Here is a 72,089-nt window from a genome sequence, read left to right on the forward strand (position 1 = left end):
GGGATGGGATGGGGAGAGAAGTGGAAGGGGGTTCAGGATGGGGAATACATGTAAACTCATGGCTGATTCAATGTATGGCAAAAGCCACTACAATATTGTAAAGTAATTAGCCTCCAATTTAAATAAAAAAATTTTTTATAAAAAAGAAAAAAGAGAAAGTGATTTTTAATATGTAAAAAAAAAGAAAAGCAAAGAAAGAATGAAAGAAAGTTGTTAGGAGCATAGATCCTAAGAGCTCTTGTCAGAAGAAAAAACTTTTTTTTTTTTCTGTATCTATATGAAATAATGAATGTTAGCTAAACTTCACAATAATATAAGTCAAATCATTGTGCTATCCACCTTAAACTTACACGGTGCTGTAGATCAATTATATCTTAATAAAACTGGGAGGAAAATCACTTTAGAAACTAAGATGAATCTGGGTTTCAGGACATCATCTGTTCTTTCCTGTGTGTGAATCAGACAGTAAGATACAACTGCATCCAAAGGTCTATGGTGACATGTTAAGTGTTCAGAGAATCGGAGAATAGTAATTAGCTCACATAGGAGATTTAGGAATCATCTTATCCAAACCCATTCATTTTGATACAAACCAACTCAGGTCTCCAAAGCCTATAGTTGGAGATGAGATTCTCTGGCTCAGACGGTAAAGCATCTGTCTACAACGCGGGAGACCTGGGTTCAATCCCTGGGTCAAGAAGATCTTCTGGAGAAGGAAATGGCAACCCGTTCCAGTGTTCTTGCCTGGAAAATCCCATGCATGGTGGAGCCTGGTAGGCTACAGTCCGTGGGGTGGCAAAGAGTCGGACACAACTGAGCAACTTCACTTTACACTTATACAAATTACAAAGGATGTGTGAAGAAAGGAACTACTCTTCCTCAAAATATATATCCTCCAATAACTTCTGAAAATCCACAAAATTGTTCTCATGGGAAATTTAAAACAAGTCTGACAGCTTTAAGTGACCACACCTTTCCCAATCCTATTCACTCTAATTTCCATTGATTGACATGTCCATCTATTGTTGTTTAGAGTCAGGAGTATAATTGGGTATATAGCTCTGAAACCTGACTCCTGGGGTCAAATAAGCCTGACTATTCCCTAACTGTGTAACAAGAGCAAGTAATTTAACCTATCTATGCCTGGAACAAATGAAGAAACAGTTATTAATGTGCTTGCAAGTATTCCCTGGGACTATTTTTCAAGGTCTTAAAACAGAGAGTGCAAATAGAAACACCATCTCCTAGTCTTGCCTTGAAAAAGGCCTATTTGCATACTTCAAAAGCTGCAAATGAGGCTAAGTAAGGAAAAGATGCCATTTACTTCAGGTAAAACATGCTTATTGTGTTGTGTACACAATGAAAAGATGTTCTGAGGAGAGAGGGATATCTGTTGCTGGAACAGAAACAGAAGGAAGAAATGAAATGAGGATGATAGAGAAAGTAATATCAGATAAATAAAATAAATAAATAAAGTCAGATAAAGTAATGCATATAAAATGTCTGATGAATATTTAGTGCTCAATATCTTCTTCTCACGGTCTTCCTTGGTGGCTCAGAAGGTAAAGAATTCACCTGCAATGCGGGAGACCTGGGTTCGATCCCTGGGTTGGGAAATCCCTGGAGGAGGCTATGGCAACCCACTCTAGTATTCTTGCCTGGAGAATCCCCATGGACAGAGAAGCCTGGTGGGCTATAGTGCATGGGGTCACAAAGAGTTGGACATGACTGAATGACTAAGTGCACATCTTCTTCTTAATATTGCTATTATTTGATAATCTACTATTAATTAGGGAAGGTGTTTTTATTATTTCTTAACAGATCTGAATATATATATATATATATATATATATATATATACACATATATATTTGTTGTTCTTCATGTCATGTCTGACTCTTTGCAACCCCATGGACTGCAGCATGCCAGGCTTCCATGTCCTTCACTATCTCCCAGAGTTTGCTCAAACTCATGTCCACTGTGTCGGTGATGCCATCCAACCATCTCATTCTCTGTCATCCCCTTCTCCTCCTGCCTTCAATTTTTCCCAGAATCAGCGACTCTTTTCCAGTGTGTCGGCTCTTTGCATCAGCTGGCCAAAGTATTGGAGCTTCAGCATCAGTCCTTCTTGTGAATATTAAGGATTGATTTCCTTTAGGATTGACTGGTTTGATGTCCCTGCATAACCTAAAATGGTAAGCATTCACCAAATGTTTGTTATTTTTATTTACAAGGTTGTCGCATGAAACTATACATCTGCCATTTCTGATGGTGCTCCTTCATAGCAGTGCCAACATTAATGCCAAGAGTGTTTTTACCTGATGTCACAAATCTTCAAGGTGACAGAACAGTACTGAGACAGGAAAAGACACAAAGTGTAACTTTTCAAAGTTTGTGACAAACTTTGATACCTAGGTTGCTGCTGCTGCTAAGTCGCTTCAGTTGTGTCTGACTCTGTGCGACCCCATAGACGGCAGCCCACCAGGCACCACCATCCCTGGGATTCTCAAGGCAAGAATACTGGAGTGGTTTGCCATTTCCTTCTCCAATGCATGAAAATGAAAAGTGAAAGTGAAGTCGATCAGTTGTGCTGGACTCTTAGCGACCCCATGGACTGCAGACTACCAGGCTCTTCTGTCCATGGGATTTTCCAGGCAAGAGTACTGGAGTGGGTTGCCATTGCCTTCTCCGATACCTAGGTTAGGAAGTCTTAATCAGTCGTAACCCTGAAGCAGCAGCTTTTGAAGTATGCAAATCGGCCTTTTTCAAGGTAAGACTAGGAGATGGTATTTCTGTTTGCACCCTCTGTGCTAAGACCTTGAAGAACAGTCACAGCGAATCCTTGTGAGCACATTAAGAACTTTTTCTTCATTTGTTCCAGTCGTGTGATTATTATGGATGCAAGCCCTGTTGGTTTTCAGAGCTATGTATTTTGGGGGATCTATTCCACATGGGTAATTCTTAAAAGTTGGGGCACTATATGTTTGATCCAAGCCTCTTGCTCTTCAAGAAGAAGCTGGGAGTTATGAGTTCCCTCCTGATTGTACATAGCTGTTCTTGGAGAAGGATTTATAGGCAGAGTGTGCCTCAGTTTTTCTTACCCGTATCAGGGTGAGTATATTCTCATTTGATATGTAGAAGTCACTCAGCTGTTTTCTAGATTTCTTTCCGAGGATATTGTTCTGTTTGTAGCTATAGATTTGGTGTTTTTATGAAGGAGGTAATTTCAAGAGCCTCCTATGTTGCCACTTGGACCAGGGCTCAATCTCTTATTTTCTTAACCATCTTTAAACTAAAGTACAAAATATTTCATATAAAATAATACAGGGATTTTCATCTTGCAATAAAACATAAAAATACATATTTTGCCTACTGCTGCTTTATCTTATCTAATGCTTCTGCAGATGATGATTGCAACCATGAAATTAAAAGACGCTCCTTGGAAGAAAAGTTATGACCAACCTAGACAGCATATTCAAAAGCAGAGACATTACTTTGCCGACTAATGTCTGTCTAGTCAAGGCTATGGTTTTTCCTGTGGTCATGTGTGGATGTGAGAGTTGGACTGTGAAGAAGGCTGATCGCCAAAGAATTGATGCTTTTGAACTGTGGTGTTGGAGAAGCCTCTTGAGAGTCCCTTGGACTGTAAGGAGATTCAACCAGTCCATTCTGAAGGAGACTAGCCCTGGGATTTCTTTGGAAGAAATGATGGTAAAGCTGAAACTCCAGTACTTTGGCTACCTCATGTGAAGAGTTGACTCATTGGAAAAGACTCTGATGCTGGGAGGGATTGTGGGCAGGAGGAGAAGGGGACGACAGAGGATGAGATGGCTGGATGGCATCACTGATTCAATGGACATGAGTCTGAGGGAACTCCGGGAGTTGGTGATAGACAGGGAGGCCTGGCGTACTGCGATTCATGGCGTTGCAGAGTCGGACACGACTGAGTGACTGAACTGAACTGAACTGAATGCTTGTGAAAACAACAAAAGAAAAAGAAGAAAATGAGGAGGAGGAGAAGGAGAGAGAGAAGAAGAAAAATAAATAAAAACCTGAGCCACAATTTCCAGAGTAGCATTAGAGAAAGGGGATATCACCATTTTTCTTCATATGTCTATTTCATAAAATGTTTAATTGCCCTTTCATTTAAGTGTTTCTGTCTACAGCATGAATCACAAAATTTTGAAAGTCCGCTCATTCTCTGTCAGAAAATACATTTTTATAATATGATATGTGGGGAATGCAATGAATTTCATTGCCTAATATCTTCCTTTTAAATTTACAATAGCCAGGAGGTAAATTTCATTGGAAGATTTTTCCCCTTGAATGAGAAAATATTCTGAATTCCAAACTTTGTTAATGAGCTACTGGAAAGTAAACACATTTATTCTCATTGAAATTGGGAAATCAGTCCTTTTCTTCAACTAATTAACTCATCTATCTCTAAAATTTTGATGGTTGATTCAGTAAACATGCTGTTGATTTTGTCCAAACATTATATTTCAAATTAAATGAACCAATTTCAGCCTGAACATGATGCTGTTTGGATAGAAAAATAACAACAAATACAATAGATTTGCTTGTCCTTATATTTGGTTACATGTTTTAGCTAAAATGACAATGTTTAGGCCAAAATGAAAATGCTAAAGTAGTTATAAATTTTAGGTGCTATATGTGAATACCAGGATTTCATTTTTAAATTTTAAAAAGCCTCAGAACACTATTCCTATTTGATTTTATGAATGATTGAATTTTTAAAAGGAATTATTTGGCTGTAGAATCGACAGCTGGATTGTTCTTTAAGCTTTATATATGGTTAGGTTTCTTTTGTCAATTTCAGCTCTTTTAATATCCTGGATTTAAAATACATACTTTTTAAAAGTCATGTTGAAGTTTGTTTTTAATTAATGTGTAAATGTCAAAAAATCTGAAGGTATAAAAATCTGCTAATAATTGAAGGAAGAAAGAAACATTTTTTTATAATTGTGTTTATGTTTCTTTATATGCTGTCACATTTTATCCTCACTTGTGCATCTTTTCTGAAACCATATACCCTATCTATTTGACAAACGAGATATGACCCCTTTTAAGATTATGAAAAGTTAGCATATCAATTCTGATATTCAAAGTAAACACTCTAACCTATTGTCATTTATAATATTAACACTAGAACTGCCCCTTTTCATTATGCAAAATTCTTACAGAAAGGAAATGACAATTCAGGATTTATCTAGGCTACACTTCATATAAAGTCTGATTTTAGGCCTCCTTTCTGCAGGCCAGAAGGTCATAGTTCTTATTTGCGGAGTCTGACCCAGTGGGTGAGTTGGACCAGTGCCTTGTGAAGGTTTCCTGGTTGGGAGGATTTGTGCCTGTGCTCTGGTGGGTGGAGCTGGATCTTGTCTCTCTGAAGGTCAGTGCTTTGTTCAGTAGTGTGTTTTGGAGTGTCTATGGATTAGGTATGGTTTTGGGCATTCTGTCTGCTAATAGGCAGAGTTGTGTTCCTGTTTTGCTAATGATTGTTGTGAGGCATCTGGCACTGAAGCTTGCTGGCTTTTGGGTGGGGTCTGGGCTCAGTGTTGAGATGGAGACCTTTGGGAGAGTTCTCACTAATTAATGTTCCATGGGGTTGGGAGTTCTCTGGTGGTCCAACATCTGGTTGGGGCTCCCATCTCAGAGGTTCAGGCCTAACCCCTTACTGTAACACCAAGACTCCATAAGCCACACAGCACAGAAGAGAAAGACAAAGAAAGAGATAGAAGAAAAGAGATGGAGGGCTTCTCTGGTGAAGTGAAGTGAAGTGAAGTGAATTGAAGTCACTCAGTCGTGTCCGACTCTTTGCGACCCCGTGGACTGTAGCCTACCAGGCTCCTCCATCCATGAGATTCTACAGGCAAGAATACTGGAGCGGGTTGCCATTTCCTTCTCCAGGGCATCTTCCTGATCCAGGGATCGAACGCAGGTCTCCCCCATTGCAAGGCAGACGCTTTAACCTCTGAGCCACCAGGGAAGCAGTTTAGTAATAAAGAATCCATCTGCGAAACAGGAGACTCAAGTTTAATCCCTGGGTCTGCAAGAGCCCACGATGAAGGAAATGGCAACCCATGTCAGTATTCTTGCCTGGAAAATCCAATGGACAGAGGAGTTTGGTGGGCTACGATTCATGGTGTCCCAAAAGAGTTGGACATGTTTAACTTAGTGACTAAAAACACAAAGAAATGAAGTACTGAAACTTACTACAACATGGTTGAACCTTGAAAATGTTACACTTAGTGAAATAATTCAAACATAAAAAACACATAGTGTATAACTTCATTTATATGAAATGTTTGCTGCTGCTGCTGCTAAGTCGCTTCAGTCGTGTCCGACTCTGTGTGACCCCATAGACGGCAGCCCACCAGGCTCCCCCGTCCCTGGATTCTCCAGGCAAGAACACTTGAGTGGGTTGCCATTTTCTTCTCCAATGTATGAAAGTGAAAAGTGAAAGTGAAGTCGCTCAGTCGTGTCCAACTCTTCGTGATCCCATGGAATGCAGCCTATCAGGCTCCTCCGCCCATGGGATTTTCCAGGCAAGAGTACTGGAGTGGGGAGCCACTGCCTTCTCCGATGAAATGTTTAGAAAAGACAAATCCATAGAAGCAGATACAAGATCAGTGATTTTCTGAAGTTGGGAGTGAAGATTAATGGCTAAGTGAGGTGACAAAACATTCTAGAACAGATTGTATTAATGATTGAACAACTCTGTAAGCTTACTAAAAATTTTTGAAATGAGCATTTACAATGGCTGAATATTATGGTGGGTAAATTAGACCTCAGTAAAAGAATTATATATATAATATTTTTAAAATCTTTAAAATATCATTTTAATATATACATAATGTTTAAATTTTAGATAATATGTACATAATAATTTTAAAACAGCTACAAAAATCTTTCACCTGTGCTCAGTATGCTGCATAAATCAATGGTACATCAGAAATGCAAAAAATGATCTTTTTGGTACTCAACATTAGAGTACTTAAAATGAAATTTGACATTTTTTTTATTATTCATAAAATTATGTACAGAATTTTGAAGACTCAAAAGTACTGTTAGAAGTAAATTGAAGGAAATTTCTACTTGTCAATATATCAGAGAAGCAATTTCTTATTGCTTCCAAAAGAATTTTGCTAAAACATGAACAATTACTGTCAAATGCAAATAATTCACACTTGAAAGCTGCTGTTCTAAACACTTCAAGTCTAGAGAAGATATTGACAGTCATAATCTCCAAAGAAAGGCTGTTGCTCCATGATTCTATTATGAAGAATAAAGTTAAATAATTGAGAGAAATTACTTATATGTTACTCCAAGTAGTTCTGGATGACTATTTGATTAGCTAATAAAAGTAATTGTGCTCATGAAAGCTTTCAGTCCAAGAGATTTCACAACTTTAGATTAGAGAATCTCTAAAAAGCTTAAGCCATATTATCAAAAAACAAATCCCACATGAATTCATATATTTCCTGTTGGTAAGAAGTTTAAAACATATTAACATTAAATATGAAAACTACTCTCTCTTATTATTATCTACAGTGCTAAAGACATAATTTCTTTAAATTGCTTCTAGATTGAACTTTGAAGTAAGAGTATTCATATTTTTTCTTGATGTATAAATTACATTTACACACACACATCAATTAATTTAACAATGTAGTGGTTAAGAGCACTTTGGAATCTAATAGACCATCACATATTACTGTACATCCTTATACAATTAATTTCACAGTTTTGAATTTCAATTTTCTTATATATAAAATGGAAATCATAATAAGACCTAACACACAGAATATTGTAATGGCATGTGTTAAGTGCAAGGCATATAAATATTAATTGCAAACCATAGTCATACCCTATACATTATGTATAATATTACTTTCTATTACAATGTGAATTATTCATGACAGACAGGAGTTTCAATCATATATCTGTACCCAAAGGAAATTATTTCCTCTGAGTTCCATTTTACTTATCTAAAATGTCCGCACATTTAAGAATATATGATAATATCTGCCTCACAGTATTATTGTGAGAATCACTTGGAATTACATATGCAAAATGACTAGGATAGTTCCTTTGTTGGAATAAACACACTGAATTCTTTTCTTCCTTGTCTGAATGACTGAGGTAGTCCCTGAAGAATATGCAAACTGTTGTAATAACTCAAGGCTGAAGTTTAAAGGCAGCAAAGTTCCTTAGAATTTGTGGTCATGGTAGCAGGGAAATGATTTAAAAGTTAACGCTAAGAAATGACTGAGGGCTTCTATTGCCTTTTCACGCTGAGTATTAAGTCATTTTGTGTAGCTTTTCCTACTAGTCTAAAAACACTCAGTTATTTTCAACTGTGTTCCTTCAGTTCTCCTTTTATCTTTCCACCAGGTTCCTTCAGTTCTCTAGATGAAGGTTTTGCAACAATGGCATTTTTGCCATACAGTGCTGGGCTGGACTGGAGCAGGCAATGGCACCGCACTCCAGTACTCTTGCCTGGAAAATCCCATGGATGGAGGAACCTGGTAGGCTGCAGTCCATGGGGTCTCAAAGAGTCGGACACGACTGAGCGACTTCACTTTCACTTTTCACTTTCATGCATTGCAGAAGGAAATGGTAACCCACTCCAGTGTTCTTGCCTGGAGAATCCCAGGGACGGGGGAGCCTGGTGGGCTGCCGTCTATGGGGTCACACAGAGTTGGACACGACTGAAGCGAGTCAGCAGCAGCAGCAGTTGGGCTGGACAGTTCTTTGCTGTGGGGAACTGTCCGGGGAATTGCACCATGATGCTAATTGTATTCCTCCCAAGTGATGTGGCATTCATCCCTAGCCTCCTCTTTTGACCCAGCTCCTTCAAAAAGAGTAGCATAATTTTTTGTCCAAAACATTTTTAATTGGTCATTGTTTAGTCGTTAAGTCATGTCCGACTGTGCAACCCCATGTACAGCAGCACACCAGGCTTCCCTGTCCTTCATTATCTCCTGGAGTTGGCTCAAACTCATGTCTATTGAGTTAGTGATGCCAATCAACCATGTCATCCTCTGTCACCCCCTTCTCCTGCCCTCAATTTTTCTCAGCATCAAGGTCTTTTCCAATGAATCAGCTCTTCACATCGGGTGGCCAAAGTATTGAAGCTTCAGCTTCAGCATCAGCATCCAGTGAGTATTAGGTTTGATTCCCTTTAGGATTGACAGGTTTTATCTCCTTGCAGTCCAAGGGACTCTCAAGTGTCTTCTCCAACACCACAGTTTGAAAGTGTCAATTCCTTGGTGCTCAGCCTTCTTTATGGTCAGCCTGACACATATTTGTTTGGTGTTGCCTATTATTTTTCACCTCTTCTAAGTTTATTATATATATTCTTATGTGTATTAGAAAGAAATAAAATTCTATTTGAAGTTAATAGCTCAGAGATGACCTCCAAAATTGGCACTTTTAGTCAAATTTTCATAATATTTGAACATGCAATAGCAATTGTTTGGAGAAGACACATTATAGTGAGGCTGACAGGTAAACCTCATTCTTTTAGCCTTTGTTGATGGTTATAAACAAAATAAAACAACAACAAAAAAAACAGATAAACAGGACTGGAGGACTTATACTTTCAGAAATCCAGGTCTCTTATAAAGCTATAATAGGGAAGAAAATGTAGTATTAGTAAAAGTTTATACAAAGTAACCAATTGAACAAACTAGGGTTCAGAAACTGTCCCACACTGCTTGTGTATATAGTCATCTGATTAATGCAAATATGACACTAGAATGCACTGAGCAAAGGAAGACCTTTTCAGTAAATGGTGCTGAATGAATGAGATCTTCATGTTCGAAAAAATATCTAGATTCCTACCTCATGCTATACACAAAAATCAATTCCAAGAGGACTGTACATCAGATAAAAAATAAATTCATCTTTGTAAACTTGGAGAGCAGCCAAAGACTGCTGAAACAGAATCCAAAAAGCATTCATCATAAAGTATTATAAAACAATGATAATTAAGACTGTATTAAAAATAAGAACTGCTGTTTGTCAAGTCACCTTTAAAAGAGCAGGAAAGACCCTCACAGAAGATAGTCACAATACTTATATTAAAAAAAAAAAGACTTCTACCCAGAATATTTGTTGGACAATGATAATGAATTTTTGTAGGACACCAATAATGAAAAGGTCAGAGAATCCAAGAGAAAAAAATCAAGGCTAGAATAGGAACTTCAGAAAAGAAGATGCACAAGTGACTAAGGAACTCAACTATATTACTCAATGAACTACCTATACACATCCACCAGAATTATAAAGTTTGCAAAGAATGATAATACCAAGTATCAGGATGTGGCATTAGGACTCTCATAGTGGAGAAGGCAATGGCACCCCACTCCAGTACTCTTGCCCGGAAAATCCCATGGACGGAGGAGCCTGGTAGGCTGCAGTCCATGGGGTTGCTAAGAGTTGGACACGACTGAGCGACTTCACTTTCACTTTTCACTTTCATGCATTGGAGAAGGAAATGGCACCCCACTCCAGTGTTCTTGCCTGGAGAATCCCAGGGACGGGGGAGCCTGGTGGGCTGACATCTATGGGGTCACACAGAGTTGGACACGACTGAAGCGACTTAGCAGTAGCAGTAGTGCTAGTAGGAGTGAAACAGATACAACCATTTAAGAAAATTATTTGTCAGTAACTACTAAAATTGAATAAATGCACACCCAAGACCTAGCAAATAGACTCCTAGGTATATCCAACAGAAATAAGCACACATATTGACTAAAAGATATGTACTAAAATGTTCATAGTAACTCTCTTCATAGTTATTCCAGACTATAACAACCCACATGCTCATTAACAGTAGAACATAGTATAGTCACACAGCAGTTCTGTAGAGCAATGGGAATAAATTACAACCACATACAACAGTATGTACAAGTCGCATATACAAAATTTTGAGTGAAAAGCAGAAACTGAGAGTAGGCAGGTTGATAAGAAGTCCCGGAGTCCCTGAGGAGATAGGGGTCTGGAATTCTCAAGGAGGAAAGGACAAACTTTTTTTTTTTCCCCTCTACATTCCTTGGTCTTAGTCACATAAAATGTTTTTTTTTTCTTTAAACCTGGAACTGATGATTACATAACAAACAACTCAGTTTAAACTCTGTACTAGGGATTATATAACAACAATGTATCCTGCCTGAGGACAGTTTCTCCTTCCTGAAAACCTTCTGACTAACCCTGATATTTTAGAATGTAGATTATGGGAGTGGGTCTGGTAGGATGATCTATTGTTAAATTCTAATCCTGTTATCCTAAAATGTAAATTGTGGGAGTGGGTCTGGTAAAGTTTTCACAAACTTGAGACATTCTTTTGATGTATTATAAAAACCAATTAAAAGAGTTGACTCATTGGAAAAGACCCTGATGCTGGGAGGGCTTCCCTTGTAGCTCAGTCGGTAAAGAATTTGCCTGCAGTGCAGGAGACCCGGGTTCGATCCCTGGGTTGGGAAGATCCCCTGGAGAAGGAAATGGCAACCCACTCCAGTATCCTTGCCTGGAAAATCTCATGGACAGAGGAACGTGGTGGATTGCAGTCCATGGGTTCACAAAGAGTCGGGCATGACTGAGCAACTAACACACACACACTGATGCTGGGAGGGATTGGGGGCAGGAGGAAAAGGGGATGACAGAGGATGAGGTGGCTGGATGGCATCACCGACTCGATGGACATGAATTTGAGTGAACTCTGGGAGATGGTGATGGACAGGGAGGCCTGGCGTGCTGCGATTCATGGGGTCACAAAGAGTCGAACACGGCTGAGCCACTGAACTGAATTAAAAAGTATATAATTCCCTTGCTAAAGACTAGTGAGTGGGGCACTCTCCATCCCCTTCTGATGTCTATGTCAGAAGTTTTCTCTGTCCCTTTTCACTGTAATAAAACTTCTGCCACACAAAAGCCCTGAGTGGTCAAGCCTGGTCTCTGGTCCCGAAGCTAATCTTCCTCGGAGATCACGAATCCAACATTATTCACTGTAAGCTATCAAAACCCAAAAGTTCATTGTACATGATTCTATTTATATCACATATAGAAACATGCAAGTGTTAGATGTCAAGGTTTGTACCCTTGGTGGAGTGTGCTGATTGTGATTAGAAGGGATTATGAGGGCATATGGGATCCTGATAATGTCCTATGTGTTCACAGATAGGTTCATTTTATGAAATATTTCCAATTCTTCTTTACGTTGACTAAACTCCATATAAAGATGACTGAACAGTCACCCTCACCACTTCTGATTTTCTCCACAACTCCTGAACCACATGCCAAAAATGCTTTCAGCCAATTACTTGTTCTGCTGCTGCTGCTGCTGCTGCTGCTGCTAAGTCGCTTCAGTCGTGTCCGACTCTGTGCGACCCCATAGACGGCAGCCCATCAGGCTCCCCCGTCCCCGGGATTCTCCAGGCAAGAACACTGGAGTGGGTTGCCATTCCCTTCTCCAATGCATGAAAGTGAAAAGTGAAAGTCAATTTGCTCAGTCGTATCCAACTCTTAGCTACCCCATGGACTGCAGCCTACCAGGCTCCTCCGCCCTTAGGATTTTCCAGGCAAGAGTACTGGAGTAGGGTGCCATTGCCTTCTCCAATTACTTGTTCTATCTAGTGCCAAATCTACAGTCACCTTCCTCTTAGGTTTCTCAGTTACCTTGGCATGTGGAAAAGACACACCTTCTATATATGCTCAGTTGTTTGCTTTAGTTTAGTGCTTTGCATATTTTAATATCCTATCTCCATTTCTGTCTGCAGCTAAATTCTATGTGTATGATTGGTTTAAACATTTTTTATTGAATATATTAGTTACTATCTTCTGAATGTGTTACCTCCCCTCCATATGGGTGATATTACAAATAATAATAATAAGGCTGAGCTGTTAAATAGGAATAAGTTCCAAGGCACAGTGTACTGTCACCTTTATTAGTAAAAATGAAACCCTTCCATTTGCATAGTATTTAGGAAAAATGGTCATAACAAGACACTTTAAATTACATAAATGCAAATGAGTGTTCCATAGGTTTGTTAAACTGTTCTAAAAATATATAATTGTATCAAAATTTGTGTGTGTGTGAGACTCTATTTGTTTGCTATTAATTCTTGTCAGAGATAATCAAAGACTTTGCTTGAGATTATTCCCCATTATAAAATATTTTGTTGTCTTTTAATTAGGTGAATCTAACATTAGTGAATATTAAAGCTGAATTGTAATCTCATTTTCTGTTTCAAAATCACTATGCCAGGAATCAAGCTGAGTTAATATAACCAAAATTTATACTCTAATATGTCCCCTTAAACAAAGTAGAGACGCAAAATTATTCTGATGTAATTGTCCAAAAAGTGTATCCATATCTAATGCTCTGCCACTTGGCTCTTCTATTTTATATGGTATAAAATTTGGTCTGTGATCTCAGAAATAAATTCAATATTCAGCATGCTGCTCTATTCTCAGAAGTGTGACAAAGAATAAATGCATTCATGTGATAGTTTGTTTCTAACTTCCCTGCCTCTCTCAAGGCATAAACCATATATTTTGGGGTGGGCTCAGAAATTTTAGTTATTTACTCCATATATTTTATTAGTCATTGAATTTTGCTCATTCCTCTTTAGGAATGTTTCTTTACTAGTATTTCTGTTTCTAGAACAATTACCTCAATTCATGCCAAAGTGAATGCAATTTTCTTCTCTTAACATCATGACCATGTGTGTGCTTTAGTTGTTCAGTCATGTCTGACTCTTTGTGACCCTTTGGACTATAGCTCACCATGCTCTTCTGTCCATGGGATTCTCCAGGTAAAAATACTGGAGTGGGTTGCCATTTTCCTCTTCCAGGGGATTTTATGGACCCAGGGATCAAACCCGAGTTTCCTGTGTCTCCTGCATTGCAGGAGGATTCTTTACCAGCTGAGCCATCAGAGAAGACCATTGTACTCATGCTCCAGGTAAAAGATGGCTCCTCCCTCTTTAAGTGATATTTCACCATTTTTCAAACAAGTTCTATTTAAGCTACTTGAATTACAACTCTTCCTAAGCTTCAGTTATTCTAGCTGCGCTTTCTGCTATTACCTTTCCCATTCTCTTCAAAAATCATTCTCATGATTTTACTTTCCAGTTGCCTCAGATAAACTATCTTCCTACTTAATAAGAATTTCCTCAATTTGCTTCCTCTATATTTTAAAATCTTTGCATCCTGCTGCTCTTTTGCTCCCATTTCCATGATATCTCCAAGGATAAGCCTTCCTTTTGTGTTCAGCTGGTATAGGGATTCAACACGTATGCCAAAGGATTTGTTCTGCCCTCAGCTCTCACTTAAAAGCTGCTTGACTTTGGGCAAGTCACTTACCCATTCTAACTTCAGTTTCTCTGTTCATAAAATGGGAACATTGGATACTTAGATCATTACTTGTTCAACTTACCTCACAGGATTGTCATGGAAAGCACTTCATTCATTCATGCAATAACTATTTATTTGGCATCTACTACATGCCAGGCAGGCACTATCATAGATTCTAGTGATAGATCACTAAGCAGACTGCTTTCATGAGGCTTACTTTCTACTGAGCTCTGACATTAAACACATAAACAGACAATTTCAAATATAGTAACATATGGTAGTATTTGTTTTGAATAGAAATTAAGCAGGATAAAGTCAGAGAGTAACCAGCTGTGACTAGGGAAGTCCTCTCAGACAAGATGGCATTTGAGAACACACCTGAAGGAAAAAAAAAATTAAGCCACAAATATACCTCCGAGGTGAGCATTCCAGGGAAATGAGAAGCAAATATAGTAGCACTGATGTAAGAGATTACTTGGTGTGTTTGTGGAATAACCAGGAGGTCAGTGTTGCTACAATAGAGTAAGTGAGGAGTAACCTGGGAAACAATAGAGAATGATATTAGAAAAGAAGTAGGTAAGGCAAAGTAGATCCTATCAGTTCAGTTCAGTTCAGTCTCTCAGTCGTGTCCGACTCTTTGCGACCCCATGAATCGCAGCACGCCAGGCCTCCCTGTCCATCACCAACTCCCGGAGTTCACTCAGATTCACGTTCATCGAGTCAGTGATGCCATCCAGCCATCTCATCCTCTGTCGTCCCCTTCTCCTCCTGCCCCCCATCCCTCCCAGCATCAGAGTCTTTTCCAATGAGTCAACTTTTAGCATGAGGTGGCCGAAGTACTGGAGTTTCAGCTTTAGCATCATTCCTTCCAGCGAAATCCCAGAGCTGTTCTCCTTCAGAATGGACTGGTTGGATCTCCTTGCAGTCCAAGGGACTCTCAAGAGTCTTCTCCAACACCACAGTTCAAATGCATCAATTATTCGGCGCTCTGACTTCTTCACAGCCCAACTTTCACATCCAAACATGACTAGAGGAAAAACCATAGCCTTAACTAGACAGACCTTAGTCAGCAAAGCAATGTCTCTGCTTTTGAATATGCTATCTAGGTTGGTCATAACTTTTCTTCCAAAGAGTAAGCGTCTTTTAATTTCATGGCTTCAATCATCATCTGCAGTGATTTTGGAGACCCCCAAAATAAAGTCTGACACTGTTTCCACTGATTCCCCATCTATTTCCCATGAAGTAATGGGACCAGATGCCTTGATCTTCGTTTCCTGAATGTTGAGCTTTAAGCCAACTTTTTCACTCTCCTCTTTCACTTTCATCAAGAGGCTTTTTAGTTCCTCTTCACTTTTTGCCATAAGGATGATGTCATCTGCATATCTGAGGTTATTGATGTTTCTCCCAGCAATCTTGATTCCAGCTTGTGTTTCTTCCAGTCCAGCATTTCTCATGATGTACTCTGCACATAAGTTAAATAAGCAGGGTTACAATATACAGTCTTGATGTACTCCTTTTCCTATTTGGAACCAGTCTGTTGTTCCATGTCCAGTTCTAACTATTGCTTCCTGACCTGCTTACAGATTTCTCAAGAAGCAGGTCAGGTGGTCTGGTATTCCCATCACTTTCAGAATTTTCCACAGTTGATTGTGATCCACAGAGTCAAAGGCTTTGGCATAGTCAATAAAGCAGAAATAGATGTTTTTCTGGAACTCTCTTGCTTTTTCCATGATCCAGCAGATGTTGGCAATTTGATCTGTGGTTCCTCTGCCTGTTCTAAAACCAGCTTGAACATCAGGGAGTTCACGGTTCACGTATTGCTGAAGCCTGGCTTGGAGAATTTTGAGCATTACTTTACTAGCATGTGAGATGAGTGCAATTGTGCGGTAGTTTGAGCATTCTTTGGCATTGCCTTTCTTTGGAATTGGAATAAAAACTGAGCTTTTCCAGTCCTGTGGCCACTGCTGAGTTTTCCAAATTTGCTGGCATATTGAGTGTAGCACTTTCACAGCATTATCTGTCAGGATTTGAAATGGCTCAACTGGAATTCCATCACCTCCACTAGCTTTGTTCATAGTGATGCTTTCTAAGGCCCACTTGCCTTCACATTCCAGGCAGTTCCTATAGGAAAATCTTATAAAACATGACACAAGGGACTTCTCTGGTGGTCCAGTGGTTAAGAATTTACGTTCCAATTCAGAAGGTGTGAGTTGGGGAGTTAATATCCACATGTCATGTGGCCAAAATCTCAAAACATAAAACGGAGAAGCAATATTATAACAAATTCAATAAATGGCCCACATTAAAAAAATCTTAAAACATGACACATGCATAAAAATGTTATAAAAGTGAAGTCGCTCAGTCATATCCAACTCTTTGTGACCCCATGGACACCAGGCTCCTCCATCTGTGGGATTTTCTAAGCAACAGTACTGAAGTGGGTTGCCATTTCCTTGTCCAGGGAATCTTCCCGACCCAGGGCTAGAACCCAGGTCTCCCGCATTGTAGACAGAGGCTGTACTGTCTGAGCCACCAGGGGAAAAAATGTTATAATATGGGTGCAAATGAGCTTAATTTGTACAGTTAATCACTATTATCAGCCTTATTCAATACCAAAATTATTTTTATTTTTTTCAGTTTTTAAGATTACCTTTTATATCTTTAGTCTTTTGCTTTCTCTTTCTTCTCTCCCTGGAAGTGCGCTCCTATGTTTCTCTACTAACAAGATCCTTTTATCAACTATGCCTTTCTCAGATCATTCATAAACTGCCTTCTGCCTCTACTCTGTTGAAAAATGTACCCTTGGGAAACAGCTTTAACTAGCTATCTCCCTTGCCTTACTCATTCCCCTATTTCTTATACCTGTGCAGACTGCTATAGACTTGAACTCTTCAGTTTTGTTTGGACTGAAATCCTTTTACCTACCTTTCTTAGTGTCACCGTGGTGCAAATTCTCAAGACCTCTCTTCTAAACTAACTCATTATGTTCCTAATTGTTCTTCATTTATCTCAACTAATTTCACATCTCAAAGCTGAGTTAATTCTCTTAAAGAACAGCTCTGATTTCAATTACTTTTTATTTTATTCTGTTTGTGGCACAAGCCAAAACATAACAAAGAGGAAAATATATAATTCACAATATCATTACTGCTAAAAACAATTTATTTTATGACACTCTCCTCTAGTCCTTATTGATAGGAATGTACAACTTTTCAGAGCTACTACTAATCATAAATATAATTTTGTATTCTGTTTGGTTCATTCGTTTCCTTTTAAGAACTTGTGAATATTGATACATGATCTCCAAATTATCTAATCTAATGATTCCATAATGGTTCACTGATTTGACATTCTATAATTTACTAAAGTGTTCACCTACTGTTAGATATTTAGGTCATGGAAGGACTTCCATTTGCCTATTTAATTAAGAGCAAATCCCTTTGCCTGGCATCAAAATTACTTCATAATATTTTTCCAGCTTTCTCTGTATCTACTTTCATACCAATGCTTCATGTTCCTTCCAAATCATGTTATTTCTCCAGTTTCTCAGATCATTTTATTGTCTCAAAATTTTATTCGAATTATTCCTCTACATAATATGTCCCTGCCTATCATCTCCTTTTCTTGAAAACCTATCCAAGCTTCAAGGTCTAGTTCAAGTATCACCTATTCCATAAAGCCTTAGTGATTTATTTCCCTCCTTATATATTGATCACATCCCTGCCTCTTCTCAACTAGTGTGTGAGTTCACAAGTTGCTTCAGTCATGTCCAGTTCTTTGTGACCCCATGGACTGTAGCCCACCAGGCTCCTCTGTCCATGAGATTCCCCAGGCAAGAATACTAGAGTGGGTTGCCATTTCCTACTCCAGGGGATTTTCCCGACCCAGGGATCTGCATCTCTTATGTCTCCTGCTTTGGCAGGCAGATTCTTTACCACTAGCACTACTGGGGAAGCCCTTTCTCAACTAGTTTTTTGCTTTAAAAAACAAAGGCAAAAAAATATAACTTATTTTCTGGCAGTTTTTCACTCTGTTTTGTATTTTTAAAAAGTTATATACTTTGTTGAAACTGTAAACTATCGAAAGAAGTCAACTAGCTAGCTTTCAGTAAGTAAGAACAGCCTTACAATGTAAGATAATTTACTCTACAAACGCTTCTATGACACATAACTCTCCAGGTACTAGTTTAAATATTTTTCACAGATCAATTCATTTATTTCTGGTATGAACACACTAGGGGGAATAAAAACCTCTCATCCCAGAATTGTGTAGACAATAATAATTAAGGAGAAATATAGATATATCCTGGAGTAGGAAATGACAACTCATTCCAGTATTCTTGTCTGGAAAATTCCACAAATAGAGGAGCCGGGCAGGCTACAGTCCATAGGACGGCAAAGACTTGCACATGACTGAGCATGCACACACACACATACACGCACACACACTCACACAGATATTTTGTTGTTGCTCAGTTGCTGAGTCATGTCCAACCAACTCTTTGCAACCCCATGGACTGTAGCAAAGCAGGCTATCCTGTCCTTCACTGTCTCCCAGGGTTTGCTCAAACTCATGTTCATCTAGTTGGTGATGCCATCCAACCATCTCATCCTCTGTGAGCCCCTTCTCCTCCCACCTTTAGTCTTTCCCAGAATCAAGGTGGTTTCTAGTAAGTCAGCTCTTCGCATCAGGTGGCCAAAGTATAGGAGCTTCAGCTTCAGCATCAGTCCTTCCAATGAATACTCAGGATTGATTTCCTTTAGGATGGACTGGTTTGATTTCCTTGCATCCAAGGAACTCTCAAGAGTCTTCTCAAACACCACAATTTTCAAAACATTAATTCTTCAGTGCTCAGCCTTCTTTAAAGTCCAATTCCCACACCCACACATGACTGCTGGAAAAACCATAGCTTTGACTATACAGACATTTGTCAGTAAAGTGATGCCTCTTTTTTTTTTTTAAATATGAGAATGATGTTTATCACAGCAATTTTTACAAAGTGGAACATAAAGCAATCTTAGTGTTAAAATGTTAGGGAATTATAAGTAAATTTACTATATATAATATAGGATGAAGAATCTACACAAAAGGTTTTCATGATATGGTGAAACACTTAGGAGGTAAGTGGGAAAAAAATCAGGATATAAGACTGGATAATCTCATAAACATATGTAAATGTACTTTCACATCTATTTGCATGTTTAAATAGAAAAGACTAAGAAATACACCAAAATATTGACAATTTTTTGTAGAAAGCAGAATTGTTGTTATTTTCTACTTTAAATACTTATATTTTCCACACAGTCCACAGTTGACACAGATATCATGTTTGTCATCAGAAAAGAAAGAAAGGTGGAGTTTTTCTCACGTAAGTTTGGCTTCTGAGGAGGTAACTTGCATGCTACTAGTGACCTATTTTTAAAGGACCATTTTGTGTGCCGTGTAGTCTGTTGTGTGCTGTTATGCTCTGCAGCTGGGCTCAGCATCTTCTGACTGCAGGGCCGTGTTTTCCCCATCACTGCTGTGGTTTGTGTTCCTGCTGCCTGGAAAATTCCATGAACAGAGGAGCTTGGTGGGCTACAGTCCATGGGGTTGGAAAGAGTCGGACATGACTGAGCACGCACACACACTTCAGATCCCAATATCTGGCTTCATCGTGGGTATCTTGTCTAGACCCAGAAATCCTACACTCCAGACACCACCCTCCGTCCCTGCGTTCATGTGCTGCACTAGGCAAGAAATTTCCATTGCATTCTCGCTGTCACTCAACTTCCATAACTCCCAAAGGAGATTTTATTATCCTTACTACAGCTGAGAAAACAGGATCATCAGCTGTAATCACCCCCAAGGTCCTCGCAGACATGAGATTGCTACTCAGGGCTGACTGGCCTCAGGGTTGGTGCTCTTTATTTTATTTTATTTTATTTTAATTGGAGGCTAATTACTTTACAATATTGTGGTGGTATTTGCATACATTCACATGAATCAGCCATGGGTGTACATGTGTTCCACATCCTCACCCTCCCTCCCACCTCCCTCCCCATCCCATCCCTCAGGGTCATCCCAGTGGATGCCTCTACTTTTTAATAGGCTGTCATAGTGTAATTAAGCTAGAAATCTATAACATAAATGACTAGAAACTTTCCAAATATTTAAAAATAGGCTACATAATTCTAAAGAACATCTATCACAGACCAAACAACAGAAATTAAAATATAGTTTGGATAAATGATGATGTATTTACATAATTTCAAAAACTTGTGGTATGCCTCTAATGCTATTCTTATAGAAAAATATATGTTCCTAAATCCATATATTAGAAGATAGGAAACACTGAAAATTGCTGATCAAGAACTTAGTAATCAGTTCAGTTCAGTTCACTCAGTCGTGTCTGACTCCTTGCGACCCCATGAATTGCAGCACACCAGGCCTCCCTGTCCGTCACCAACTCCCTGAGTTCACTCAAACTCACGTCCATCCAGCCATCGCATCCTCTGTCGTCCCCTTCTCCTCCTGCCCCCAATTCCTCACAGCATCAGAGTCTTTTCCAGTGAGTCAGCTCTTCGCATGAGGTGGCCAAAGTACTGGAGTTTCAGCTTTTGCATCATTCTTTCCAAAGAACACCCAGGGCTGATCTCCTTCAGAATGGACTGGTTGGATCTCCTTGCAGTCCAAGGGACTCTCAAAAGTCTTCTCCAACACCACAGTTCAAAAACATCAATTCTTCGGCGCTCAGCTTTAAATAAAATTAAAACTTCAGAAGAAATGATAAAAAAGAAAACAGCTGAAAGAGATGAAATTAAGCAGAGTTAATGAGGAGAAACCTAGCCAAAAGTTGGTTATCTGAAAAGAGTTATGAAATTTAAAAACTGGCAAGAATGAATTGATATATATATAGAGAAAGAGAAATTGAGAGAGATAAGGAGAGGAGGCATAATTATTCAATATCAAGAATGATAAATGAGATGCTATTGAAGCTGATAATAACATTATTTACAGGATGTGAAGGACAACTTTAATGGGAAAATTTACATGAAATGTATAGATTCATAGAAAATTACAGCATTAAAACTAACACTGTGGCTATCTGTATGTCTTCTTTGAAAAAAAATGCCTTTTTGAATCCTTTTGGACCAGTCCAGGTTCTATGCATGATACTGGATACTTGGGGCTGGTGCACTGAGACGACCCTGAAGGATGGTACAGGAAGGGAGGAGGGAGGGGGGTTCAAGATGGGGAACACATGTATACGTGTGGCGGATTCATGCTGATGTATGGCAACACCAATACAATATTGTGAAGTAATTAACCTCTAATTAAAATAAATAAATTTATATTTAAAAAATCAACTCATTTTCCCATTTATCAACTAGGTTGTTTAACTTTTGTTTGTTGAGTTGTAAGGATTATTTATGTATTCTGGATATTAATCCCTTATCAGATATGCAATTAGCAAATATTTTCCCCTTTCCATGAGCTGCCTTTTTGCTCTGTTGATAGTGTCCTTTGATGTATGAAAGTTTTAAATTTTGATAAAGTTCAATTTATCTAATTTTTCTTTTTTGTCTGTGCTTTTGTTGTCATTTCCAAATCCAATGCCCAATATCATTGCCAAATTCAATGCCATGAAACTTTCTCTTATGCTTTTTCTAAGAGTTTTACAGTTTTAGCTCTTACATATAGGTCTTTCATCCATTTTGAGTTAATTTTCATACAATTTTTCCAACTTCATTATTTTGCATGTTGCTATACAGGTTTTCCCAATATCATTTGTCAGAAACACTGATTTTTCCTTTATTGAATCATCTTGGCTTCTTGTAAAAAATCATTTTACCATAAAGGTGAGAATTTATTTTCTCCAAAGTGGAGAAATCAGCTGTCAATCTTGTTGAGGATACCTTGTATGTGACATAGTTTTTCTTGCTGCTTTCATAATTCTCTGTCTTTGCCTCTTGACAGTTTTATTATGTCTCATTATGGGTCTCTCAATTTATTCTTTTTGTCCTCTTGATGTTGCTTCAGATTCTTGGATTTGTAGATCCATGTCTTTTTATTTTTTAATTTGGTAAATTTGAACTATTCCTCTTCCCCTTATTCAATTATCTTTCTACCCATTATTATCGCTGTGCCCCATATTCTTTTCATCTAGGACTCCTATAATGTATGATTTTCTGCTTGATGATTTCCTATGAGTGCCTTAAATTCTATTTACTTTTCTTCTTTTATTCACTCCTCAAACTCAATAATTTCAAATGTCCTCTCTTCAAGTTTGTTAATTCTCTCATCTTTTGTTTGAATCTACTCTTAAACCTTTCTTGTAAAGCTTTCAACTCAATTATTATATTTTTCAGCTCCAGAATTTCTGTTTGGTTCTTTTTTAAAACTTATATCTCTGTTGACATTTTCCTTTTGTTCATAATTTTTTCTTTGACTTCCTTTAGTTATTTGTCCTTGTTTTTTTGTTAATTCTCTGAATATATTTAAGACAGTTGTTTTAAAGGCTTTGCCTAGTAATTCCAGTGCCTGTGCTTCTTCAGGAATGGATTCTGAAGATTTGTTTTTTTTTTTTTTTTTTTTGAATGGACCATCTTTTATTATTTCTTTCTATGCCTTATAATCTTTTGTTGATAATTTGACATTTGAAAAAACAACCACCTCTTCCAGTCTTTGCAGATTATTGGAAAATGCCTTCACTAATTATTGATAGTAGGATGTGTTCTGGGTGATGGGGAAAAAAAGATAAGGTCTTCTCATCTCTTTTCTGGGTACACATACTGCTTAGGAGTGTGTGTGTGTGCATGTGTGTCTATGTTTTTCAATTGCCCCTGTATATATGCCTTTAATAGCTTAATTTCTAAAACAGTTTTGCCTTATCTTCTTCGTCATACATTAAATGTTTTTATTAGCTTACTCTGCTCATAACTTCCTGTCCCAAACATCCACGGGTCAGCAGTCCACTTACAGTTTTTATACACCATGACACCCGCCACTGTTTTCTGCACCTTTTACCAGCTTGAGATTCAAACTATGCCACCTTTCCCCCATTTGAGCTCTGAGTAATACAAGACATAATCCAGTCCTTCAGACAGCCCACAGACAGGTTAAAACATTGTAAAGATGTTCTCCTATGCTCTTACTGGCTCAAGGGAAGAAACTAGGAATTAGACTGCTTTCTCCCAACCATGTCACATTGTACAAAGAAGGGAGTGGGGACAGGGCAAGTAAGAGTGCCAAAAATTTTCTACTGTTTAAATACAGCTTTTTTTTGATGAGTGTTTGCTTGGTTGTTGTAGAACTTAGGTTTCTAGAGACCCTAAAAAGTTATTTTAGTCAGTTGCTAATTTTTTGTTGTTGTTGTTTCCATGGAGAGGGGCATGGAGCTTCCTAGATCACCATCTTGCTAACATCAATTGCAAAACTTTTAGTAAAGAACTAATACCAAATTAACACCAAACTCTCTGAGAATAATAAGGAAAGAAAAGAGAGAAAAATTTCTGACTTGTTTTAGGAAGCTATTTTTTAAAATTTATTTATTTTAATTGGAGGCTAATACTTTACAATATTGTAGTGGTTTTACCCATACATTGACATGAATCAGCCATGGGTGTACATCTGCAAGCAGACTAGAAATAGAAGGGAACATGCTTAACCTGATAAATTGCAACTGCAAAAGAATATCTAAAACAAATAAATGACATCATACAAATGGTAGATTACTGAAAATTTTAACTCTGAGATTGCAAGCAAGGCAGTTATTCCCACTATACATCTTTTTTCACCATTTTACTGGATATCTTGGTCACTGCAATGGTATAGGAAAATAAAGTAAAATTTTAAGTATTGAAAAAGGAAATTTAATTTTATTCACAGACCAATTATTTTTTATGTAGGCAATCTACTAGAAACTCAGATATATGGTTAGAATAAATAATGAATACAGCAAGGTTGCCAGTACAAGTCAATATACAGAAATAAAGTAGATTCTTTAAACACTTAGAAAATAAAATTTATTAAACATTTTTATATTTGTAATATATAAATTATATATTTATATATGTAACATATAATGAGTGTTATTACATACATAAAAAATGTTAGAATAAACTAGAAAGAGATATGCAAGCCCTTTAGAAGACAAACTTGCAACTTGACCTCTAGATTACACTACTCACAAAATATAAAATGATTCAGGTAGATTATAGATATAAATGGTAAAGAGAAATCAGTAATACTTACTGGTGATAATATAAGAGAATGTGTTCATAACCTTCATATAGATAATTATTCATTAATGGCAAACAAGAGGTACTAAGGAGGTACTAAGAGGTACTAAGGAAAGATCAACAAGTCATTAGAATTAGGAATTTATGTGAATTAAAAGGCACCTTTAAAAATGTGAAGAAGCACTGAGTGAGAAAATATGTTTGTAACCAACAAAGATATAACCATATTATTCAAGAACTCCTACAAATCAATAAGGAAAAGACTGGCAATAAAAATAGGCCCAAAGCATACACAAATACTTCACAACAGCTGATATCCAAATAGTCAATAAGCACATAAAAAGATGCTCAACTTCTTCAGTTATCAGAGAAACACAAATTAAAATCATGGTTTGATAGTATAGCAGCCCATTAAAATACCAACTATTGGCCAAGATGTGAGCAAAGGGAGCTATCAACCACTGCCCATGAGACTGGAAATGGGTGCAACCAATTTTGAACCCTATTTAGTAGTATCTATTAAAACCAAATAGAGCATATCATGTAATCCAGCTACTCTATTCTTATGTATATACTCTATGGAATATAGGCCAAAAATGTGTATAAAACTTCGATGCCCAGATGTGGATCCTTCATGGACCTGAAGCTTAGGCATGTTAGGGGATTGTGATCAAGAAAAAAATACAAAATTATTAATGTAAAATTAAGTATAGAAATGAATATATAATTAGAGTGATAAAAGATGTCACCACAATTACAGTAGGTTTTGGAATTCAGGTCTCTATATTCATAACATCTTTAGATATCTTATCAGAAATGCTTTCACAGAAATATGTTATAGAATCTGGACTCCCCTTCCTCCATAGAATACCCTATAAATTCTAATAATTCATAGTCCTCACAGAGGCCTTGAAGCTTAAGCTACATTAACTTCTTGGTAAATTTACTGATGATCATCATAGTATTATTTAGAAAAGCCAAGATTTAAAAAATCCAATTATGCATTAATAGTAGAATGAATAAGTTGTGCAATTGAATACTACACAGCAGTGAAAATTTAAAAAAAATCACTGCTAAGTACAACAGCATGAGTATATCTCACAACCACAATGTTGATTGATGGAATCTAGACAAAAATAAATATATGCCATATGGTTTCATTTCGGTGAATGTGAAGTCACTCACTCGTGTCAGACTCTTTGCGACCCCATGGAGTATAGCCTGCCAGGCTCCTCTGTCCATGGGATTTTCCAGGCAAGAATATTGGAATGGGTTGCTATTTCCTTCTCCAGGGGATCTTCCCGACCCAGGGATCGAACCTGGGTCTCCTGCATTGCAGGCGGACTCTTTACGGTTTGAGCTACCAGGGAATAAACAGATAAAACCAATAGGAAGGGGTTTTTTGAGTTGCTCGTAATGTTCTATTCCTTGCTCTGGCTAGTGGTTATGCTGGTGTGCTCACATTGTGACAGTCCATCAAGCCATATACTTAGAGTTTATGTAATTTTCTCCATGTACATTACACTCTAATAAAAAATATCAAAAATAGCAGATGAAGCCAAGATATCATTAGCTTGTTAACGGGAGAATTGAAAGATTTTAATTTTAATTTTATTTATTTATTTTAATTTAAATTTATTTATTTTAAAGGAATGTCACCAAGCTATGAGAACCTCTACTTACAGTATTGATATTCTCACAAAGGAGACTGGAACAATCCTGAAGACTGCTCAGAATACCATTGTTGCCTAAAGCATCTAAAAGATTCCTAAGTTCTTCTATTTTTATACATATTATATACGATTGCATTCAAAACCCTACTTCTATTTGAATACTATACTGCTACACATTAAAATTACAGTATCTTAACATCACTGCATGTTTTCTTATGTGAGAAAGACTTTTCTTTTTAAAAACATTTATCTTCATTGTCTGATTATAAAGACCATACATTTTCATTTTAGAACAAAAAATACAAAGACTCAACCCATTTGCAATCTGCTACAAGAACAGAATAATAGAGGAATCTCCTTTAGCCCATATTTCAGAACTGGATGGTACGTGGAGTTGAGCCACAGCACGCACACACGACCTATATGGAGTATAAGCAAAAATAAACTTCTTGAAGTAAGAAATTTAGATTTTTGGATTTTTATGGTAAATATATTATACAAAACAATTTGTGCTCCTTGTATATGTTTGGAGATATATATAAAAGGTATAGGGGCTTCCCTGGTGACTCATACAGTAAAGAATCTGCTGGCAATGCAGGAGACCTTAGTTCAATCCCTGGGTCAAGAAGATCCTTGGAGAAGGAAATGGCAACTCACTTCAGTATTCTTGTCTGGAGAATTCCATGGACAGAGGAGCCTGGAGGGCTCTAGTCCACAGGGTCACAAAGAGTCAGACACGACTGAGAAACTAAAACTCTAACTTTCTTTCATAAAAAGTAGTTTCTACAAATAGTGAATTAGTCTTAACAAGTTGCTTTAAAATATTTATTTATTGGAATTTACCTAATTTTGATAAGCTAATTTGAATGCATGGAAATTGTATCTCCCCAGACTACAGAGATTCTCTGAAATCCTAAATATCATTTGTCATACAAGTAAGTATTGATGACAGGAATTAACATAGAAAGCTAAGAAAAACAAATGCACAATTTTAAGAGTCTATATTCAAGTGTTTAAAATATTGTATGATATATTCAGTTTAGTATAAAATTGCATACATGTTACTAACAATATAATTAAGCCACTCCTTCTTCAGCCTAAAATACAGAGCCAATGGGTTTATTTTCTTGCAAGAAGACACCACTTTGAATGAACTTAAATGAAGTGTAAGAGATTATCATTACTGATCTTCACAGCATCTTTAATCATGAAACAATCTATAAAGAATTCATTGATCTTAATTCAAATCTAAATAATTATATTTTTACAAAAAATGTATTTAAAAAGTATTTAAATTATTATATAATAGTCATATAGTGCCTTACTCCAATAAATTAAAAAATAATAATTAGTTAAAAAAACTTCATTTTCCCAGCCATTGTTTTAAAGTATATGAATATCTAATGAAGAAAGTAAAAATTAAATATTGTTAATAAGCTCTTTAACTTCCCTGTTGGCTTTCTGTGTTGATGACTAACCACGGCCCTGGGGGAAATGCATCATTAAAGCTAAAAAACAAAACAAAACAAAATTCACTCTATTAGCTCAGTTCTTCCAGCTTCCTAGTCAGATCAGAGAGTAAACTTCTTACATCCCAGGGGAGAGATGCCTCATGTAGATTTGTGTGGTGAAATGGTGCTCCATTCTTATCTTTCTTAGGAAAATAGACCTCTAAAATTAAAATAAGTTCTTTGTTGATCATTTACAATATTTCCTGGGTTATGGACTGTGGAAGAAAGTATTTTCATGACCTCAAGGAGCTGGCGTAGGTGTATAGCTGAATGCTTTACTAGGGACCACTTTGACACAGAATTTGACACATTTCTGAAAATAATAGGTCCCATTTTTAGAATCATTCTTTGATAGACTTATACTTCTTGAAGGAACTAGTTTTCCTAGTGATCATTAGTACATGGTTTGGCATCCCTTATACAACGCTGCCAAGTGGGCACTCTATCTCTTCATGAAGACTCCAAGACATTAACTCATTCCATTATTGAAAACTTTTAATTATTAGAAAACACTCATTTAAGTTGAGCTAAAATCTATCTTCATGTAATGTCCCCCCACCCCAAGTAAGCCTGATTATATCCACCAGGGAAAACAGAATACTTTTTTTCATTGTTTTATTTTTATCAAAATACAAGTACAAAATAATTTTAAAATACACAAAGGCTTAATAATGATCACCTGAGTATCCACTATTCAGAATAGACTTTAAGAAAATAAAGAACAACATTAACCTTGAAGTCATTACATTAACTTTTTTCTTAAACTTTATTTTGTATTGGAGTATACCCAATGAGGGGCTTTTCTGTTGGCTCAGAGGTAAAGAATACACAGGCAATGCAGGAGACACAGGAGACACGGATTTGATCCCAGGGTCAGGAAGATCCCCTGGAGGAGGGAATGGCTACCTACTCCAGTATTTTTACCTGGAAAATCTCATGGACAGAGGAGCCTGGTGGGTCGCAAAGGGTCAGACACGACTGAAGTGATTTGACACATGCTGCTGCTGCTGTCACTTCAGCCGTGTCCGACTCTGTGCGACCCCATAGACGGCAGCCCACCAGGCTCCCCCGTCCCTGGGATTCTCCAGGCAAGAACACTGGAGTGGGTTGCCATTTCCTTCTCCAATGCATGAAAGTGAAAAGTGAAAGTGAAGTCGCTCAGTCGTGTCCGACTCTTAGTGACCCCATGGACTACAGCCTACCAGGCTCCTCCATCCATGGGATTTTCCAGCCAAGAGTACTGGAGTGGGGTGCCATTGCCTTCTCCGGATTTGACACATATGCATAGCCAATTAACCAACAATGTTGTGACAGTGTCAGGTTAACAGTGAAGGGACTCAGCCATACATATACATAGATCCTTTCTCCTCCAAACTCCTCTCCCATCCAGCTTGCCACATAACACTGAGCAGAGTTCCCTGTGCTATATAGTAGGTCCTTGTTGGTTATCCATCTTAAATACAGCAGTGTGTACATGTTCATCCCCAAATCCCTAACTGTTCCTTCCCCCTATTCTGCTCCCTAGCAACCATAAGTTCATTCTCGAAGTCTGTGGGTATTTTTCTAGAAAACAGAATAATTGTAATACCTTTTACATGTTATATTCTTCTAAATATGTGAAGAATTTCCCAGTTCCCTTATTCTTAATATACATGATTTTAAGGCCATTTTCAGTTTTCATTATTTTGTTCTAAACACATATTGGTTTGTTTTCTCCTAAAAAATAGGCTGTAGCTCTAATGAGAATCTGTCAGTGTGATCTGATCAAGACAATGGAATAAGTACATGACATGGCTCATTCCAAACTTCTTATTCTGTGAATGAAGTTTTATATCACATTAGGTTTTCTGACTACCTGTGTTCCTCTGTTGATGCATATGTCACTAAAGTTATATGCCACTAACATTAGTAAATCTGGATTTGGGGAGAGGTGCATGCATTTCTGCTCTTTTTAAAGATCTATATTGGTGAAGTTGTGTTTTGTTTTGTGACCCCAAGCATGAACTTTTCTTTTTTTCCTGAGAAACATCAACCTCTTAGATTCCTGATTCTGCAATTTAACATATTGTTGCACTTCCTAGATTTGATTTCTCATTTTCTTCAGCAACTACTGATATTATTGCCTAATCCAATGATAAAATAATGTTTTATAACATAATCTTTCTGTGTTACAGCTCATGGTTCTGGCTAGAAAAAAATAACTGTTAGATTACCAGAAAACATTGGCTTTTTCTAGATGATCTTATTTGCAAACCAAAAGTAGAGACACAGACATAGAGAACAAATATATGGATACAAAGGGGTAAGAGGAGGTGGGTGGAAGGAATTGGGAGATTGCAATTGACACATATATACTATTGATATCAAGTATAAAAGAGATAACTAATGAGAACTTACTGTATAGCACACAGGGAACTCTACGCAGTGCTTTGTGGTAACCTAAATGAGAAAGAAATCTAAAAAAGGGGGGAAATATGTATATGTATAAATGATTCACTTTGTTGTAAGCAGAAACTAACAAAATATTATAAAGCAACTATACTATTAATTAAGAAAACATTGGATTTGAACTTTATCTAAATCCAGCTAAACAACTATGGATATAATTTTATTCTTATCTTTGAATTGATAGTAGTACCGAGCCTGCCTTCTCATAAGATGTTTTACAAGCACAGGAGAGGTTGTTTAAGAAAAGGCTTTAAAGAGAGAAAAAAATGCTACATATGTGTGAAACATCGTTATCAATGCTGTTTTTAATGTACAACAAAAGTCATATTGATTGATTTTTCAATGAAGTGAGCAGCTGTTTGGCATTATATAGAGAGATAGTTTATAAGAAATTTATATCACATAACATTATGTGCAAAAATGTATGCTGTGCTGTGCTCAGTCTCTTCAATCATGTCTGACTCTTTGTGCTGCTATGGACTGTAACAGCCAGGCTCTGTCCATGGGATTCTCCAGGCAAGAATACTGGAGTGGGTTGCCGTGCCCTCCTCCAGGGGATCTTCCTGACTCAGGAATCGAACCTGGGTCTCCTACATTGCAGGCAGATTCTTTATCACTGAGCCACCAGGGAAGCCCACAAGAATTTATATGCCCTTCTAAATGAGAGCCTATCAAACCCAATATAACATGGGTATTAGGGCACTGAAATAGGATGACAGGAATGATTAATTCTTGCAAAGTAGAAGCACTTTGTTAACAAAGTAATGGGAAATTTGTATTTTAATTCTATCACATTTTTGATTTTGAGTATTCTGCTACCTATTCTAAAAGCTTTCCTTCATTCACGTATTTTTAAATACAGGAGATGTCACTGATCAGTTTAATTAATGGTGATATTTATTGATTACATTTTTTAAAAATCACAAATATTTTAAATTTCTAAATTTAACCTTTCCTTAGTTTCTATTTATAGATTCAGTATCACAGAAAATACACACAAAGCATATATAAGAGGCAGTAAAAGGTCAAAAATTTAAAAAGCCTTGAGGTGATATTTCTCCAGGTTATAGATGTCTTAAATTATGAGGCTATTATACAGAGTCATAAAATACGTGTGTGGTGTTTTTATGTATGCATCTATGTGGATTTCCACTTGAGAAGTGGTCATGCCAATGGTTACCTATAAAGAAAATAGTCCTTTCCCTACACAGACAATGCAAAATCACTCAAGAATGAAGTGCAGAAGGCAGATACACTATGGCTATATATGGCATTTAACAGAGATACTGACTGCATGAAACAAGTGGTGAGTAAAACGCAGAGGGATAGGGGAAGCTCAGTAAGAGTAGAACAAGAATAGCTCTTCTAGGCTTAGAACAGACAAAGGCAGCAGATGGCTGCAAAAACACCAGTATTGTACTGCTGTCTTCTAGAAGGAAAAACTACACAAGGAATTCATGGCAGCACAAGAGAGTGGGAAAAAGGGTAAATACTTTTATAAAGTTTTACAGAAAAGGCTAATAACATTATACATAATAGTATATAATTAGGCTCATAACAGAATGACATGGATTAAACTTCAGGGGAGTCTAAAAGCCACTTAACACACATACAAAATATGTACAAAACACATAAAAAGATAAAGGAAAAAGGCAAATGAGGCAAGACTAGAACTATGATCCTTACCTAGTCATCCTCCTCTAAAGAACTGATGTCCATAGAGATCTAAGACTCCCACATGAATATGTATAATGAGTTGAAATAGTAAACTTACCCACTTACTAAATATGTCTATAATTTATCCATGGTATGCTTAAAATAATTTCTATCTGTTTAGTTTGAAATTTCAAAGTCCTAATTGGAAATTGTTCAAAATGAAAATACCTAAGTTTAGTTTGATCTTCTGGACCATTGGTCACTAGACAGACTGTCACTGAAATGCCTAGACTCCAGTAGACTCAGAGGAGAGAAGGAAGGTTTATATATTTATCTCCTTCTTAAAGATGATTATAGATCATAAATTTTAAACTAGTTTCTCTTCTACCATCCTCTTCAATTTCAATAGTCTTCTGGCATCCATGTATAGCCTGCACCTCTTCTCACTCTACTCCTCTCCCCTCTCCTCCAAGATTTCCTCTGGAACATCAAACTGACTTTGACAGTAATAACACATATCCACTGGATGTCCCACTGGCACCTAAATCTCAAAAGTTCAGGAACAATTTCATCAAATTCTTCCATATTTCTCTTAAAGTGTTCTCTCACTTATGTTCTGTATTTCCTTTGAAAACCTCACTACTCATCCTACTTCCCAAACTATCAACTTGAGTGTCATTTTTACGTTCTCTGTTTATCCTACAATAAATAGATTATGTTTTTCATAGATTTTATCTTCTAAATATATCTTAAATGTGTTCCTTCCTCTATATTTATTGCTACAATCATAATTTGGGCTTCCGTATCTCTTGCTATTGTATAAATCTTTAATTGTTATCCCTATCTTCAGAGTTACCCTCTCCAATACATTTTCTATACTAATGCCAGAGATCTATTAAAATATGATTGTACTGTTCCCTTGAATGAAGTATTTCAATGGAGCCAGTCTCCCTCACATGACATAGAAAAGCCACTGCAGTTTAATCACTGCTTAACCTTTCAAGCCTTATCTCCTGTAATTTTTCTATAGGCATTCTATGCCCCTCAAATATGAAATAGTTTTCATACCTCTGGAATATATAAAATTGCTACTAGAAGGGGCAACAGTTTATACCTCTGATAATATACAAAGGTACTGTAAAGAATAAATGCACATTTGTAGACTTTTTGTATACAGAAATTTACAAATCTATTTAGGGAAGAATATTCAGACTCCTTCCTATATGCTCTTTTCAGCCTTTATTTGTCATAAATATTTCACATATATCTAAGCTATTATTTCTGTGGATCCCATTGATTCATAGCTTGTGAGTTCCATCCATCTTTTGAGCTTGGGTTGCTGGCAACCCAAGAGCAACTTTTAGGTGCATAAAATGAACAACAGAATCATAGACAACACATTCTGCTCTCACCACCGCTGAAGACCAGGGGGATTCAGCTGTCCATAGCTACTCCTTTCTGAACACATTTGTTCAGAACCATTACATGTTGTTCTTTAGAAGGAGGCATTAGCTACAGTATATCTGAGAATGATTAGGATAAACAGAGACCACGGTACAAGTTGGCTAAGTTTAAGGTGAGAATTCTGCTCACTGTGCATGCACCACATATGACTTAATGGGATCAGGAGAAAGCTCAAAATACAAAGTAGAGATCTACCAAACCCATTTTTATTACTTCTCATACAATTATGTATAATTATATTTCTTAATTTTTTCTTAGTTATATTTTTTCTTAATTCTTCTCAATTTTTTCTAAGTTACATTTCTTAATTTTTTAATAAAAGGAAATTTGGGACAAGTACTGAATGTACTACATGATATAACAAAGGACATAAACCAAGACTGTCGATATGTATACAATCATTGTTTTGTGTACTATGAAAGATACAAAACAAGTGTGAAATGAGATCCATAATTTCAAGGAATTAATAGTCTCATCAGACAATTAAAACCTATTAATAAGAAACAGAGCTACAGAAAATCAAATATAAGAAAGTATGCAAATTGAGTGGTGTACATGGAGGGATTATAATAATTCTATTAAGAGGATGGATTATTTAAAGAAGGCTTCATGGAAGGGCTAGAACTTGAGTTAATGGGAAACTATTGTTTGTGTGTAACTGAAAGTAGCCAGAAAAGAGCAACTCAGGTTATATAGAATCATTATTATTATATGGCACCCATTTCCGTTGTAGGTAACAAACTAAGGACGTAATGATGAATAAAATGGTATTACTATTATTTGACCCTTAGCCTTGCCTTACAGATCAAATAGCACTGGGATTTCTGCCATAAACACATATATTAGCCTTCAATGATCTCACTTTTTTCTGTAACTTAGCTCCTAAATCTGGTTTCATGATTCCATGTTTATGCTAACCCTGGCCTGACCACAACAGTCATCTTTGGTTTTCCCAGAAGGAAATCAATAAACTACTCAGGGAGACTAGCAGTGTTCTTAGGTCACACCATGAATACTTCACTCACTGACTCCCTGTCTCCTTATATCAGTTCAGTTCAGTTCAGTTCAGTCACTCAGTCGTGTCCGACTCTTTGCGACCCCACGGACTGCAGCATACCAGGCTTCCCTGTCCATCACCAACTCCCAGAGCTTGCTCAAATTCATGTTCATTGAGTCGGTGATGCCATCCAACCATCTCATCCTCTGTCATCCCCTTCTCCTCCCACCTTCAATCTTTGCCAGCATCAGAGTCTTTTCTAATGAGTCCATTCTTTGAATCAGGTGGCCAAAGCATTGGAGTTTCAGCATCAGCATCAGTCCTTCCAATGAATATTTAGGACTGATTTCCTTTAGAATGGACTGGCTGGATCTTGCAGTCCAAGGGACTCTCAAGAGTCTTCTCCAACACCACAGTTCAAAAGCATCAGTTCTTCGGTGCTCAGCTTTCTTTATAGTCCAACTCTCACATCCATACATGACTACTGGAAAAACCATAGCCTTGACGAGACAGACCTTTGTTGGCAAAGTAATGTCTCTGCTTTTTAATATGCTGTCTCAATTGGTCATAGCTTTTCTTCCAAGGAGCAAATGTCTTTTAATTCCATGGTTGCAGTCACCACCTGCAATGATTTTGGAGCCCTCCAAAATAAAGTCTGTCACTGTTTCCACTGTTTCCCCATCTATGTGTCATGAACTGTTGGAACCAGATGCCATGATCTTAGTTTTCTGAAAGTTGAGCCTTTAAGCCAACTTTTTTACTGTCCTCTTTCACTTTCATCAAGAAGCTCTTTATTTCTTCTTTGCTTTCTGCCATAAGGGTAGTGTCATCTGCATATCTGAGGTTATTAATATTTCTCCCAGCAATCTTGATTCCAGCTTGTGCTTCATCCAGCCTGGCATTTCGCATGTTGTACTCCTTATATCACACGTTAGTTAATATCTAGACCTCACAAATGGAGCTGACAGTAAATTTTTGGAGTGAAATCCAAGTTAATCTTTCAATAAGCATATCACAAACACATTTGTACCTGGTCAAGAGAAAGACACCAAAACTAATTACCTGAGGCATGATCTGAGTTAACATGATAGTGAGAAGGGCCCCTCAGACATTTTTATTGTTCTTATTATGTTAAATTGATGAGACACCAGAAGGAAAGGCAATGAAAGGAAAAATAAATGGGACTGTATCCAAGTAAAAAGCTTCTGCACAGCAAAAGAAACCATTAACAAAATGAAAAGGCAACTTACCAAACAGAAGGAAATATTCACAATCACATAGCTGATAATGTGTTAACATTCAAAATATATAAAGAACTCATATAACTCAACAGCAAAACAAAACAAAATAAACTCAACATGATTCAAAAATGGGCAAAGGATCCACATGGACATTTTCCCAAAGAGAACATATAGATGGCCAACAGGTACATGATAAGATGAAGAATATCACCAATGATCGAGGAAATGCAAACTGAAGCCACAATGACATATCATCACACATCTGTCAGAATGGCTATCATCAAAAAGACAACAAATAACAGATGCTGGTGAGGATGTGGAGAAAAAGAACCTTTGTGCATTGTTAGTGGGAAAGTAAATCCGTGGTTGGATGGCATCACCGAGTCAATGGACATGAAGTTGGATAAACTCCAGGAGATGGTGAGGGACAGGGAGGCCTGGCATGCCACAGTCCATGGGGTTGCAAAGAGTTGGTCACAACAATTGAATAACAACAATAAATCCATGCAGCCCCTATGGAAAGCCACTTGAGGAAAAGTTTCTCAAGAAATTAAAAATAGGATACCTTATAATACAGCAACTCCACTTCTAGGTATTTATCTGAAGGAAAAAAAAAAAAAAACACTAACTTGAAAAGATGCATGAACCCTCAGGTTTACTGCAAAATACTTGCAATAGCCAGGATATGGAAACAACCTAAATATCTATGAATGGATGAATGGATAAAGATATCAGATGTATGTGTGTATATATATACACACACATGATGAAATATTATTCAGCTATAAAAAAGGAAATTTTACATTGTGACAAGATGGATGGACCTTGAGAGCATTCAGTTCAGTACAGTCACTCATTTATGTTCGACTCTTTGTGACCCCATTGTCTGTAGAACGCCAGGCCTCCCTGTCCCTCATCATTTCCTGGAGTTCACCCAAGTTCATGTGGGTGAAATGGGTAAAGGAGGTCGAAAAATATAGCCTTCTGGTTATAGTACAAATAACTCATGGTGATGTAAGGTTTAGCATAGTGACATCTTATAATACTATATTGCATATTTAAAAGTTGCTAAGAGACATCTGACAAGTTTTCATTGCAAGAAAAAACTTTTGTTAACTATAGTGATGGATTTAAAAAAATAATAATTTTGTTTATTCAATTTTGGCTGTGCTGGGTCGGCTTTTCTCTAGTTGCAGCAAGCAGGGGCCACTCTCTAGTTGTGGTGGGCAGGCTTCTCATTGCAGTGGTTTCACTTGTGGCAAAGCACAAGCTCTAGGGCAAGTGGGCTTCAATAGGTGCAGCACATGGGCTCAGTAGTTGTGGCTCCGGGGCTCTAGAGTACTGGTTCAATAGTTGTGGCACACTGGCTTAGTTGCTCTGTGGCATGTGGGATCTTCCCAGATCGGGGATCAAAGTTGTGTCTCCTGCATTTGGCAGGCAGATTCTTTACCACTGAGCCACCAGGGAAGCCCTATGGTGATGGATTTGAACTAGACGAACTGTGAACATTTGCAATATATACAAATATCAGATCATTATGCTGTGTACCTAAAACTAACATAATGTTATCTGTCAATTATTCCTTAATTTTTAAAAAGAGGGGAAAAAAAAAGAGAATGAATTTGACGAGTTTTATGCAGAAGCAGCACCTATGCTAACAGTTCCTCCTGATTCTTCTCATTAAATCTTAACCAATGGCTCCATCAATAAAGCATCAGATAAATATTTTAGATTTAATGATTTATATAAAATTGTACTCAAAATTAGTGACACCTTGTCTCTATGTTGACCTAACTAACATTCATAGATATCTTCTGGTACCAACTGGTGATAAGCATTTTCCATCAATAATGTACACTGCAGGTTTTGAAGTCTAAGTTATATTTTGTAATTGTTTCAATGCTTTAAAATATGCTTTCAATCTCTGCATAAGCTCTATGCTATATGGATTTTGGCAGCTGCTTTTCTGGAATGATTCACTAGTCAGATTTCTCCTGAGACTCAGTCATGAATTTCCTAAAGTTCATCTTGCATTTGGAGAAACAAGGTAGCTGCATTCCAGGGAAAAATATTTGAATAATAAAAATTTATGAAAGAACAATGTAGAAAGGAATCTTCTATATGAGAGGAATATTTTATATAAAAGAGTACTGAAACTTTAATTCTGACATCTGTACAGCAGAATCTTCTTTTGCATATTTTAATGAATACTTGAGCTCAATGTTTTCAAATGGTATAGTGAAAAACTTTTCGTTCTTTCATTTTTTTTTTTTTTCTGCTGTGGTGACAGCTTTCAAGTAATTGACTTGACAATCATCTGAATCCAAAGCCTGGAAAAAGGTGACTTAGCACAGCTTCCTGATGTCTTCAATAAGACCTATGTGGATGATTTTTCTCAGAATGATAGGGGGGAAATAAAAGCCTTTAACAGTTGTCAAGTTGAAAGGGCAAATAACCAACTTAGATTTGCAAAAATTGAAAAAATGATTACAACAAAAGCAGCATATCTGATAGATTATGAGAAGCATGGATTAAAATTAAGCATTGTTGTAGTGCATGTTAATTTACTGAAGCTATCCAGAAATTGCATTTGGGTTTCATAGAGCATGCGTACAGGTCTCTCTCAAAAAATTCACCCAGTCCCTACTTGAAAAATCAGTGCAAGTCATACAACACATGAATGCTTTTCTGCTCACACTGAAGCACAGAACTTAGCAAAGTCTGAAAGAGCAACTAGTATAAAAGGTGACATCATTTAGGAAAATGGATTTCTAGCATGAATGTAATGAATGTTTTAGTCAAATTCCTGTATTTATGGGACATAGAGACCAATTAAAAGAAAATACCAAACACCAATACAGTATACTAACACATATATATGGAATTAAGGAAGATGGCAATGACGACCCTGTATGCAAGACAGGAAAAAAAGACACAGATGTGTATACCAGACTTTTGGACTCAGAGGGAGAGGGAGAGGGTGGGATGATTTGGGAGAATGGGAATTATAACATGTATACTGTCATGTAAGAATTGAATCGCCAGTCCATGTCTGACATAGGGTGCAGCTTGCTTGGGGCTGGTGCATGGGGATGACCCAGAGAGATGTTGTGGGGAGGGAGGTGGGAGGGGGGTTCATGTTTGGGAACGCATGTAAGAATTAAAGATTTAAAAAAAAATAAAAAATTAAAATAAAAAAAAAGAAAAAAGAAAATACCACACTTTTAATCACCAAATTTCTAAAACAAATTTTTCCTAATGGAAAAATTTTGTGAATATGGACTTTAACTGGGACTTCCCAGCTTGCTCTAGTGATAAGGAACCCATTTGCCAATTTAGGAGATGTAAGAGACATAGGTTTGATCCCCGGGTTGGGAAGATCCCCTGAAGGAAAGCATGGCAACCCTCTGCAGTATTCTTGCCTAGAGAATCCCATGGACAGAGGAGCATGTAAGTTAAATAAACAGGGCTGGATGAAGCACAAGGTGGAATCAAGATTGGACAGAGAAATAATAATAACCTCAGACATGCAAATGACACCACCCTTATGGCAGAAAGAGAAGACGAATTAAAGTGCCTCTTGATGAAGGTGAAAGAGGAGAGTGAGGAAGCTGGCTTAAAGCTCAGCATTCAGAAAACTAAGATCATAGCATCTGGTCCCATCACTTCATGCCAATAGATGGGGAAACAATGGAAACAGTGACAAACTTTATTTTCTTGAGCTCCAAAATCACTGCAGATGGTAACTGCAGCCATGAAGTTAAAAGACACTTGCTCCTTGGAAGAAAAGCTATGACAAACCTAGACAGCATATTTAAAAGTAGAGAGATTACTTTGCCAACAAAGGTCTATCTAATCAAAGCTATGGTTTTTCCAGTAGTCATGTTAGGATGTGAAAGTTGGACCATAAAGAAGGCCGAGTGCTGAAGAATTGATGCTTCTGAACTGTGGTGTTGGAGTAGACTCCTGAGAGTCCCTTGGACTGCAAGGAGATCAAGTCAGTCAATCCTAAATGAAATCAATCCTGAATATTCACAGGAAGCACTGATGCTGAAGCTCCAATATTTTGGCCACCTGATGAGAAGAGCCAACTCATAGGAAAAGATCCTGGTGATGGGAAAGATTGAAGGCAGGAGGAGAAGGGGACAACAGAGGATGAGATGTTTGGATGGCATTACCAATGAAATGGACATGAGTTTGAGCGAGCTCCAGGAGACTGTGATGGATAGGAAAGCCTGGTGTGCTGCAGTCCATGGGGTTACAAAGAATCAGACACAGCTGAGCGACTGAACAACAATAATTATCTTCAATAGAAAAAGAAATATAAGAGAATATTTAGTTTAATATATTTGTTATATTGGTTGTTTACTTTCCAGGAACTGAACATAGGAAATTTTTAACCGTAACAAAGTAAACCTGAGAGTTTGGTGCTATTTACGATACACTCAAAACTTGCATTTGTCCCAAAATGGTATCAAATAAGCCAATCTAAATTAGGCATATGAGATTTTAATTTTATTCCATTTTAAATGAATTCTATTTTCTTCCATGACCACACCACCTCTATCAAGAACAATCAGTCCTCCCATAGCAATAGCAGAAAGCTCTTGCCTCACTTGATTAGAAATAAAATTTAAAAGCTTAAATCTGAGAAATATTTTAAGTAGTCTGCTTTCATAGATGTTGGCATCTCTTTCTTATTTAGTAGTCTCTGAATAGTGTTTCATTTTCATTTCAGACCACTTTGATCTAAAAGTTTGGAAATCTATGTCTGGGTAGGGTGCAGTGTTTCATTTAACATCTACAAGTTTTTATGCCAAGAAGTTTGTTAAATCTAACTTCTCAGTCTGGCATGTTCCTTTTAAGCAAGTGCAAAGCTACATTTTGGGCAAGTATCTTGGGTCCGACAGCTGGAAGCTAGAATGTGACTTCAGTAGCTTACACACAGCAGAAAGGAGGCAAAGAAATGTTTGGAGCCAAGGCAAAAACGGAAATCCATAAATTTCATTTGTGTCATTAAGGTTTATAGCATCAATGTAAATCATTTTAAGAAATCGTTTTTTCCTGCTTTCTACCAAACTTCAGCCATCTCCTTCATTCACATCCACAGTCTATTATAAGTCATTAACTTCTACTCATTTTACCTACTTTGTTTGTCCCAAGTTCATTTGCTTCTCAACATCTCTATTTCATCACTCTTGTCCAAGCCGATACCAACTATTGTCATAACTATTACAGTGGCCAACTATTACAGTGGCCTCCAAATTGACTTGGTTTCTAGGCAGATCTCTTCCTATTGATTCTCTACACTTCTGCTGCAAGATGGACCTTTTTAAAAAAGCTGTTTTTCATGCCTCCACCCCCTCCCAGCTCCTGCCATACTTAACATCTTTCAATGACTTTTCATTGTGCTCCCAGTCACTCAGTTGTGTCCAACTCTTTGCGACCACATGGACAGTAGCCCACCAGGCTCCTCTGTCCATGAAATTTTCCAGCCAAGAATACTGGAATGGAGTGTCATTTCCTACTCCAGGAAATCTTCCCGACCCTGGGATCTGACCTGTGTCTCTTGTGTCTCTTGCATCGGCAGGCGAATTTTTTAGCACTGAGCCACCTGGGAAACTTTTCATTGCTCTAATATAAAAGTCACTGTGGGTGGTGACTGAAGCCATGAAATTAAAAGACATCTGCTCCTTGGAAGAAAAGCTATGACAAACCTACACAGTATATTGAAAATCAGAGACATCACTTTGCCGACAAAGGTCTGTCTAGTCAAAGCTATGGTTTTTCCCATAGTCATGTACAGATGTGAGAGTTGGATCATAATGAAGGTGAGAGCCAAAGAATTGTTGCTTTCGATCTGTGGTTCTGGCTAAAACTCTTGAAAGTCCCTTGGACTGCAAGGAGATCAAACCAGTCAATGCTAAAGGAAGTCAACCCTGAATATTCATTGGAAGGACTGATGCTGAAGCTGAAGCTCTGATACTTTGGCCACCTGATGAGAAGAGCCGACTCATCATAAAAGACCGTGATGCCGGGAAAGATTGAAGGCAAACGGTGAAGGGGGCGACAGAGGATGAGATGATTAGATAGCCCTGACTTAAAGGACATGAGTTTGAGCAAACTCCAGGAGACAGGGAAGAAAAAGAGTTGGACATGACTTAGCAACTGAACAACAACATCATACTTAAGACACTGGCCATGGAAGTCGGAAATCTGCTAAGGAGTGTTTAAACAACCCACCTGCCAAATCAACTAGCCCTGAAAATGAATGATGATGGGGCCAAATTCGGCTATTGCTAGCAGTCAGAGAGGTACTAGAGGGACCGAGCAGGCGTGCTGCTCTAGAACTCTGCCCCTCATTCCACCCCCATGGGTACTACAACTAGATGAGTAAGAGGGCTGCTGTGGTGAGCCTTGAAGCCTAGGGTGTGGGCCCTGGTGAAGCCACTGAAGGTGCAGATATCAGTGGTAGTAGGACATATTCAAACAAGAACTGTGAAGGGCAAAGTGGAGAAGGGTTCCATGTGAACAGCAGTTGAACATGGTCCTGAAAGATGGTCAAAGGCTTCTGTTTTCCTCAACCATAGAGAAAAGACAGTCTCTCCAATATGTGATGCTGAGAAAATTGGGCAGCTATGTGCAAAAGAATGAAATTAGAACACTTAATAACTCCATACACAAAAATAACGTCAAAATGGATTAAAAACTTATATGTAAGACCAGAAACTATAGAACCTTTATAGGAAAACATAGGCAGAACACTCTTTGACATAAACCACAGCAAGATCCTCTATGACAAACCTCCTAGATTAAAGGAAATAAAAACAAAAACAAATGGGACTAATTAAGCTTAATAGCTTTTGCACAGTGAAAGAAACTATAAGCAAGGTAAAAAGACAGCCCTCGGAATGGGAGAAAAAAAATTGCAAATGAAACAACTGACAAAGGATTAATCTCCAAAATATATAGCTCATGCAGCTCAATATTAGAAAAACAAACAACCCAATCAAAAAATGGGCAGAAGAACTAAAGAGACATTTTTTTCAAAGAAGACATACAGATGGTTAATAGGCACATGAAAAGATGCTCAATATCACTAATTATTAGTGCATGCAAATCAAAACTACAATGCATTTGAGCATGCAAATCAAAACTACTACTACCTCACACCAGTCTGAATGGTAATCATCAAAAAGTTTACAAACAAATAAATGCTGGAGAGGGTGTGAAGAAAAGGGAACCCTTTTATACTGTTGGTGGGAATGCAAACTGATACAGCCACTATGGAGAACAGTATGGAGATTCATTTAAAAAAAACTAGCAATAAAACTATCATAAAACCCACAACCCCACTACTGGGCATATACCCTCAGGAAACCATAATTGACAAAGACACATGTACTCCAATATTCATTGCAGCACTATTTACAATTGCTAGAACATGGAAGCAACCTAAATGTCCATCAACAGATAAACAGATAAAGAAATTGTGGTACATAAACACAATGGAATATTACTCAGCTATAAAAAAAGAATGCATTTGAATCAGTTCTCATGAGCTGGATGAATATAGAGCCTACTATACAGGGTGAAGTAAGTCAGAAAGAGAAAGACAAATATATGTTAAGGCATATTTATATAATCTAGAGATATGGTACTGATTATCTTATTTGCAGGGCAGAAAAGGAGATACAGACATAAAGAACAGACTTATGGTCACGGTGGGGAAGGAAGAGTTTAGGAGGACCTGAGAGAATAGTACTGAAACATATACATTATCATAAGTAAAGTGGACAGCCAGTGGGAATTTGCTGTATGATGCAGGGAACGCAAAGCTGGTGCTCTGTAATGACCTAGAGGGGTGGGAAGGGGAGGGATGTGGGAGAGCAGTTTAGGAGGGGGAGATGTATGGCAGAAACCATCACAATATTGTAGAGTAACTATCCTCCAATTAAAAATAAAATTAAATTAAAAATAGAAAAATCCTCCTTAATATAGCCTCCAAGCCATGCTTGAACTCCTTTGTGCCTACATATGCAACATCATTTTGCACCAACTTCCTTTGCAGTTTCTCTACTTCTGCCACAGTAACTTCGTGTGTATTTATGTGTGCATTTTCTATGTTCGTATCCTTACAATAAGAATTTTGTGGAGACCAAATAAATCACTCTTTTGTAGCATCTTCTCCACTATTTTTAAGTTAACATCTTACTATCCTTTTGATCTCAAATATAATTTCCTCAGAAAAGCTCTGTCTGACCCCTTAGACCATGACAGTCACCTCTGCTACATATTCTCTTTACACACATAATTTTCCTCCTAGCTCCTACCAGAGATTTGACTTTATGCCTTTGTATATGTGATAATTTGATTTCTCTCTCTCTTGCTTTCTCTCTCAATTGCAAGTTTCATAAGGGCAAAAGCTGTATCAATTTTGCTTGCCATTGTATCCCTGGATTCCAGCATATTACCTTGCATATAGCTGATGACCTAGTGATTAATACTACCAATTGTTTTTTGTGACCTTGGACAACTCATGTAACTTCTCTCTGTTGCAATTTCTTCATCTGTAGAAGGCAGATGTTGGAAATGACTAGTAAAATTAGCTTACTAATACATTACAAAATGCAAAGTATACTTATGGAGGTGGTGTAATAAAGGCAGCCACACCAATTAGGGTAAGTGATCCTTCTCTTGGCCTTTGTAGTCAAGAGAAGAAACTTGCAGTTATTAATCAATTACTCTGTGTCAGACTCTATGCTTGCATTATCTTAGCGAATTTTCAAGTTGAAAATTTGCAGAGCCATTCTGCTTGGGAAATATAAAGAAAAGAATATGTTTCTCTCTCTTTCTACCTTTTTCAATACAATCTCAGACAGCAATGTGGTCTAAAATATCACCAAGCACTATCCTCTATTCGAGCAACTAAGGAAATAACTAATTAAACTTTATAGCAGTTAATTCTGCATATAATTCATATTAGTAGGCCTAATTATGTACCATTGTCAATGTATAATTTTCAGTGCTAAATTTCACTTCTGTGTAACTCTTTCTTTTGCAGTCATTTTAATGAATGAATTAGTTCTTAAATGTTTTTCAGGTCAGCTAATTCGCTCCTCATTTTACAGATGAAGGAACAAAAACAATGAGATTTCCTTAATGTCATAGCTGAGTCACAAACCCCTCAATACAATGCACCATGGAGATATCAGCTTTTACAAGTCCTTCCAGGACATCTTCAGTCAGCTTAGTAGTTCAATGTTATGACTGTTGTGACCTCAGAAAGCAGATGTGGTAGCAACATGGGTGAGGAAAGTCAAGTTCAAACACTTGTCAGACTGTAGAACTTTTACTTCTCTTGGAATTAGTTCTTGATAGCTGTAACGTGGTAAAACAATATAGCATGGTTTATATAAAGGAAAGCACATTTATAGTTCCTCCATGATCTAACAATATTCACAAACAACCCTTATTTTATTACAATTTCAATTAGAATACCAGATTTCCCCATCAACTAGGATTAGAGGTATTAGATACACAATGGGCATCTACTAAATGAGACAGAATCTCTCATTATTTATATTTGATTTTTTAAAATATTCTTATGATTTTTAGTCTGTGGAGGAACAAATTGAACAGGGACTTAAATTGAATGATTTACATAGCTGAATTCCTATCCTGTTTCTTTACTTTTTTTTTTTGCTTTTTTTTTAAATTTTTTATTTTTTTACTTTACAATACTGTATTGGTTTTACCATACATTGACATGAATCCACCACAGGTGTACATGAGTTCCCAACCCTGAACCCCCCTCCCAATACCAAAAGAGACACAGATGGTTTTTTTTTTTTAATTGGAGGTTAATTACTTTACAATATTGTATTGGTTTTGCCATACATCAACATGAATCCCACACAAGTATACACGTGTTCCCCATCCTGAACCCCCTCCCTCCTCCCTCCCCATACTATCCCTCTGGGTCGTCCCAGTGCACCAGCCCCAAGCATCCAGTATCATGCATCGAACCTGGACTGGTGATTTGCTTCATATATAATATTATACATGTTTCAATGCCATTCTCCCAAATCATCCCACCCTCTCCAACTCCCACAAAGTCCAAAAGACTGTTCTACACATCTGTGTCTCTTTTGCTGTCTCACATACAGGGTTATCGTTACCATCTTTCTAAATTCCAGATACATGCGTTAGTATACTGTATTGGTGTTTTTCTTTCTGGCTTACTTCATTCTGTATAATAGGCTCCAGGTTCATCTACCTCATTAGAACTGATTCAGATGTATTATTTTTAATGGCTGAGTAATACTCCATTGTGTATATGTATCACAGCTTTCTTATCCACTCATCTGCTGATGGACACCTAGGTTGCTTCCATGTCCTGGCTATTATAAACAGTGCTAAGATGAACATTGGTATACACATGTCTCTTTCAATTCTGATTTCCTCGGTGTGTATGCCCAGCAGTGTTATGTTGAGATGTTTGTAGAATGGAGAGCATGGGGAATTGTGTCATTACTTTGAGAAGGATATTCAGGATCACAAATGTTGAACTTCCTGAAAGTTTTCATTTCTCTGGCTCCTCATTTAGGCTGGCAACATAAGTCAATAGACAGTTTCAAATCAGAAATTGCATTTTTTCATTTACAAAAAGCAAGTATTTTTCAAGATTATGTACTAGGCAACTCCCACACCAGTCTCCTTTCTAGTTTTCTGCCTTAGTCAATGGCCAAAGAAGGTCATAAAAGTAAACTGTCCTTAAGAATCAAAGTAACAATGTTGGTTCCAGTAAAAATGACTTCAAATACTTTCTGGAGATTTTTCAACCATACCTGTAAACAAAAGGAAAATTAAGGAATAACTTATATTCCATCAAAGTAAAAGGTACTGGAAATCATATGTCCTTTCCTAGTTCATTTTGGTTAAGGATTTTTGTTTTGCTTTGATTTTGCTGATTGTTAAGTTACAATATGAATCTTTTGTATTTCATGGTGGAAATAACACTTAACATTAGACCTACTCACTTAAATTTTTAAGTGCACATTGTATTACTGCTGGCTATAGGTACAGCAGATCCCTAGAGCTAATTCATCTTGTCTTAATGAAACTTCATGTCATTAGACTATACATACAATGGAATGTTATTCTGCTATTAAAAAAATGAATGAACTTCTGCCATTTTTAGCAGGATGGATGGACCTGGAAAATATTATGCTGAGTGAAATGTCAAACACTGGAAGATAAACATTGTATGATAGCACATACATAAAATCTTAAAAAAAAAAAAGAATGTATATAGTAAAACAGGAAAAGTCCCACAGATATAGAAAACAACCTAGTGGTTGCCAGTGGGAATAGAAAAGGAAGGAGGGGAAATATAGGGGTATGGCATTAAGAAATACAAACTACTATTAGAAAATATATAAGCAACAAAGATGTATTATACAACAAGGTAATTATATATACTATATTGTAATAGCTTATAATGGAGTATAATTTGTAAAGATATAGAAACAAATGTAATATTATAAATCAACTATACTTAAAGAAAAATAGTTTAAAAAATTTTTAGGTGAAAAGGAATAAAAACCATCCTAATTTCAAAGAAAAAAATAGTTGTTCCTGTTTGTAGACATGATCTTATCCATAGAAAGTCCTAAAGACTATTTAAAAAATCTCTAAGAACTAATAAATGAATTTAGTGAAGTAGAAGGATACAAAATCAACATGCAAAAACCAGTTGAGCTTCTATACACTAATAACTGATTATCCAGAAAGAAAATTAAAAAAAAAAACACTTCCTTAAAAGTTAGTATAAGACTTATATACTGAAATCCATAAAACATCAATGAATGAAATTTAAAAAGATACAAATGGAAAGACCTGTGTTCATGGTTTAGAAGTTTAATATTGTTAAAATGTTCTTACTACCCAAAGTGATCTACAGATTCATTGCAATTCCTATCAAAATCCCAATGGCAGCTTTTCCAGAAATTGGAAAAACAACTCTAAAATCTATATGGAACCACAAAAGTTCATGAATTGCCAAATCAATATTGAAAAAGAACTAAGTAGGAAGTATCACACTTCCTGAAATCAAAATGCATTGCAAAGATACAGTAATCAATACAGACTGGTAGCGGCATAGACCAATGTGACAGAATAGGCAGTACAGAAATAAATCTATGCATATATAGTCAACCGATCTTTGGCAACAGTGCCCAGAAGACACAATGAGAAAAGGAATAGTTTCTTCAACAAATGGTATCAGAAAAATTTAATACTCACATTTAAAAAAGTGAAATAGGGCCCTTAATTTATACCACACACAAAAATCAACCCAACCTGGGTTAAACACTTAAAACATAAGACCCCAAAATGTTGAACTCCTAGAGGAAAACACAGGAAAAATAACAACATTGGTATTGGCAGTGATTTCATAAATACGACAACAAAGCACCAGCAACAAAATTAAAAATAAGTAAATGAGACTACATTAAACTAAAATGCTTCTGCACAGCAAAGAAAACAATGAAAAAATCTACAGAGCAAATAGTCAATGTATGAAATTGCCAACCTTATAACTGATAGGGGGTTGATCTCCAAATTATAAAGAATTCCTCAAACTCAATAGTAAAAAAGTAAATAACCTTGTAATTCTTCATTTTAAGACATTTTAGAAAGACAATATACATTTTCAGATAAGAATTTTCTGTTAGTCCTAAGCTTTGTTGAAAATCAATGGGCTTTCTTTCTATGAAAGGAAATCAGAGTCTTTTCTAAATTCAAGGAAAACCATATGTCAGTAAATTAATAGTCATAAAGTAGAATTAAAGTAGAAACTTTTCACTTTCATGCACTGGAGAAGGAAATGGCAACCCACTGCAGTGTTCTTGCCTGGAGAATCCCAGGGATGGGGGAGACTGGTGGGCTGCCATCTATGGGGTCACACAGAGTCAGACACAACTGAAGCAACTTAGCAGCAGCAGCAGCAGCAGCAGAATTATGGAAACATACAGGCAGTAGAACCTGTTACAAGTCATGGTTCTCCATGCCCAAAAGTTTTCAGGTCTCATAGGTAAATTCTGAGAAAAAGACCTCTGTGAACCAAGGGACACACCATAGTAAATCCGGGAAGCATGGCATGGGGACCAGGACTGCTGTTCCTCTCCCCATGGTCTAATTCAGCTATCAAACAGGCAGTGACATTAGAACAGGCTAACCAGAAAAATAAGAACATAATCCATAATAATGGTTCAGCTTTGAAAAAAAGGACCACTTGGCATGTTAGAATCAAAAAGAAGAACAGAAGTATTCACATGTTATCTAGGTAATGAAGCTTCACTGCAAGGCTCTATAGAGACACAAGGTTGCACAGGAAATAGTCTCAACAATGTAATAGTTGATCTCAGGGAATCTTGAAGCATCATTCAGTATACCATAGCAACCTTAGTCTCCCAAGAAGATCTCCAGAACTTGAATATTTTGGAAACTCTGTCCCTATCTCTCTTTTTCTGTTTCTGCTTCTACTGGATTTTACTGCAATGGTTCATATATGAACCTCTTTAGGAAAGGCTCTGTTTAGGTCAGATGGTAACTATCCAGTATGCTGCTGCTGCTGCTGCTGCTGCTAAGTCACTTCAGTCGTGTCCAACTCTTGTGCGACCCCATAGATGGCCGCCCACCAGGCTCCCCCGTCCCTGGGATTTTCCAGGCAAGAACACTGGAGTGGGTTGCCATTTCCTTCTCCAATGCATGAAAGTGAAAAGTGAAAGTGAAATTGCTCTGTTGTGTCCGACTCTGCACGACCCCATGGACTGCATGCAGCCTACCAGGCTCCTCCGTCCATGGGAGTTTCCTGGGAAGAGTACTGGAGGGGGGTGCCATTGCCTTCTCCAAACTGTCCAGTATAGGGTTCCCTAATTGACAGTTTTCTTGAATTACTGAATTTCCTGAATTACTCATACAATGCCAGTTAGCTTCAATCCCTCTTCCAATTGCATATGCCCAAGGTGCCAAGGTCATGTGGGGTAAACACCATTAAGTTCATGTTTGGGAACGCATGTAAGAATTGAAGATTTTAAAATTTAAAAAATAAAAAAAAAAATTAAAAAAAAAAGAACAATTGGGGACTGTTTTTTTCAAAAGGATAAATGTAACCAGAAAAAAACTATGGACTTTGAGGCTCCAACAACAACAACAAAAATTTGCTTATATATTTATAATAATGGTGAATGACAAGTATAAAGATGAGACCAAAAGCCATAGCAATTTGTTTTGGCCTTCTCAAATTCCCCCAAAATTAAAAGGAAATGTCTAAGAAGCTACTTCCAGAAGTGAATCTTTTCATTTCAATAGAAAATTATGAGGTTTCTTGAAAATATGGCCTATTCTATCTTAGCCTATGTTTTCTATTCCAAGTTACATGGTTACCTCCCCCCGCCCCCACTGCCAATGGAATAACAATCTAAAGAAAATAATTTTAGTTTTTAAAATAAAAGTCTCATCTTTATTGCATATGTCATTATTGCCATTTTCTCCTCTTGTCCTTTTTCTAGTTGCTCCTCAGATTGATTCAAAAACTTCTAAAAGCCTTAATGCTGCACTGATCTTCTAGAAATGGAATGTTGGTTTTGACTGAGTAAACATAATGAAGTGCTTGTTCAGGCAAGAGCATGTCATAACTTTCAATGAGCTAAAACATGCTTCACATTGTAGTGAAGCATCGATAATTGCTCCAAGGCACATTCACTCCACTTAAATGACTAAAACCTAACTATATTAGTAACAACTAGAACATAGAGATTTTCTTGTTTTATGACAGGTATTATTAATTATGAAAACAATGCCAACCCTAAAAATATTCCTAATTTAATCTAAAATGCTTCATTCAATGACCCCTTTGCTATGACACTGATTTGATGTACTTGAAAATAGAAATAAAAGATGAAAATGTCAGTTTGAGAACTGAAAAAAACAGATATAGAGTAGGAGGACATGAACCTCATGAATGTCATCATTTGAGATAGTGTTTTAAACCATAATGTTTGTAATAATAGCCCAATAGTTACTATTAATTTCTTGCACATTAGGGAAAATTCTATGTCAAGTTCTGTCTCAAAGGAGGAAAAATTAACTACATTTAAAGCAATAAAACAATGAAATGGAAAATTTTAAAAATAAGCTTTGTGATTGTTAAGTAAGCAACCACAAGATTTTTAATATAATCTTCTACTTTATTGAAAATCAGAGTCTCAGTTCAGTTCAGTTCAGTCGCTCAGTCGTGTCTGACTCTTTGCGACCCCATGAATCGCAGCACACCAGGCCTCCCTGTCCATCACCAACTCCTGGAGTTCACTCAGACTCACGTCCTACCTGACTATAAAACAAAATATACACTTCACTTCCCCCATAAATCTGTTACTGACCTGCCCTAGTGAATTCACTCTTTATTTGTTGCATTGTCCCAAATTTTTCTCATGCACTCTTGTAACAACAATTATTACCTAGTAGCAGAAATTGTCAGCTCCTCTCACTGCACTGTAAGTCCCTTCTGCCTATCCGTATATCCATCAGTATATCCATAGTGCCTGGCTCAGTGTCTGACATATGATTCTGATGATTTAAAAGTAGGTCCTCTAGAGCCAATAAGATAAAGGAAGACTCACAAACACAGTTTCACCTCTATTCCTTCTTTTCCATCTTCTGTGTCTCTGTGTGTATGTACCTTTTTTTTCTAGTTCAGTTGTTTTGGTGGAACTTTATAGAGGAGTGGTTTAACTACATAAGGTAGCAAGAGTGATGCATAATTTCCAGTAGTAGATAAACAACAAAGATCAGGATTTCATTCAAACACAAAGTAAAAAGAAAACCTTGCAATACTTTCATGAGGTAAAGTGGATCAACTATTGCTATATTCTTACCTTCTTATTTCTACAAAGAGATGTGCATCCTCTCTTTGTAGTAAAATTTTTCCACTGGACTCTTGATTAAATTCTTTGTTGTCCCTCTGAGATCCTTCCCCTCAGTTTACAAACATGACAAAAGTCCCCATGTTTTATTTTTTAAATTCTCTCTCCTAAATCAAGAGATCCCTCAAGGTATTACCACATCCTTTTCCTTTATTCTTTGCCACAATATATCCTATAAGAGTAGTTTATACTTTCCTGAACTCTAAAACTCTATAAAAAGCAGTATTTAAATCTCAGCTAAGACCTAAATGCAATAATACCAACTTTTATCTAACTTTTAGGTCTTATTTTAAGGTCTCCCAGGCATTTCATATATAACAGGGCCCAAATTCTAACATATTATCTTAATATCTGTCCCCAGACAAATATGATCTGTCCCCATCATTCCCTATCTGTATTAGTGGCATCCTAATTTTTCTTTTTTTTTTTTTTTACCTAGGCTAGAAAATCTTCATTTGTAATGATAAATTTAACAATTGAGTATTACTCTTCTGATATTATAAAGACATTTTCTCACAAAATGAATATTTTTATGCCAAAAGGACAACTTGAAATAATTTATTTTGGCTAAGTAAGCCACTGTAGAGTTTGGCTATCCCACACATTTGAACTGGGCAGTTCAAACCTCTCATGCTTTGTTTTCCTGTCATGCTGAAGAAACTGCAAACCTGAGGGGACCAATGGCATGGAAAATTTTCAAATATGATGGAAACAGGAAATATGAATATGAAAAATACTTTCCAGCATGTTTTCTAAACAATTTAACACTACTAGTCATGTTTCTATCAACAGAAGAATGAATAAACATGGTATGGCTTATTCATATAATAGAATGATATTCATCAATAAAAAATAAAAAACAATACGAACACATGCACAACTAGGGATAATTCTTGAAAAACTAAGAAAAAAAATTCTTACACTGAGTGAAAGAAAACTTATACAAAAAAGTTTTTGTATTAAATGTATTATTACATTTTTATGACATCCAAGTAAATGCATACCAAATATTTAGTGAACAACAAAAAAAACAAAAACTAAACAGTGTTGTCTTTGCAGGTGAGGGCATTGTTAGATTGCAAAGGCAGAAAAGTAAAATTTGGGGGATCCTGGTAATGCTCTACATCTTGACAAATATTTGATATACACAGCTATATGCATTTGCCAATACATACAATAGAATGGTACACTTTACATTAAAAAGGAAAATATAAGAGGACAAATAAAACGTTTAAATCTAACTATATGTAATTTGCGGAGAAGGCAATGGCAACCCACTCCAGTACTCTTGCCTAGAAAATCCCATGGGTGGAGGAGCCTGGTGGGCTGCCATCTATGGGGTCACACAGAGTCAGACAAGACTGAAGTGACTTAGCAGCAGCAGCAGCAGCAGCAGCAGCATATGTAGTTTGAGGTGGTTAGGCAAAAGTGTAGTAAATGTCTACAATTTACTGTTAAATGCTTCAAAATATAAGATGGATTAAAGATAGATAGAAGGATATTTAGAGAGACTGATATGTAGGTAAAACCTAATAGTAAAATGTTTTACCAGTAAATGAACCTGGTCTTTCTTTGCAGGTCTTTCAACATTTTTACATGTTTCAAAATTTTCAGATTAAAATGTTGAAATATATTAAAAAAATTAACCAAAAAATAGATTTTGGATGCATACTTGGAACATTTAATCACCAATATATGTTTTACTGTGGTAAGCACACCTACCACAATATTTACCTTCTTAAAACATTTTAAGTGTATACAGTAAAAGATCTACCTTCTTATAACCTTTTAAGTGTATACAGTATTGTTAACTATAGGCACCATGTTTTTCAGTAAATCTCTAAAATTTATTCATGGTACATAACTGAAGCTTTATACCTGCTTGAATAATAACTTTCCATTTCTCCCTCCTCCCAGATGCTAGCAATCACTGTTCTATTCTTTCCTATGAGTCTGAGTATTTTAGATATCTCATATAAGTGAGAGAGTCAATTCCTAGGCAGGTTGATAAGAAGTCTGGGGCTCCCCAAAGAGAGAAGGGTCTGGAATTCTTAAGGAGGAGGAAAGGACAAACTTTTTTTTCCTCTACATCCCTTAGGATTATATAATAATAATGTATCATCCTTGAGGACAGTTTCTGGAAAAACAAAACAAAACAAAACTTCTGGCTAATCCTGCTATCTTAAAAATGTAAATTATGGGAGTGGGTCTAGTAAGATCTTTACAACCTCCAGACATTCTTTTAATTCATTGTAATAACTATTTTAAAAAGTACATGACTCCATTGCTAACACTAGCAAGGGGATACTCTTTCTGCCCCCTTCTGATGTCTATGTCAGGAGCTTTCTCTATCTCTTTTATACTTTAATAAAACTTTATTACACAAAAGCTCTGAGTGATCAAGCCTCGTCTCTGACCCCAGATTAAATTCTTCTCCTCCAGAGGCCAAGAATCCCAGTGTCTTTCGTGGCTCAGCAACAACCTTTCATAAGTTGAAGCTTGAAGTATTTTCTTTCTGAGACTGACATCTCATTTAGTATAATGTTCTCCAGGATCATCCATGCTGTTGCATATGGTGGGATTTCATTGTTTTTAAGGCTGAATAACATTTCATTGTATGTATATGCCACATTTTCTTTATCCATCCATCATTGATGGACGCTTAGGTAGGTAGTTAATGTATCTTGGCTCTTGTGAAAAATGCTCCAATGCACATAGGAGTGCAGATAGTTCTTTAAGAATGTATTTTCAATTCTTTTGAATATATATCTAGAACCAAGGTTGTTGGATCATACGGTAGTTCTATTTTTAGCCTTTTGAGGAAACTCCATACTGTTTTCCATAGTGGCTGCACCAATTTACATTCTACCAACAGCCAACAGAAGTTCCAATTTCTCTACATTCTTGCCAACATATCTTTTAATTTCTTTATAATAGCCATCCAAGAAGACATGCAAATGGCCAACAGATTTATGTAAAGGTACTCAACATCACTAAGCTCAGTGAGATAAAAATCAACTCCAATAAATAATCACCAATAGGATAACTTGGTATATATTTGGGAATGGCATCATTTCGCAACATTTTTTCCTCATAAAATTTCCCTCCATCTAAAGATCTAGTAAATTAGGATTAGCATCATATGCTGTATAATAAATATAAAGAATTCTACACTTCATTGTGACAATTTAATATGTGCATTTTCCCCACTGTATAAATCTGGCCCCCTTTTCACTATTACAGAAAACTGAATCCCTTTTTAGGAATGTGATAGTTCTTCAGTAACATCCCTCCAGACGCTTAGGGCCAAAAAGAAAAAGAGCTAGACTTCTGCTGCTATCTTAATAAGGTTCGTTGACACCATTCATGGGATTGTGACTGTGAGTACTTCATCTCTTTGGATTTCCCAGGTGGGGCTAGTGGTAAAGAACCCGCTTGCCAATGAAGGAGAAATAAGAGACACAGGTTTGATCCCTGGGTCAGGAAGATCCCTTGGAGGAGGGTGCATGGCAACCCACACCAGTATTCTTGCCTGGAGAATCCCATGGACAGAGGAGCCTGGCAGGCTACAGTCCGTGGGGTCACAAAGAGTCAGACATGACTGCAGCGACTTAGCACACATGCACACACTTCATCTCTTTAGGTGACTAGATTTCCTCTTTTGCTTTTCTCTCTGATTACCAGTACAAATGTGTTTTTGTATGAACACACAAGACATGAGTACACACAACTAAATACCCATACACTTTTATGAGCACATTCATGACTGCATACATAGTTGCCCACCTTCAAATACAGTTTAGCTCTCTAATAAAGAGTACCAGCTGCAGCTTCTAAATACAGCTAAGATGAAATTTCAGCAATAAAATTTAAATTTTTGCTTAAAAAAGTAAAAACCAGAGAAGACCAATGGTTTTCAGAGAATGACTACCAAATAAAATAGTCACCCCCCTATGATATGGGAAAAAAAAAACAAAAACAAAACTAAATCAGCTCTGCTATTGCCCCTGCGTTCTGCCTGGAGAGAATTTGCAGGTCAGAGCACAGCGAAGGCAACATCAACCCAAGCCCAGGGATATCAGTGAGTTGAGGAGAGAAATATGATGGTCCAAATACACAGAGGATTCTAGGTTTGTAAGAAAGAATAAAATAGAGAAGAGAGACTGAGAGAGGGAAAGCATGAGTGAGCTTGGAACAGCTGTAGAGGGTTAGCCTTGAGTCTTCAACCTGAGTGCTTATTAGTGCCTGTCTATGAAGAAACTACTCAAATTTGGGAAAGAACCACCTGAAAAGATCATTGTTGAATATCCTGAGGCTCAAACTGGGCTAGATATAGTTTATTTTTAACCCAAAATAAAAAACGCAGTACATCCTGGGACACTGAATAGAGCATTCAAAAATATATCACCCCTATAGTGGGGAAAATTAGCCCTAAATTAAAGGCTTAAAACTCAGCATTCAAAAAACTGAGATCATGGCATCTGGTCCCATCACTTCATGGCAAATAGATGGGGGAAGAAATGGAAACAGTGACAGGACTTTCTTTTGAGGGCTCCAAAATCTCTGCAGATGGTGACTGCACCCATGAAATTCAGACACTTGCTCCTTGGAAGAAAAGGTATGACCAAACTAGACAGCATATTCAAAAGCAGAGACATTACTTTGCCAACAAAGGTCTGTCTAGTGAAAGCTATGGTTTTTCTAGTAGTCATTTATGGATGTGAGAGTTGGACTATAATGAAAGCTGAGCACCAAAGAATTGATGCTTTTGAACTGTGGTGTTGAGAAAACTCTTGAGAGTCCCTTAGATAGCAAGGAGACCCAACCAGTCCATCCTAAAGGAACTCAGTCTTGAATATTCATTGGAAGGACTGATGATGAAGCTGAAACTCCAATACTTTGGCCACCTGATGTGAAGAACTGACTCATTATAAAAGACCCTGATGCTGGGAAAGATTGAAGATGGGAGGAGAAGGGGATGACAGAGGATAAGATGGTTGGATGGCATCACCGACTCAATGGACATGAGTTTGAGTAAACCCTGAGAGCTGGTGATGGGCAGGGAGGCCTGGCGTGCTGCAGCCCATGGGGTCACAAAGAATGAGATATGACTGAGCAACTGAACTGAACTGAACTGAACTAAAGGCTGTATTGTTCCCATGCAATGAAGTTTGAAAACAAACAACAACAACACAAAAATCAAATGGCTTCCAAGTAAACTAACTGCATCCCAGGACAAAGTTTAAAAAGATGGAAATGCAATATTATCCAGCAACCAATAAGGTAAAATGTAGCATCTGGCAAAGAAGCAGGAAAATAGGACCATCATGAGAAAAGAAAAAATCAGTTAAGAAAAAACTGAACCTAATGTGACACAGATAATTGATTTAGGGCATTAGGTGAGTTTTTTATAAGTACATTCCCCATACTGAAGAGGTGGAGTAAAGATTACACATAATAAATAATGATATAGAAGATGTTTTAAATAATATACCTGGAAGATATTTTAAAAAATCCAAATTGAAATTATAGTATGAAAAATACTATAAATGTTTCTCAAAGTTACATGTAATTGAATAAATATCATATCAGACACTACAGAAGAAATGACTTGTGAATTTGAAGATACTCCTAACAATGTTGAAGAATCTGCCCACAATGAAATGGAGAAAAAAGATGAAACTAAAATAAAAAAGCAGCAATGAGCTAAGATAAAGGTTCAAGTGGCCTAACCATATGTGTAATTGGATTCTTTAAAGTGGAGGAGAGAACTAGAATGAGAAAGATATTTGAAGAATAGCTAAATATATTCCAAATTTAGTAAAAACTACAAAGACATGAATCCTCAATAATTCTCAAATACAAGAAACATAAAGTAAATTAACAGCAAGGTACATTGTTAAGAATTTGTTTAAAACCAGTGATAAAGAAAATATCTTAAACATAGCCAGAGGAAAAAATATTTACAATGTATAGAAAAACAAAGACAAGAATTACAGCTGGCTTCTCAGCAGAACCAAAGCAAAATAGAAGAAAATGAGCAACATCTTTAAAATACTGAAAGAAAAAATTCAAACTAAAATTTTATACCTTTAAGAATATCGTTCAAAAATGAAGGCAGAAGAAAGATATTTTTTAGATACAAAGCAAAAAGACTTAATTTCCAGCTGACTTGTGCTACAAAAAATGCTAAGGGAAGTCCTTCTGGCAGAAGGAAAACAATAACAGATGGAAATATAGATCTACATGTCTTCTAGGATAGTGAAGATTAAGTGAAATAAAATATGTAAACTACTTGGACATTGCCTGGCATGTTGGCAGCCCTTAATGTATGTTATCTACACCGATAATAACAATCATCATTATTCAAGAGAATACAGACTATGTAAGTAAATTATCCCTTCGGTTACCTAGCCTGCTGACTCTACATATTTCTCCCAGGCTTTTCGCAAATATTTCTTGAATGGGTTCTGTTGTGTCCTAGGCAACCTAACTGAAAAAAAAATCAATGAATATATCCTCCTTTGTAAAGCACCTGGGTCTCTAAAATTCCCAAATTTTCTTCTCAAATGAACCCTGAACTGTCATCATCCCTACAAAAATGAACAAAAATACATTTATTGAGTTCATAAATCCTATTTAAGTAATCTTTTTTCTCTTTGAATATGAACGTGCCCTAATTGTGTTTATAGGTGACTGTGATATTTAATGTTAATAATAAGCATATGATTGTCCATTTATTCACAGATTAGTATTTACCAGGTATTTCACACTCAGTTTCTCATTCAATCCCCAGCTCAATCCTGCAGGTAGATAATATTATTACAACTACTTTACAATTAAGGAAACTGAGATTTAGAGAAGTTAAATATTTTGCCTATGGTCACACAGTTAGTGAATGATGGAACTCTGAATCACTCAAGAATCTGTGTGGCTTTAATATTCAGGTCTTAACTAATCCACCACACTGTGTGAAAGAAAATAGAATGAAGAGACAATTTACCTAGGCACAGAGAAGCAAATGAAGGGAAAGAACATATACAGACTAGTTAGTGTTAGTCGCTCAGTCGTGTCTGATTCTTTGCAACCCTGTGGACTGTAGCCCACCAGGTTCCTCAGTCCATGGGATTCTCCAGGCAGGAATACTAGAGTGGGTAGCCATTCCTTTTCCAGGGGATCTTCCCGACCTAGGGATTGAACACAGGCCTCCTGCATTGCAGGCAGATTATCATCTGAACCACAGGTGGAACCCTGGAGAAGCTAGAGAGGGATAAAAAAAAAGAGCAATGCCCACCCCACAATCTATAAAAAGGGAAAGAAATATTGGCTATGTGGGTTGGATGCTTATAGTGATAATAGTCTAATCTCACTCATTTTCACAAAGAGGGAAATGGAATTTAACATGGATTGACCAAAGTCACATATTCATATAACAACAAAACAGGGTATGGAGCCTAAGTGTGCTAGATTCCAGACCAAGTCCTACATCCATATGTAGGGAAGCATCGAAAATCTTCATTTCATACTCTTCTTTCAAGCGAAAAGTAGAAATTAGCAATCCAGCATAATTTATGTAACATAGACAGATACACTTTTGTAGCTGATACACTCTTCTTTAAAATCAAATCAATCAATGTAACAAAGATAAAACAGTTTTGTCAATGTGGATGCAAATATTAAAGGAAAATTATTTACAGAGGGGAGAATTTAACCAGTTATTGGGAAATTCTTGAGACTCTGATCACCTAAGTTCCCTGAAGTACTGTAAAATACACTATACATATTTTCAAAAGTGGTTACTATCTTAAGCTAAATGAATGAATCTTTAATTAATGACTTTCAAGCACTAAACGGGGATGATAGGAAATATTTAAGGTTATAGGGCACTGTGGTAAATAGAAATATAATGCAAATTAAATATGTAATGTAACATTTTTTGCTAGTCACATTTAAATAGTAAACACGATAAAATTAAATTGAATAATATATTTTATCCAAAACATTCAAAATGATTTATCAACATGTAATTAATATAAAATATTACTAATGAGATATTTCATATTGTTTTTCCACACTAAGCCTTTACACATTACACTTTGGGTCTTCTATTTAAATGAGAAGTTCAGTTCACTTCAGTTCAGTCGCTCAGTCGTGTCTGACTCTTCACAACCCCGTGAATCGCAGCACACCAGGCCTCCCTGTCCATCACCAACTCCCAGAGTTCACTCAACTCACGTCCATGGAGTCAGTGATGCCATCCAGCCATCTCATCCTTTGTCGTCCCCTCTCCTCCTGCCCCCAATCCCTCCCAGCATCAGAGTATTTTCCAGTGAGTCAACTCTTCACATGAGGTGGCCAGAGGACTGGAGTTTCAGCTTTAGCATCATTCCTTCCAAAGAAATCCCAGGGCTGATCTCCTTCAGAATGGACTGGTTGGATCTCCTTGCAGTCCAAGGGACTCTCAAGAGTCTTCTCCAACACCACAGTTCAAAAGCATCAATTCTTCGGTGCTCAGCCTTCTTCAGAGTCCAACTCTCACATCCATACATGACCACAGGAAAAACCATAACCTTGACTAGACGGACCTTAGTCGGCAAAGTAATGTCTCTGCTTTTGAATATACTATATAGGTTTGTCATAACTTTTCTTCCAAGAAGTAAGTGTCTTTTAATTTCATGGCTGCAGTCACCATCTGTAGTGATTTTGGGGTCCCCAAAAATAAAGTCTGACACTGTTTCCCCTGTTTCCCCATCTATTTCCAATGAAGTGATGGGACCGGATGCCATGATCTTCATTTCCTGAATGTTGAGCTTTAAGCCAACTTTTTCGCTCTCCTCTTTCACTTTCATCAAGAGTCTTGTTAGTTCCTCTCCACTTTCTGCCATAAGGGTGGTGTCATCTGCATATCTGAGGTTATTGATATTTTTCCTGGCAATCTTGATTCCAGCTTGTGCTTCTTCCAGTCCAGCATTTCTCATGATATACTCTGCATAGAAGTTAAATAAGCAGGGTGACAATATACAGCCTTGATGTACTCCTTTTCCTATTTGGAACCAGTCTGTTGTTCCATGTCCAGTTCTAACTGTTCCTTCCTGGCCTACAGACAGATTTCTCAAGAGGCAGGTCAGGTGGTCTGGTATTCCCATCTCTTTCAGAATTTTCCACAGTTTATGGTAACCCACACAGTCAAAGGCTTTGGCATAGTCAATAAAGCAGAAATAGATGTTTTTCTGGAACTCTCTTGCTTTTTCCATGATCCAGCGGATGTTAGCAATTTGATCTCTGGTTCCTCTGCCTGTTCTAAAACCAGCATGAACATCAGGAAGTTCACGATTCATGTATTGCTGAAGCCTGGCTTGGAGAATTTTGAGCATTACTTTACTATCGTGTGAGATGAGTGCAATTGTGCGGTAGTTTGAGTATTCGTTGGCATTTCCTTTCTTTGTGATTGGAATGAAAACTGACCTTTTCCAGTCCTGTGGCCACTGCTGAGTTTTCCAAATTTGCTGGCGTATTGAGTGCAGCACTTTCACAGCATCATCTTTCAGGATTTGAAATAGCTCAACTGGAATTCTGTCACCTTCACTAGCTTTGTTTGTAGTGATGCTTTCTAAAGTCCACTTGACTTCACATTCCAGGGTGTCTGGCTCTAGATGAGTGATCACACCATCGTGATTATCTGGGTCATGAAGATCTTTTTTGTACACTTCTTACATGTATTCTTCCCACCTCTTCTTAATATTTTCTACTTCTGTTAGGTCCAGACCATTTCTGTCCTTTTTCAAGCCCATCTTTGCATGAAATGTTCCCTTGGTATCTCTAATTTTCTTGAAGAGATCTCTAGTCTTTCCCATTCTGTTGTTATCCTCTATTTCTTTGCATTGATCACTGAAGAAGGCTTTCTTACCTCTTCTTGCTATTCTCTGGAACTCTGCATTCAGATGCTTATAACTTTCCTTTCCTCCTTGGCTTTTCACCTCTCTTCTTTTCACAGCTATTTGCAAGGCCTCCCCAGACAGCCATTTTGCTTTTTTGCATTTCTTTTCCATGGGGATGGTCTTGATCCCTGTCTCCTGTACAATGCCATGAACCTTAGTCCATAGTTCATCAGGCACTCTATCTATCAGATCTAGGCCCTTAAATCTATTTCTCACTTCCACTGTATAATCATAAGGGATTTGATTTTGGTCATACCTGAATGGTCTAGTGGTTTTCCCTACTTTCTTCAATTTAAGTCTGAAGTTGGTAATAATGAGTTCATGATCTGAGCCACAGTCAGCTCCTGGTCTTGTTTTTGTTGACTGTATCGAGCTTCTCCATCTTTGGCTGCAAAGAATATAATCAGCCTGTTTCGGTTTTGACCATCTGGTGATGTCCATGTGTAGAGTCTTCTCTTGTGTTGTTGGAAGAGGGTGTTTGCTATGACCAGTGCATTTTCTTGGCAAAACTCTATTACTGTTTGCTTTGCTTCATTTTGTATTCCAAGGCCAAATTTGCCTTTTACTCCAGGTGTTTCTTGACTTCCTACTTTTGCATTCCAGTCCCCTATCATGAAAAGGACATCTTTTTTGGGTGTTAGTTCTAAAAGGTCTTGGAGGTCTTCATAGAACTGTTCAACTTCAGCTTCTTCAGTGTTACTGGTTGGGGCATAGACTTGGATAACTGTGATATTGAATGGTTTTCCTTGGAGACGAACAGAGATCATTCTGTCGTTTTTGAGATTGCATCCAAGTACTGCATTGCAGACTCTTTTGTTGACCATGATGGCTACTCCATTTCTTCTGAGGGATTCCTGCCCACAGTAGTAGATATAATGGTCATCTGAGTTAAATTCACCCATTACAGTCCATTTTAGTTCTCTGATTCTTAGAATGTTGACGTTCACTCTTGCTATCTCCTGTTTGACCACTTCCAATTTGCTTTGATTCATGGACCTAACTTTCCGGGTTCCAATGCAATATTGCTCTTTACAGCATTTTACTTTACTTCCATCACCAGTCACATCCACAACTGGGTGTTGTTTTTGCTTTGGCTCTGTCTCTTCGTCCTTTGTGGAGTTATTTCTCCACTGATCTCCAGTAGCGTATTGGGCACCTACTGATCTGGGGAGTTCATCTTTCAGTGTCCTATCTTTTTGCCTTTTCATACTGTTCATAGGGTTCTCAAGGCAAGGATACTGAAGTGGTTTGCCAGTCCCTTCTCCAGTGGATTACATTGTATCAGAACTCTCCACCATGATCTGTCCGTCTTGGATGGCCCTTATGATATGGCTTGTAGTTTCATTGAGTTAGACAAGGCTGTGGTCCATGTGATCAGATTGGTTAGTTTTTTGTGACTGTGGTTTTCAGTCTGTCTGCCCTCTGATGGAGAAGGATAAGAGGCTTATGGATGCTTCTTGATAGGAGATTAAAGATTTACTGAGTATGGCCCCGCCCATCAGAACAAGACCCAGTTTTCCCCTCAGTCAGTCTCTCCCATCAGAAAAGATGAAATGTACAAAGATATTAATTCAGGAATTGTTTTAAATAGTGAATATATATATATGCATATATAGGTATATATTCATAGTCATGAATATCTATTTAAATACTGAATAGAAGCAAAATATATCTGTTTAAATCATAAATATATACAGTCACTATTTTAAAGTACACTTCAATCAATTTCCTGGCTAATTTTGTATACTTGCTACACCTATGTGTATATGATAGACGTATATACGCATTATGTTAAATACTGAATGACTGAAAAAATCTGAATGGTCACCCATAGAGGATTGCTTAAATAAATGAGTATATGTCTATATATGAAATTTGTGAAGTACTATGAAACATTTAGTAGAATAAAGTACCACTATAAATTAGTGACATTCAAATATCTCCAAGATATATTGTTGAATATGAAGCAAATTACAGAACATTTCATATAGTATAATCAAACTTTGTAAAGTACATATTTGTATATCATCTATATGTATACAAAGGCATAGAAAAAGAACTGGAAAATACCTACCAAACTTACTAGCAGTTACCTTTGGGTTATTTGATGGGTTAGGTGTCAAGAAAGGAAGATTTTTCTCAGTTTACTCTGTACTGATTGAATAAAGAGAAAGAATTCATGTTCTACCAGTGTAATAAAAGATGAATGCTAGAAGCGCTACCATTCATATTAGGAGGAACACAGTAAATAGTCACTGAAGATGATGGTGAGGAAGAAGTACCAGCAAAAATAAAAAATGTTCTCTGCATTCAATTTACACATCTTAGTCATCATTACTGTACTTTTAAAGTAATAGTAATAATGGCTAATACTTTTATCATATATGAATATTTTCAATCTCACATGGTGAGCTAGGAAGATAATATTGTCTAGAGTTCACATCTGAGAGTTTGCACATTAAGTCAAAAGTCAACATTCAGTGGATGATCTAGGAAGAAAAAATTCACTTACTGACTTTAAAGCCAGGTTCTTTCAATTAGACCTTTATCTTTCTTTCAAAGCATACTTAGAAATAAAACAAATGACTTTAATATGAAAGTGCAATAAATGCAATTAAATTTTTCCTTGAAACAATACATTAATATTAAATCACTGTATTGTTTATAAGAAATACATTTTACTTGAGAATCATTTATGTTATTTTATCAGGTAACTAGCTGGATCTATCATGCTTCCTTTAAATTTTTACTTTTTCAATAATTTTTGATATCCAGGTTTTTCATAATAAATAATCAATATCAAATTGGTGCATTTATTGATGTTGCATTTTATGTTTTGTAATAGACAATCAAAGACAAAAGTAAACATTTTTACTTTCCCAATACTGATAGTTCCTGGACAAAATTAAAAGAAATTTTAAAAATATAATTAGTAACAAAAATTATTTATTGTTGAACACCAGTCAAAAAATAGACATTTGTCTTGTGCACCCTGAAGACTTGCACCTTATTATGCTCTTAGTAATGGCTATCACTGCCTCCATACCTACCAAGCTCATTTCTAATGGTTATGTTTGCCTCCAATCAGAGAAATTCTACACACATACCACACACACACAAACACACACACACACCCCACCCTTTTTTTTTTCGAGTCCTATTTCACATTCTTCCCTACCTGGAGTGCCTTTCTTTCTTCCTCCTATCAATTTCTATATATTATTTCCTTCATTACCTCTTCCCCCAAGGTATTTGTCTTAATCTATAAATATGAATCATAATCTGTGGCCCTTTGTGTACATTCAGTGTCTATAATAAAATCTGTTATAGAATAGCAAACATAGAGGGAACTCTTAGAGAAAATTTAGTCAAATGGCTTTAAAATTTTTTATTAGCTACTGTATTAGAGTTCTCCAGAGACATAGAACTAACAACAAGATGTGTGTGTGTGTATAGGTATCTATACATAGATATAGATAAAGGTATATAGATATAGTGACTTATTATAAGGAATTGGCTCACTTGATTATGGAGAATAACAGACTAATGAGTCCAAATCTGCAGTGTCAACCAGCAGGCGACAGACCCACAAGAACCAATGGAGCAGATGAAATCTGAAGGCAATTTACTGGCGAGTTCCCTCTTGCTGAAGCCCCTGGTGGCTCAGCTGGTAAAGACTCTACTTGCAATACAGGAGACACAGGTTTGATCCCTGGGCTGGGAAGATCCCCTGGAGCAGGGAATGGCTACCCACTCCAGCATCACTACCTGGAAAATTCCATGGACAGAGGAGCCTGACAGACTACAGTTCATGGGGTTGTAAAGAGTCAGACAGGACTGAGAGACTTGCACTTCACTTCCCTCTTGCTGAAGAGACTGGTTCTTTTGTTTCATTTCAGGCCTTCAACTGAGTAGATAAGGACTATCTACATTATGGAGGGCAACCTACTTACTCACAGGTCACTGATTATAATGTTAATTTCAACCCCAAACACTCTTCAATTTGACACATAAAATTCACCACCACAGCCATAAAAGCTTCTTCAAATCAAATCTTTAATCAATATAATTGCTGTTGTCATTGTCATTACTATCATTATAGCAACTGCTATTTAAGAGCTTACTGAGTTCTTGGCACTATTATAATTGCTTTCATTTTTTTAAGCCTCACAATGACACTGCGCACATATTGTTGTTATTATTATTCCTTTTTTTACAGATGAAGATACTAGAGTATAGAGAGGTTATATAACTTGACCACTGGCATTTTTTGAACTTCTATTCGACATGTCATATCTCTATAAGAGGCAATAGAGTGTAGAGAAACCTGAATTCAGATTGTCTTGATTCAACTTCTGGCCATGTAATTTGTTAGTTGTGTAACCTTAGTCAGGTTATATAACCTCTCTATACTTCAGTTTCTTCATCTGTAAAATAATAATAATAATAACAACAACAGTATTTTTGCACAGTGTCTTTGTGAGGACTGAAAAACAAAAGCAATAACAAGAGTGCAAAGAACTCAGCTGATTGGGTCTAACCTCCTTGTTGAACAGACACTGTTCAATTCTTACTACACAGCTGAATTTTTATCTGTATTTCTCTGACCAAACTTTACTCTGGACAAGGAGCTAAGAATTTATTTTCTCTATACTCAAAACTAGGCTTGAGGAAAACAGAATCAGGAGAAAAGGCATAAGTTACAATCATGTCTAGATAATTGGTCTTAAAAAATAGTGCATTGTTTCTCTATGGAATAAGAATTAGAAATTGCTGGTTATCCCATATTGCAATACTTTAAAAATATTTCTTTAAATTTTCCTATGCATTTCATGTAGCCTTCTAAATAATTAGGCAGGGAGAAGGAAGATAACACCTTTGTTTTTTTCTGGGATTCTCTTATAAAGCTGATCCAGAATGCTGTGAAAGTGCTGCATTCAATATGCCAGCAAATTTGGAAAATTCAGCAGTGGCCACAGGGCTGGAAAAGGTCAGTTTTCATTCCAATCCCAAAGAAAGGAAATGCCAACGAATGCTCAAACTACTGCACAGTTGTACTCATCTCACACACTAGTAAAGTAATGCTCAAAATTCTCCAAGCCAGGCTTCACCAATACATGATTTGTGAACTTCCAGATGTTCAAGCTGGTTTTAGAACAGGCAGAGGAACCAGAGATCAAATTGCCAACATCTGCTGGATCATGGAAAAAGCAAGAGAGTTCCAGAAAAACATCTATTTCTGCCTTATTGACTATGCCAAAGCCTTTCTGTGGATCACAGTAAACTGTGGAAAATTCTGAAAGAGATGGGAGTACCAGACCACCTGACCTGCCTCTTGAGAAACCTATATGCAGGTCAAGAAGCAACAGTTAGAACTGGACATGGAACAACAGACTGGTTCGAAATAGGAAAAGGAGTACATCAAGGCTGTATATTGTCACCCTGCTTATTTAACTTCTATGCAGAGTACATCATGAGAAACGCTGGACTGGAAGAAGCACAAACTGGAATCAAGATTGCCGGGAGAAATATCAATAACCTCAGATATACAGATGACACCACCCTTATGGCAGAAAGTGAAGAGGAACCAAAAAGCCTCTTGATGAAAGTGAAAGAGGAGAGTGAAAAAGTTGGCTTAAAGCTCAACATTCAGAAAACAAAGATCATGGCATCCGGTCCCATCCCTTCATGGGAAATAGATGAGGAAACAGTGGAAACAGTGTCAGACTTTATTTTTTGGGACTCCAAAATCACTGCAGATGGTGATTGCAGCCATGAAATTAAAAGATGCTTACTCCTTGGAAGAAAAGTTATGAGCAACCTAGATAGCATATTCAAAAGCAGAGGCATTACTTTGCCGACTAAGGTCCGTCTAGTCAAGGCTATGGTTTTTCCTGTGGTCATGTATGGATGTCAGATTTGGGCTGTGAAGAAGGCTGAGCACCGAAAAATTGATGCTTTTGAACTATGGTGTTGGAGAAGACTCTTGAGAGTCCCTTGGACTGCAAGGAGATCCCACCAGTCCATTCTGAAGGAGATCAGCCCTGGGATTTCTTTGGAAGGAATGATGCTAAAGCTGAAACTCCAATCCTTTGGCCACCTCATGTGAAGAGTTGACTCAATGGAAAAGACTCTGATGCTGGGAAGGATTGGGGGCAGGAGGAGAAGGGGACAACAGAGGATGAGATGGCTGGATGGTATTGCTGACTCGATGGACATGAGTCTGAGTGAACTCCGGGAGTTAGTGATGGACAGGGAGGCCTCGCGTGCTGTGATTCAATGGGTTGCAAAGAGTCGGACACGACTGAGCGACTGAACTGAATTGAACTGAGAATTATGGGTATTTCAGAAATGAAAACTAAATAAATATAAGCATAAGACAGGACTTTGGAGAAAAGGTACCTTCTTTTTTATTTAATGTCAACTGCTAAGCCATTTTCAGAGGAATTATGAGGAGGGAGAGTATGATACAGTAGCTACATACATAGTCAATGAAGCTAGACAGATCTGACCTTGAATCTTGCCTTCACTACATGCTAGACAGTTTACCATTTCTGTGTCTCAGCCACCTCATCTGTTAAAACCCGTCATGGATAGTACTCACACTCAGAGCTATAGTGAGAATTAGACATAGGAATTCACACACATTTTCAACACAGTACCTGGCACAAAGTTTTAAAAAATGTAAACAAATTTGGTAATATTATTTATCTAAGGGCTTCCCTGGTGGCTCAGCTGGTAAAGAATCCTCCTGCAATGCCAGAGACCTGGGTTCAATCCCTGTATTTGGAAGATCCCCTGGAGAAAGGAATGGCTGTCCACTCCAGTATTCTGGCCTGGAGAATTCCATGGACTATTCCATGGGGTCACAAAGAGTCGGACATGCCTGAGTGACTTTCACTTTCACTTTCAAGCAATTACACATGAATCTCTGAGATAAGTATTTCTATCATCACCATTTTACAGAAGAAAAAACTGAGGCAGATAGGGCAAGTGATTTGCCTAAGGTCACACAACGTGTTAAGGTACAGAACAGGGATTCAAATCCATGGTGCCTGTCTCTAGAAACCATGTACTTGGCAAAAAAAACTACACTGATTCTCAGGATTCAGAAGAGTTTCTATTTCTATAATCCCTCCCACAGGAAATGAGAATTATCCTCTCTGCAAATGGAAATTATCACTTTTTAAAGGGACTTCAGACTTCAACAAATGGATGGACATTGTATTTAGGGGGAAAAGAGGTCTTCATTGAATCTTCAAAGTCATTGATGACTGTGCTTAGTTGCTCAGTCATGTTCAACTCTTTGCAACCCCATGGACTGTAGCCCACCAGGCTCCTCTGTTCACGGGGATTTTCCAGGCAAGAATACAGGAGTGGGTTGCCATACCCTCCTCCAGGTGAATCTTCCCAACTCAAGGATCAAACTCAGGTCTCCTGCATTGCAGATGGATTCTTTACCATTTGAGCCACCAGGGAAACCCAAGAATACTGGAGTGGATAGCCTATCCCTTCTCCAGGAGATCTTCCCAACCCAGGAATCAAATCAGGGTTTCCTGCATTGCAGGCAGATTCTTTACCAGCTTGCTACCAGGGAAGTCCCACTGATGGTTACCTGCTACCTTTCTCAGAAGGCCCTCCTCTTTTGCTGCTCAAAGTTAGTGAACTTGCCTTAACTACTTTCCCTTCCCCAAAAAGCAATTTATACACAGCAGCCACAGAACTGTCACCACGTCAATGAACCTTCCCAAGTCCTGACATGATGCATTAAAATAGTCTTTAAATATATTTGGAGACATCAGCCCACTGAAGCAATTATGGTGTTCCAGCAGTTACTCCACCTTACAGGTGTTAGGGCTTTCCAATAGGAAGAAATAATTTTTTAATACTTCAGTTATGACCACATTCTTGCTTCAGAATTAATTTGACTTCTGTATGGGATACAATTTTGCCATGGGTATATTCATTTTAAAATTTAGCAAGTAACCAAAGCAATACTAAAATTTCATCAGTGAGTCGTCAGTGCACAGGCAATTCAAAAGACATTGCTTTGTAAAGCAAAATGTCTTCAGCCTTCATCAGTATGACTGCACTTGATATGGGTATGCATGCAGCAGTGGCTCAGAGCTGCTACTGGAAATGGAGTACTCTATTTCTGGAATGAACTCACTTTGTTAATAGATGGGTCAAATCATAGACTTCTATTGAGTGCCTGAGTGTAAAAGTCCATTCCCCAGCACAGGCATTATGAAACCTTCATCTACAGAGCTCTAGTCACTTCAAGAGCATTTAGTGATATATTATGCAACAAGATCAACCATGCATGCCTTGCTTGCCATTCCCACCTCTGCTTGAACCAGAGTAGCTCCTCATTTACCCTTGAATGTATTGAGATTCCTCATAAGATTTCCTTTAAAATAAAAACTAATATTCTGATAAGATAAAATTTGGAAATTATCTTGGGGAACAGAAAAATAAGTATATGTTGGCTGTTTTTAGTAGGATTTACTATATTTGGGGGATATAAGACACACGGAGTGCAAAGCAATATAGTGGAAGTATCTAGGGAGGGAAGAATAGTTTTGAGCCCATGCAGGGTTTTACAATCAGACAAGAAAGCCCAGTTGTTCCCAGGCATTTTACATTCATTATCACAGTAAATATTTATAACAATCAAGGTAATGGTATCATTGTCCCAAGTTTATGAAGCAGTAGACTGAGTTTCACAGAGTTTAAGTAAACTGCATGAAATCATACAACTATAATCTACAGAGAAAGGACCCAAACCATGTCTGTCTGTTCCCTAAATCTATGATCTGTGAATGTTACATCAAACCATGTCTTGAACACATGTTATTGTCACAGGATTTTAGAAACGGATAACATCATTGATGGCCATGTAGTCCAAAGAGGTTCACCCAAATAAGTCTAGCACACAAGGGTTTAGTTCTATGTATCACAAAAGCCATTGGCCACTATAGAGCTTCAAAAGAGTTAAATTTAAAAGATTGTAAATAGGCAGGTTTTCAGGGTGTATTTAGTTCACAGAAATGCTTTGTTTGGTCTGCACAGTTTTATAAATCAGGACATTCTACTAAAGGTTCAGATTTTCAATTTCCTTTTTAATATAGTAGAATATTTCAATGCTCTGACTCTATGTGACTAGACATCAATTGTAACTAAGCAGAAGCAGCTCTAAATCAAAGAAGGATATAGTCTCTAGTTTCCCAGTCCTCACCATTCCTTATTGTTTTTTATTGACTTCTGTACTCATTTTGCCACCTGCCTGTTTTTGTGGCAAACTGCATTTGTAATCCCTTATTTAAGAACTAGGAACAGAAGGAGAGAGAATCTTCCTACTACTGGCCACTCTGAGATTGTTCATGTGGAAAAGACATTAGAGTTTGAATTGAAGAGCACATTAATAATACAAGGGCTTCACTAATAGCTCAGTTGGTAAAGAATCTGCCTGCAATGCAGGAGACCCCAGTTCAATTCCTCGGTTGGGAAGATCCACTGGAAAAGGAATAAGCTACCCATTCCAGTATTCTTGGGCTTCCCTTGTGGTTCAGCTGGTAATGAATCCACCTACAATATGGGAGACCTGGGTTTGATCCCTGGTTTGGGAAGATCCCCTGGAGAAGGGAAAGGCTACCCCCTGCAGTATTCTGCCCTGAGAATTCCATGGACTGCATAGTCCATGGGGTCCCAAAGAGTCGGACACAACTGAGCAACTTTCACTTTCACTTTAATAATATGGGATGAGATCACAATCTGGACTATATTACAAAAGAAGTGACAAATTCAATGATTTAGGTGAACAATACTAAGGAAATACCATGGTAAGAAACACTATAAGACTGATAATAAGATGAAAAAATCTATTTATACAACAAATATTTATTGATTATGTATCATGTTTCTCAAAGCAAGAGGGAGACAGAAACGTAAAACATGGTCCCTGCTTTCAAGTTGCTCAATTTAGTGAGGCAAAAAGACAAGAAAATGAGCCATTAAAACATAATGTGAAAAAAGAAAAGCACTATATAATCAAAATAAGAATATTATGGCAGCACAGAATCAGTGTAAAAAACTAGGGGTTGAGAGAAGTTATTAATGAAAATTGAGTCACCTGCAGTGCAGGAGACTCAGGTTCGATCCCTAGTTTGGGAAGATCCCCTGGAGAAGGAAATGGTGACCCACTCCAGTATCCTTGCCTGGAAAATCTCATGGACAGAGGAGCCTGGTAGGCTGCAGTCCATGGGGCAACAAAGAGTTGGGCAAAACTGAGCGACTAACACTTGCTTAGATAAGGAATACATAGGAAAGATCAAAAGGATAACCCAAGTAAAGGAATGAAATTTATGAAAACAGAAAATTTGAAACATCATGGCTCTTCAGAGAAACATGTTTTCTTCCTTAGACTGGGCAAAGCAGAATTTGGGGGGAAACGACTGAAGATAAGGCTAGACAATTAGGTGTACGTTTATAGATACATACACGCACATATTAATTCAATAGAAGGTTGCTGCTGCTGCTGCTGCTGCTGCTGCTGCTGCTAAGC

Source organism: Capra hircus (genome assembly GCF_001704415.2).
Source record: "Capra hircus breed San Clemente chromosome X unlocalized genomic scaffold, ASM170441v1, whole genome shotgun sequence".
NCBI classification, from domain to species: Eukaryota; Metazoa; Chordata; class Mammalia; order Artiodactyla; family Bovidae; genus Capra; species Capra hircus.